At 40.0% G+C, this 60,948-nt stretch overlaps 6 non-coding genes across 6 annotated transcripts; 3 read left to right on the top strand and 3 right to left on the bottom strand.

Moving 5' to 3' along the window:
• Positions 1-6,097: 6,097 nt before the first annotated feature.
• On the top strand, positions 6,098-6,170 carry trnav-uac. The gene has a single exon. It is a non-coding gene; the product is annotated as a tRNA-Val (tRNA).
• Positions 6,171-28,752: 22,582 nt separating this feature from the next.
• On the bottom strand, positions 28,753-28,825 carry trnav-uac. The gene has a single exon. It is a non-coding gene; the product is annotated as a tRNA-Val (tRNA).
• A 149-nt stretch (positions 28,826-28,974) lies between these two features.
• trnav-uac lies at positions 28,975-29,047 on the bottom strand. Its single transcript has one exon. It is a non-coding gene; the product is annotated as a tRNA-Val (tRNA).
• A 1,327-nt stretch (positions 29,048-30,374) lies between these two features.
• On the bottom strand, positions 30,375-30,447 carry trnav-uac. Its single transcript has one exon. It is a non-coding gene; the product is annotated as a tRNA-Val (tRNA).
• Positions 30,448-37,345: 6,898 nt separating this feature from the next.
• trnav-uac lies at positions 37,346-37,418 on the top strand. Its single transcript has one exon. It is a non-coding gene; the product is annotated as a tRNA-Val (tRNA).
• Positions 37,419-38,096: 678 nt separating this feature from the next.
• Positions 38,097-38,169, top strand: trnav-uac. Its single transcript has one exon. It is a non-coding gene; the product is annotated as a tRNA-Val (tRNA).
• The last annotated feature ends 22,779 nt before the right edge of the window (positions 38,170-60,948 follow it).

Genomic DNA, 60,948 nt, shown 5'->3' with positions numbered 1-60,948 from the left:
GCAGGAGGATCTCACATTCATTATCCATCCTTATCAGCTCTAATGAGAGAGACGCAGCTCTGGCAGCAATCCTCCGTCACACATTTATCTCACACACTTGCAAATCTTACATGTTTTACCATGAAATGATGCTTATTCTCTTTACTCTAATGTGGAAAAAATAACTTTCAGCACTCCACAAAGCACAAAACCTCCTCTTGTATCTTCAAAGGGTCTGCTCGCACTTTAAACTCTTTGCTTTCACCCTCATACATTACTGCTGCTGTACAGATTTCCCTTTAGCCCTCGTCTTCACATGCTGACATATTATTCTTGCTTGTGAAAAATCTGCTTTGAGATTTCCAATCTAACCCAAAGCAGTCTTTTTCGGTTCATGGGCCGGGCATTTGGGATGAGCACTTCAGAAACAGTTTTTAATTCAATACAAGTCATGATCTGAGAGTAAAATATCTACAGGAGTGAGTCCTTTCTTTTAGTTCATGAATAGCATCTAAAAAAAATCTGCAAATCCAACCTTCACTAAACAAACAGTAGCATCACCCTGAACAACCTGTGATTACATCACGACTCCCACTAAACCAGAGAAGTTTAACAGACCATTTAGCTCCTCATAAAGAAGAAAAATGAAGTTTTAAGGCCCTTTTTTTAAATTCAACTTAGACACAGCAGTGGTATTTTCTCCAGGAAGCTGAAGTGAAGCCAGCCTTCACCAATGTTTTTTTTTTTTTTCTTTTACTGACAGAAGTTGTAATTTTAATGAAACATGTTGTATAACAGCTTAGGGCACTTTTCTGTGATTGCTGCCATCTCTAACCTTCATTTCTATTTAAACCTAAAAGTAAAACAGTGGCCCTCTATAAACGGGGTCTTCAACTCCATTCCTACAAGGGCTAGATTTTTCTTGGGAAAAGGCAAAGGGGCCAGACTTCACAAAAACTAAAATTAGAAAAATATTTTGGTCCAATTAATACATTATTGTTTAATTATTTTGTTTTCCTTCAAAAAAGTAAATGTTGTTATGCATTTGGCAGAGATTAGTTCAAATCTCCTAAACTGCAACTGCCACTAGAGGTTGTTTGCAATATTTTGGCTACACATTTCTGGGGCTGGGCTGCAAGGTGGTGCACATTGCGCTGTTGCCTCACAACAAGAAGGTTCCTGGTTCACATCCGCTCAGGGCCTTTCTATGCAAGAGTCTGCATGTTCTCCCCAGGCATGCGTGGGTTTTCTCCGGGTACACAGGCTACCACCACCAAAGACATGTTTGTAAGGTTAAATGGTGACTCTAAATTGGCCAGGGAGTGTGAGTTTGAGGATGCTTTGTTGTCTGTCTTTGCATGTCAGCCCTGTGATTGGCTAGCTACCATTCCCATGTGTACCCTACCTCTCGCACAGCTGACAGCTGGGATAGGCTCAAGCTGTATGCAACCCTGAATGGTATAAGCAGTAAAGGAAATGGATGGATGGATTTCTGGGGCTGTCCATCATCCATTTCCTATAACCTTGCATAGCAGATGGATGCGCCCATTTTTGTGTTTCTCACTGGCGAATCCATCTTGCAAAGCTGCAACAAGAGGCTGGTGCAATTATGGGGAAAGATATTAGTGTGAATGCTGGGAAAGTGCCAGTTTTCTCAGAACTTGATGACATTTCTTCGTTAAAAGAAGAACAAAGAACAGCATTGAGTTGTTTTCTTTTCAAAAATGACAAAAGTCGTGTACTGACATGTCTACAGTCGCCATGGAGTTTAGTCCTCGGTAGGGGCGCAGCTCGATAGCGGCTACATCACGTGTTTTGTTGCTCTGATTGTCCCGTAAAGATGTGACAGACAGAACGTTCATCCAATCACCCTCTGAGATTTTTTTTTCAAAGGCTCTGCCCTTTCCTTAACGCTTTGAATGCGTGTTTCACACATCCATCTGGCATGCCAGGTTAATCCATCACTGGGTTTAATGCAAAAATGCAGTGTTGTGATTGGTGGGAAAACTGGTCTATTGTTGTGGTTCTCTGGCAGAAAAATGTTTTTTTCAAAGTGCCTGAAGGGGAAAGTAGATGTGGTAAATGTTAGTTGTCTCACCTGCAATCGATGTGTCCTTCACCTATGCTGTGGCTTCAAACCAATCAAATCATAGTTTGGTATCAACATAACTGATAGTGATGCTCAGTTTGTTTTTTGCCCATATTTGCAAATTAATCTACATCAATACCAATATTTAAATGTTGTTCAGACTTGAAAATTTAGTCTTTTAAAGACAATTTACAGTCTAAAGCAGAACAAATGACCACATTTCAGTCCCTAAACAAGACTTTAAAGTGTAAGAAATGATGATGAAAGAAAGACTTCAGCTGATGTAGGGCTGTTGGTCCAGCCTGAAACTGCTAACTTATTTGTTCATACAGCCGTTATTTACCGCTGATATATCCAGATTTTTATAGACAAAATATCACAGCAATGTTTATTTCTGTCAATGCTGGCAATTTACTTTTTCAGCTAATTTCTGTCGATACCAATATCACGCTGCTAAAATCATGCATTCCTAATAACTAAAATGAATTATCAGGAGGCCTCAGGTTGCCAAACTTAAATAGTAGAACTGATTTCACCAAAAAAGTCAACTTAACACACACTTCAGCAGCCATGGTGGCAGAAGTATATGCACAGCATAAAGTTATAGTTGGACATCAGAAATGGAGGCGAACACTAACTAGGCTGATGGACAGGTCAGATGCCATATCTGCCTGGTCAGAGAACAGACTGGACCAATCAGAGTAATTTGAGGTGAATGAGGCAGTAGCTAAGGGTGTTATTTAGTCGTGCTGTAAGCTAGTAAATAATAGCTGCCGCCAATAAAGCAATTAACTCAGATGTAATAGTATAGCATCAGTTTTCATTGAAACTGTACCATATTTCTTCATTAAAAGGAGAGCTAAGAACCACACTGAAAGCTTTTCTTGGCAGATGTTTCTGTGCTTATTCTAACCTGCTTCCACATGAATTGAAATAGTTCAGGTTTGAGTTCAGTTTCACCGTAAGCTTGGCTAATGGTAGAACAATTAGTTCAGATGCTACAGGCATAGTTTGATCAGAAATGGGCCACATTTCTTTGTTAAAGGAAGAACAAAGAATTCCACAGAAAGCGTTTCTTGACAGAAAAGATGTTTTAGCTCTTCTCCCAACTGGCTTCATCATGAGTTTGATGCACCAACTGACTCCAGTAGTAACCAGCAGTAATGGCAGCTACTGTGAGAAGTTCACTGCAGAACCGTGCATACCATCCATCCATCATCCATTTCCTTCTACTTTCCGGGGGTCGGGTCACGGTGGCAGCAGGCTAAGCAAGTCAACCCAGACATCTCTCTCCCCAGCAACATTTTCCAGCTCCTCCTGGGGTATTTCAAGGCGTTCCCAGGCTAGATAAGTTACATAATCCCTCCAGCGACTTCTGGGTCTACCCCTGGGTCTCCTTCCAGTTGGATGTGCCTGGAAGACCTCCACATGGAACAAGACATTTGAAAGTACTTGAACTCCTTTACTTGGAGCAAAGACACTCCCCCCACCCAAAGGGAGCAACCCACCATTTCCCAGCAGAGATCTATGGCCTCAGACCCTGCATACCCGTTACATCATATGCATTGTCACTCTGATTGGCCCATAATCAATGAGACAGAGAGAAGGTTTGTCCAATCACCCTCTGAGATTTTTCTCAAAGGTTCTGCCCTTCTCAAAAGTGTTCAGTTCAGTGAGCCATTACCCAGATGGATTTGAGAGATTTCCCATGCGGTGGATATATGGAGCAGTCTATCTGGCATGTTAGGACGGGCAAACACAAGTGTTTAGATGTGAACCATAAATCATGAGGTGATAACAGGAGCAGCTGAGCTGAAACTGCGACTGCCATACAAGTAAAGATTGATTGATTAAATACGGATCAAAGAGTAAAAATCTTTAGACTTACATGTGTGTGTCTTCTTCACAGCTGCTGTCAAACCTGCAACACAAAAACAGACACAACCGTCAGTTTTAGCTCTAAAATAAGTTGAAAAGTTCTTCTTCAAGGTGAGTGTGGAGAACATGACATGGTCTCTTCAACTTTATGGGACTTTAGAGAGAAGACAACACTTTCAGCTTCTGTACAAGAAATATAGGATAAAAAAAATCACACTGTATTTCCATTAACAATGCATATAACATACGGCCCAGCTTTTACTGTCACTAAACATGTAAACTATGTTCATATAAGACAAAAACAATCTGCAACATCTAGAGGCCAAAGTGAGTCAGTGAAAAGATATAGATTAAGATGACAATAATATGCATGATATATTGGCTCCTACAGTCTGCTCTTCTATTCAACATTTCCCCTCAGGTAAAGTTCACCTCTTCTGTCAAGTCTCCTCCCATCAGCCATCTGGTCGTCTGACATCGCACACAGTTACACACAGACACACACAGATACACACACGACAGGATATTTCATCAATGTCGAGCGGCCTGTGGAGGCAGACGAGCGGCGCTGCGTCTCCTTGTTCCGTGTCTCACCTGAGGCCAGCCATACTTTCTCTCAGATGTCTATTTTTATTGTCTTTACATTTTTAAGGTTATCTTTGAAGTCTGCCAGGTTTAAATCAGCGTGGCACAGGGACGTAGTCTCATGTAAGGATGTACAAATTTTAATCCTTTTCAATTACCACATGCTTTACATACAGTATCTTGTTTTTGTTTTTTTGTTTTTTTTTTACATCTGACTGCACCATAAGCGGTCAAGTTTTTGAGGAAAAAAACACATATATTTATATTTCAAGCCAAACATGTCATGAGTGTCGGGGTACAGCTCACTGGTGTCCTCTTGCTGAAACAGAGCAGTGATGAGGACAGAAGATGTCATTTCCCTGATTGCTTCACAGCTGTTTTTTTTTTCTAATAAAGCTAGAGACACATCAAAATTTCTACTTGGACATCAAGGAGATTCAGAATTTTATATGCCTGATGCTGAAGACGTGCCTCTTGCTGACCGCTGCATGCACTCTATGCTCCACCCTCACCAGTGGGCCAGTATGATTATTAAGCCTCTCATGCATCTCTTAATGATGCATGAGTGTCTCTTACAGACAGAGAGCAAAGGAGAGCGACAGCCATGCCTCCTGAACCTTAAAAAGGAAAAGATCTATGCATTTATAAACAAAGTGTAATAATCCTTGCAACTAAACACTGAAGTGTGACTCCTGGACAGATGTGTGAGGAAAACTTTGATTCATAAATTCAGTGTCAGAATGTTTGTAAAGGAGGCTTAATATTTTGCCTCTTTTATATCTAAATTTAAAGAAGTTTTGGCACTGGTTTAGCTCAGTGGGTAAAGAAGGTGCCCATACACAGTAGCTCAATGCACAAGTCACATTTCTGGTCTCAGTGCTGTTTGGAGCGAGTCCTCCCCCACTCTTTCACCACATTTCCTCTTCAGCTGTCCTATCAAAATAAAGGCAAAAATGGCCCCCAAAAAATCTTTAAAAAAACCCCTGTGACCTTGTTTTCCCTTTTTTCAGTGAGAAAAAGAAAAAACAGGATACTAAATTAATTGAAATAGCATCAAATCGTATCAAATCATATTAGCCTGCAATTTTGTAGCCTGCAATTTAAGAATCCAATCAAATCTAGAAAAGACTCCCCTAGTAATACACAAACGTATTTGGTCTCTCCTGTTAATTAGCTGTGTTTTAATCAGACCTGTTGCCACATGTGTATAAAATCAAGCTCCTAGCCATACAGTCTCCATTTACAAACTTTTGGGATACAAAAGGAGTCGTTCTGAAAAGCTCAGTTACTTCATGCAAGGTACTTTGATGCATGCCACCTTTACACTAAGACAATTCAGGGAATTTAAACCCTGCTGGATATTTCAGTCAACTATAAGTGATATTATTAGAAAGTTCTGATTCCATTGAAGAGTTCTGAACTTCCACCGGCACATAAACTGTGGGCTGGGAGCTTCATGGAAGGGTTTCCGTGGGAGCAGTTGCATGCAGGCCTCACATCACAAAGTGCAATGCCAAGTGTCGGATGGCCTGCGGTAAATCACGTCAACGCTGAGCCGTAGACAGAGGTTCCATAGTGTAGTGGTCATCACGTCTGCTTTACACGCAGAAGGTCCTGGGTTCAATCCCCAGTGGAACCATGTCTTCTGTAAAATAACACTGAGATGATCAGTAAAAGCATCTGTACATCTTTGTGTTGTGTGTCATTGAGCTATCCATCAATGTACACAAATGTCTCTTAGGGGCTGGATAGCTCAGTGGTTTGCAATATTAACTGTAGTCAAGTGCTGAGTGTGGGTCCTTAATGCTAGGAACACCTGTCCAGGATGTAAGTCACTTTAGATAGAAGTGTCTGCTGGATGTCATTTTAACACTGGACTGTGGGAATATGTTCTGTGGAGTGATGAATTACACTTCTCTGTTTGAGTCAGATAGGTAAGTCTGGGTTTCATAGATACCTGGATAATGTCACCTGCCTGACTATATTGTGCCAACTGTAAAATTTGGCAGAGGAGGGACTATGGTATGAGGCTTTCTTTAGAGTTTAGGCTAGACCTCTTATCTCCAATGAAGGCCTGTCTTAATGCTTCCAGCATCCATCCATTTTCTATCCCGTTGGGTGTCGCAGGGGCCTGGAGCCTATCCTAGCTGTCGTTGGGCAGGAGGCGGGGTACACCCTGGACTGGTCACCAGTCATTCACATATAGAGACAAACAACCAGGCATGCTCACATTTACACCTATGGCTAATTTAGAGCCAATTAACCTGTTAAGCCCAAGCCTCTTTTATTAGGCTACTGCTCGAAATTTCCAGTCCATCTTTAAATGAGAATTACTCTGTAACTACAAGGTCTATTTGAATGATCAAGGTACCATTATGAAGAGGGGACTTGTGAAATTTATTCAGAAGTGTAAACATGTGTATATATGTTACTGGATAAGAGAGAATCAAGTTGGCAAATGAAAAATTTCATTTTCGCCTATCTTTTTTTATTATTTTAGCATAGATATGTCACAGAAATAATGCAGTTGAAGTCCAAAAATCTCCAGTAGGCCAAAGCACCACATTTTTACATTACCTCTTTCAAATTTCATGCCACTTGAGGGTTATCAGGACAAAATAAGAAAGATTTTAGTAAAAAATATCCAGGCGAAATCTCCTCTTGAGCCAAATTGGGCACAATTTGGCACAATCTGTGTCATTTGAAAAATCACAGGTATCAAACTTTTTCTTACTCATATGCCATTATTGGTGGCCACTCCCTCAAATCCCCCAGACCTCCATGTAGTGCCCTTTCAAAGGAAGTCTTACAAAGGAACTAAAGTTTGACACCAAGAGGAGCAGATTTATTTCTAATGCCCCCCCCCCCAAAAAAAATAAAAAACACAAAATGAAGTGCAGAAAACTAAAAGAAACTGTTTAAACAAATGCAAACTGCACAAACATGACTAGAATTTTCAGTAGAGGCTGGTCTTTCAAATAAGTCCATGCTTGTGTCTGTAGTACCAGGCACCATCCCATAGGGGGCGGAAGTGTCTGACTACGTAGCACTACGTAGACTATAAAGACATGATTTGATGCGTTTAATGTGGAAGAACTTGAATGGCCCACAGAGCCCTGACCTTAACCCCATCAAGCACTTTGGGATTAATTGGAATGGAGGTTGCCAGGCCTTCTCATCCAACATCAGTGTCTGACATCAAAAATACTTTAGGGAACGTATGGACACAAATTCCCATAAAAAAACACACACTCCAAAATCTTGTGGAAAGCCTCCCAAGAAGAGTGGAAGTTCCTGTTGGTATAGTGGTCGGAAGGCCAAATACTTTTGTCCATATTGTGTAATGTCATTATGACATTATGCATGTGCTACATTGCAGCAAATAAAGTCTGTTAGAAACAGTGTTTCTGAATTGACATTAAACTTAAACTGAAAGATAAAACTAAGTCTAAACCTTGTATGAGTTGTGCATATCTTTTAATCTCTTTTAGTCTTGCCCAATAGTTTTTCTTAAGAAAAAAAAGGCTTGTCATAAAAGACAAAGTTGTGTAAATATGTAGGAGGATGTGAAACTTCTCTGGTTTTCAGATGTCATCAGTCATTCATCACTGAACCTGTTCCTGGCGTCAGATAATACTCACACCTACAGCTCTCCACCATCTTGATCTCATCTCCTTCCTGGTAAAAGAAACGCTGAGCACCGTGGTATTACTGAGAAACCTGAGGGCGGAGCATGCAATCTCTCCGAGGTGCAAGAAACGAGGTAAAAATTAACGATCCGGTTGATTTCATTGATCATCAAACCCTGACCTGGAAACAACTCCATATCCCATGGCTGCAAAAGCCAACATCAGCAGAAAAACACCCGCTCTGTGTTTCCAAGTTTAGCGAGTGCCGTGGTTTATCTGTGGCGACCTTTGACTGCCCCCAAAATTAATCCTGCCTGCACACAAACACGCTCCACACACTTCATATTTCAAAGACGTGATAATAGGAGAAGTCATCAGCACCTACAAGACTGTATCACAGAATCTAGGCCAGATTAGAATATTCATTAGCTCTGCCCTTTTCAACTCCAGGCTGCAGGAGAAGAAGCAAACACAGACATGAAAGATCAGGCAGTCAGGTCGAGGTGGAAAGGATGTGAATCAAAACAACAACCTAAGAGTGAAAGAACCATCTCTGCTGTTGCTGAGGTAGTGTCTGTGGTGATCTTTAGTCACGTATAACGTACATAAACAAGAACTTTGAACAACTCAACACCCAGTGTTCTCAGTATATTTTGTGGTAAGGGTCAATGTCTTCTTCTGATCACTTTTTGTCCATAAATTGAACATTTTTGGGTCTTCTGTGATATTTTTGCATCAAGTTTGGCCTTTCATGACCTTCAGATCATTTAAGGTAATGTGTTTGCCATCTTTATGGTTATGTTGCATCTCAGGCGTGTTAATTTCATCAACTAAAACTATGACTAAAAATGTTTTTTGGCAGCCATTTTTTCCCATGAGAAAGACTAGACTTAAACTAGCCAAATAAAGAACTTTGATGACTAAAACTGACTAAAGAAGGTGAATTTTTTTCATCAAGATGACTAAAACTAAGAAAAAAATGTAAATTTGGTTTTCAAGTTGCATTTAAAATCCATGATATTAGTAAATCTGTCAAAATACAATGCATGTGTATCTATTCTGCCTCTCAGCTGTAGAAAGCGGGAACCCCAGGTTAGCAGGGTGCATAGATACCCCTAGCATAATATAGTGCCAGATTCAGCCAAGAGAAAAAACGACTGGACTATAGATTCAGACTAAAATGTGAGGAATTTAATGGACTAAAACTAGACTAAAACGTTTAGTTCTTAGTTTTCGTTGACTAAAACTACACAGCAAAACCTGGAGAGTTGAATTTTCAATGTGAAACATTTCAGCGTTGATTTTAACTCCATCCTGAGTTAAGTGGCCTTTAGTGTTGGAGTTATTTGACAGTGTTGATCTGTCCAGTGTTAATTCAACTCTTTAGAGAGTTAGTTGATCTAGGCCCTTCCCCATTCCAATCCAAATCTGGGGGGTGGAGTTTTCCCATCATGCTCCAGGGCAGAGTGTTTATGTGTCTTTAAGATGTGTTTAGATTAGTGCTGTTAGTTGATTAAAAACATTAAAATACTACCATTTAATTGTATTTTTGGTTGAGATAAACTAGTACAAGTATGATGTTTGAATGAAGAAATATTAAACAAACTAGAGTTTTTAAACTTAGTTTGTGGTTTGTAAATCAGAGTGTCTTAATTCACTGAGCATTAATATCTATAAACTGCAAACTAGCCCAGAAGACAAACACATCAGGTACAAAATAACTTTTGCTGTAAAGTGAATGATCAGGTGTGCTGTTACCCCGAGGTAGCTGAAGTAGCTGACTGATGTCCAGTGGTCTCTCGTCAGTGTAATAAATGTAGCTCGGGCCAGCTGCTCCACTTTAGCTGCCTTTTTAGCTGTCATACAGTTCATGGATTCTTGTGACAGTAGTTCTTGTAGGTGTTCTGTTGTGGAGTCTGGACTACTGGCTTGTAACTCAATGCTTATTGTAGCTCTGAGTTGGTCTCTTTGCACCATGATTGTCATAAAACACCAGACTCTATCAGGAGTTTGATACGAAGTGGAAGATTGTCATGAGGTATGACAAGTGCATTGCTTTGTATCAACAATTAAGGCAGTAAATACCACCAATTAACACTGAAAGTGAAAGGAAATTACATAATATTGTATTAAAAGTACACTTAAGTTTGTTAAAAAACATAACACTGTGAGTGTTAAAAATTAACACTATACGAGTGTTGAAATATCAACACTCTCCAAAGTGTTATTCTAACTCGGAACCTGTGAGAATTATATGAACTCAGGAAAGCGTTAAATTTAACACTATGTGAGTTAAATAAACACTGTTTTTTGCTGTGATAGACTAAAACTATGAAGTAGGAATGCAGCTAACGACTGTTCCTATAGTCGACTAGTCGCCGACCACTGCAGCGATTAGTTGACTAGTCGGGTGACACGTTGTGGGATCCCTTGACTTTGAAGGCTCAAGGCTTCAAGCTATTTTTTTTTTTTTGCCTACCATGGCTGCCCTTCACCATCAGGCCTGTTTGCACTGGTGTTGGTAACACATGCACTGGAACCTGAACATGTGGAGGAACGTTATGTTCAACGATGCCTACGGCAGTTGGATCGTAGGGTCAAAGTGTGGAGAATTATTATGTGATACAAAACCACAAAAAATGAATCCAAGACATTATAATAACAAACAAACAGAAACAGGCATGCAAAACAATACAAAACAAAAACAAAAAGTCAGAGCAACAGTAAATACCACCAGCAGAACAAATTACTGTCTTTCATAAAGCCTCCATATTCAGGATTATTTGATACGCCAATGCACATTACACTAAGAGTATTACTAAAGGGACTGTTCCCGTTTTAATCTGCGCTCAGTGATTCTCCTTGCTCGCTCAGAACTGAGGCACAAATACAACTCAAAAATTTTCCCTTTTTCAGACCACTCTCTGTAAACCCTAGAGCTGAGGGTGGGTGAAAATCCAGCTCAGCAGCTTCTGAAATACTCAGCCCAGCCCTTCTGACTCCAGCAACCATGCCACGTTGAAAGTCACATGCCTAAATGCATTGAGTTGCTGCCATGTGATTGGCTTATCTGCAATTTGCATTAACAAGCAACTGAACAGGTGTACCTAATAAACTGGCCAGTAAGTGTATTTCAGACAGAGACAACACCAGGACGGGCCTCTCCCTTTAATTTGCTGACTACGTCTGCATTTTTATCTGTATACAACCGCCGTATGAGATCGATCATGGATTAAAACCGCTCTCATCTCATTTTAGTAGAAGTTGTGTGAGTGCTGTCTGATACAGGCTCTACGGATAAACAGAGAGGTAAAAGTCTGCTGCTTCTTGCCTCTGTTGATGCTCTGATTCAAGCCTGTCATCTTTCATTAGATTTATAATGAAAATATAAGCAGTCTGAACTCGATGTGGTTCAAACAGAACAGCTGCTGTCTTTTAACCCTCCCCACCCCCACCCATTCACTACTGCTATGAGGCTAATCATCACAAGAGCTGGTGAAATAAAACTTTGCTCTTACTCCTCAGTTTATCAAAATCAAGACTGCATTAAATAAAAAAAACAATGTAAATTTATCAGTAACATCATATGCCACAGATTCAGCCTCATTTCGATCTCATTATGTATTACAAACTGCAAATGAACTATCTGAACTACTTATGGACTATGACAGATTAAAGTCCAAAAATTTTGATCACGAATATGAAGGTTACAGAAAAAGTTCACACTGGTGCTTTCGAGTGATCAGAGGACACGAGGGAATAAAAAAGTTGGTACTGAAAATTTTTGCTTATAATTTCCATATCATATTTTAATGCAAAGGTTTTCAGGGCCCCTCAAGTTTAAGTTATCAGACATTTATACTGTTAAAGAATGTTACTGTAGGGAAATGTGGGTCTTTGTTTTTTTGTACGAGAGCTTGTTTCTTTCATCAAATGCGGTTAAACTGATGATTTACAAGATGTGTTCTCTCCTCCCAAAGTTTGATGTCTGTAAAAACGGCCTGTCTGGGACTTTCATATGAGCCGGGCTCAAGAGAGTTTGTTTTTAGTCCAGAGCTGCGTGATTGGTACAAGCAGAAAACATCATCTGATCTGATCATCACCATCCGGTGAGTCAAATGCTTAGTTTAAGAGGTTGTCTTTTGTGAGTTATAGTTGACCTTTCTAGGAGTGTTTCTCAGATGTGGAGATGTGTTTCCTGTCAGCATAATAGTTCTAACATGACCTCCTGTTCCGTACATTTCAAGATGTGTTGATATGATCATGACTGAAGCTGCTCTGTGATCAGCAGTTGCTCTCTTTTGTTCCACTCTTTCAGTTTTCTGTCACACCACATCACATACTGACACACTGACCCAGAACCTGCAGCTCTCTGCTGAAATATTCAGAGCTTCAGTGAGGAGGAGACGGCTCCGAAAACCAGTCTGTCTGCTCAGAGTCAAGGGACTCACGGAAAAGTCCTAAACAGCCAGAAAGATGGTCCTGCAGCACCAAAATCAATCTTCTCATCAGGAAACCACATTTAAATTGAGGTTTGGTGCCCCAGTTAACTGTGAGATCATTTGTGGTTTTTATGCTATCAGTCCTTGAACAGTCTTTTTCACATTAGGTCAGCTCAGGTCACATAGTCCCTCCGATCTAGTGCCTAAATCAAATGTTTAAATATACACAGATCTATTTAGAATGCAATAATAGACCATCTAACATTAATAAATGGAAGATTCATTCTCATGTTATATCTCAGGTACCAAGCAGAGTGTAATTTTTTAGGTTTTACACCAGGGGTGTCAAACTCAATCACAGCAGGGGCCAGATTCTGAATTTGGGTCTAACCTGAGGGCCTAGCAGGGTCCATATTTAACCACTAAGTGTCAAACCTAAATGACTTAAAAACTCTAAAGATAAAAACATGACATTTAAAGTCAAAATAATGTTTTAAAAGGCAAAATATGAGATAGAATACTAAAACCATGATTTTTAACAGTCAAAAAATTAGATTAAAATCAAAATCATGAGTTTTAAAGGTAAAAAAAATGGGATAGAAGTCTGTAGGAGTTGAAATGGTCAGCAAAACTGAGATAAAATTTAAAATCATGATAGTTAACAATCAAAATATGTGATAAACATCAAAATTGTCAGTTTAAAAAGTCAAAATATGAGATTAAATTTCAAATTCATGAGTTTTAAAAGTCAAAATATGAAATAACATTAAAATAATGAGTTTGAAAGGTAAAAAAAAACAACATAAAAGGATTAGGAGTTGAAAAAGGTCAGAACATGAGATAAATGTCAAAATCATGACTTTAAAGGGTCAAAATAGGGTTTAAAATTTAAGATTATGAATGATACAAGGTGAAAATATGGGACAAAAAAACACAACTTTTAATCATAACTGTGAGATGCATAACTGATATAGGAAAAACACAGATTTCACCTACGTTCCTTACTTTTTATCAGATTAATTTTACTGTTTACTTTTTCTAATTTTTTATGACTCAACAAGGATGTTATAAATCATCAAGGTTAAGGTAACATTTTTATACTGGAGGAAATCTGCAGACCTCATACTGGTGGACCACTTATAATAAAAAATATCATATGATCTGGTGGGCCGGGTATAACTGCACCACGGGCCAGATTTGGCCCCCGGGCCTTGAATTTGACACCCCTGTTTTAAACTTAACATGTGATGTCATAGGTGTGCGCTGCTACCGAGGAGTAAACTCCATATAGAGCTGCATAGCGCAAACCATGACGACTGTAGACACGTCAGTACACGACTGTTGTTGTTTTTGAAAAGAAAACAACAGAAAAACAACTTTAGGGTCAGAGAGTCACTGTACATTAGGATTCTATTTGTTGAGTCATGTGCAGAGTCAAATGTATGTTTAAGTTTACCTCAGCACCGTCAGTCCAGAAAGTTTAAACCAGTACCAGATCAGTACGCAGTACTGGTCAATATCCATCAACTAGGTATCGGAATTGGTATTGGGAAGGAAAACAGGTATTGGAACATCTCTAATAAAAACGTTGCTTAACAGTCATTTTTGGTTCTTTTTGCATCACATTTTAACTGGAATTTTAATAATTCTCAGTCCCATGACAATGTGTGCACAGTGATCCACCTCTTACGCCTCTACAGCCACATAAATGTTCAATGCAAAGTTCATATTGAAAATACATAAAAATGAGCAGGTAGATCAAAGTTTTCCCATGGCAAATCACAGCGACTGCTGGAAGGAAGTCAAAGAAAACAAACTGTCAGACTCTGAAATGGAGGTTAACAAACAAAAGAAAAAAATAGATTGGTGCTGCATCCAGGACCCACACTGATGTCTTCATGTAATGTCAGAGTTCAGTCAGTTATTCAGTGATCCCCCTCCCGTGAAACAATCTAAAATTTTTACGAGTGAACAGAAATTTATTATTTATTAACTTTTTGTTTTTATTTTGAAGAGGTCAGCCTGGCCTTTAACTGGTTATGAGATCATGGTAAGACTGTGTGAGAGCTGACCATGCTGAGACCAACATCAAGCTGTGAAAATGAAAAGTCAACTTTACAAAGACTTGTATTGATGTTGGACCCCAATAACAACATTCTTTTGGAGCTTTGTAAACCCACAAGGGTTGGGCATCGTGTGTTCATAGTGCATAAATAAAACGAATCTGCAAATTCCATATCAGCATCACTGACTGCTTCTACCATACCAGGTCAATTTATGTTTTCTTGGAAGAATGCATGATGTCATGTAGAAACTTGTGTTTTTTTCTCAAAAAACAAAAAAAAATCCTGTCAGTTATGCTGTTGTACCTCTCTGACCAACTTATGACCTGTGAACTGTACCATAGCACAGGCGTAATGTTGACATAATGATGAGATTTACAAGTGTGTTCTCATTCTTGCTTGAGTCCATCTATTCTGAGTGGATGACTTGAAAAGCTGACGAGAAAAGTAACAATATGCTCCTGAGTACACTTCAAGCAGTGATCACCGTGCTGACACGGTATGTGGAGTTTGAGTCAGTCAGTCAGTTAAATGTGGGTGACCTTATCAACCACTTCCATCCAATCAGTGCCCATTAATAATCCACCGCCAGACATGCAAATCTGATTAAAGTGTAGAGTCAAACTTTGTCAGGTCTGTATGCAATCTTTGAAAAAAAATACTCAGATTTGAGGTAAGGAACTCACTGAATCCCAACACTAGCAGGCCATTGCAATACTGCATCTAAAGCACTGATCTTCAACTGGCGGCCCGAGGGCCAAATCAGGCCCCCTAAAGCTTTCTGTCCGGCCCCCAGAAAATCATTAAATTCAGAAAAGAAGATGTTTGGTTTTAGGAGTGTCTTTTGGCTTCAAATGTCTGCAGCTGTTAAATCCATCAAAAAAAAATTACAATTGAAATAGTTTTAGAACGATCTAATTTTGACCTATTTTATACAGAAATTCACTTGTCATTTATAATTAGTAAATTTTTTTCTTTAAAATGGGTTAAGACTAGCAGAAATGTTGCAAAAATTAATCACAGTTGGGGAGGGCCCATTATTTGGGATTTTCAGGGGCCCTGACAAGTCTGTGGGCCGGCCTGTCTCTTTGTGGCCTGCTGCGTTATAGATAACAGGGATAGATCTCGCTGTAAAACCTAAAAAGTTTCCTGCATTTTGAAAAGAAATACAAATACTAATACAAAATATTTATTTAATTTTTGTGTATTTGAAAGTCAGACCCCCAGAGTCCCTGTGGAGACTAAATCTGGCCCTTGTGCAGATGCGGTTGATGACCCCTGATCTAAAGTTTGTTAATTCCTGCTGCTGTGACTGGAGCAGAAAATGCACCATTTCTACAGAAATGAAACTCACAGTCACACAATTTTAGTGATTTATTACCCAAGTAGTGCAAAATAAAGCTATCTAAAAAATTTAGATAACACTGCACTTTCACTGTTTTTTCCTGTCTTTATAATCACGATAATGTGTAACATCAGGATGGATGATAATCACTCATTCATTTATCATCACCATCAGCATGGCAGTGAAATTTCACAGCTCATATATACACAGATATGCTTTCTAGCTCTCTTGTTATATCTAAGATAACTACTTAGAATAATTGATTTTTCACAGAGAACTTCAGCTCCTATAATCCTGAAATTCTCCTGTATTGGCTCGTATAGACCCACACATCCTGCTTCTGTGCATAACTGATAGAGCAGACAGGAGTGTTTATCAGGCTCAAGTTTCTGTGTGAAAAGTTAGATGTTATTTCCAAAATTCACAGCAAAACTTCATCATATTAAACATTAAAAAAAAAAAAAAAAAAAAAAAAAAACTTTAGCCAGAAGTTATAACTTTTCAAAATAGGAGCCTTTTTACATTCATCAGCTTGCAACATCCTGGAACAACTGTTTGCACTGTTGCTGATATGAATCACAGGAAAACACCCTCCTGTTTGGTTTGAGCTGCAGCAGCTCAGTTTACACAGCTGCAACTGTCCTCAGAAACATTTTGAAACAGTCTGAGTCAGGTAATCAAAAAAATAAGCAAATAATATATAAACTGTGAGATAAAAAAGTCAAAGTGGGTAGAGTATGTGGCTATATGCAGAAGCTACGTATAATCCTAGGCATACTGGTCACATCTCTTCCCCCACTTTCCCCATATAGCCTGTCTCTCTTCAGCAATCCTGTTTAAATTAAAGAGCCAAAAAAAAATAATAATAATAATTAAAAAATTGAAATTGAGACCACAAGTCATAATTCTGGGATAAAAAAGCTGCTATTGTGGGATCAGAATTCACAACTGTGAGATAAAAAGTCAAAGTTGAGATAACAAGTTATGACTGGGATTTTAAAAAATATCATCAGTATGATATAAAAAGTCATAATTATGAGATAAAATGTAAAAATAGAGAAAAAAAATCAAATAATTAAATTAAATCCTAAAATTTAAAATATAGCAAGTCACTTTTATGAGAAAAAAAAAGTTATAAATATGAGATAGAAAGTCAATATTGAGATAAGAAGCCAAAATACTGGCATTGAAATATCCCAATTATGATATTAAAAAGCAAAATTATGATATAAAATGCCAAAAAATCACATCAAAAGTCATAATTGTGAAATAAAAATGTCAAAATTTTGTAATAGCCTTTTATAATTATGAGCTAAACAGAAAAAAAATTGCATTAAAAGGTTGTATTTTTGAGGAAAAAACTGTGAATTATGAGAAAGTAAGTAAGTGAATTAGATAGAAAGTTATAACTTTGACTTTCATCTCATAATTCTGGGTTAATATTTTATTGTGTAATCTGATTTTGATACCTTTTAAGTGATTTGGACTCCCATAGAACAAGCTTATAAAAAAGACAATCATTTGTCTTTTGAATGATGTCGGATCACTCAGATCAAGTGTGAATCTCTGCATGGACTCTGAATGTGATCCTGTCTTCTGCACAGTCTGCTTTGCCTTCCCTCCTTCAGTCTTCTGTTGTGTTTCCTGAAGGTTTTTTGATCTGTCTCTCAGAAGCATTTCACTGTTGCATTGTTAATCTGATCAAACATTGAATGTGCACTTAAAACTGGGGCCTCTGTCATCCTGCTCTCTATAATTCATCAGCCTCAGCGAGCAGAAGGCAGCAACATAAGGAAACACGAGGGACACGGAGGCTGCTTTCCTGCAGGGTCTGAGCGGGCCGGACGCTACAGCGGAGGAGAGCAGGCATTAACAAGAAGAAGCAGGCGACACAGTGAGCAGATCCCTCAGGGCTCTGATGGATGGAGGGGAGAAACATTTGTTCGAGACGAGCCGAGCCTCGAGGACGAAGAAAGAGGAGCTCTCTGGGGTAAAGACGCGGCACGGACAAGCATCTCCAGCTGAGCTCAAATATTTCCAAATTCAGAGAAAAGCTCCACTACAAACATTGTGTTTTATCTCCTGTCTTTGGGAGCGCTTCACTCACACGCAAACGCTCCCTGCTCATTTATTTTTCAGATAACTGTCTGCTTTTGTTATGTGTCTCAGTTACTCACCCAGCTGCTAGGTAGATCTCAGTGAGGAGGCTGTCTGACAGACAAATTTAAGCTGCAGCTGCAGTTTATCCAGAAACATCTTTTGTCTAATGAATGCCATCAAGAAATTGTTCCCAACTGGTGGGTAGGAGCCCAAAAATGGGTGGTGGAGCTGTTTTCAAATCATCATAACCTCTCTGCAAACGTGGAGAAACCTGTGCTTCTGTCTTTTTCACCTTGACAAGAAATTTCTGGGAGGAAAAACATTCAATGATGAAAAGATTTTGGGGTTTTGTTATATGACATTGTCATTTCATTCAACTCCCACTGCACATTTTTCTATTTTGATTTCAAAAAGGCTTTGATTTATTTCTGTTCTGTTGGTTTCAAATAATTTCTGAGCTCTCCCCCCCAACCACAACGTGCCTCTACTTCCTGTTATGTCTCTGAAGTGAAGGAGGCACACGGCTCACAGCTGCTGCTCCTCCGTGATCTGCTCTCAAACCACAGAGATCAACTGAACCAACGCTCCTGTGCTGGAGAGATATGATAGCGTTCTGTCGCCTAGGTTTTAATGATCCAATCATGTTCTGTCCTGATGGAGCACACTTATTTCATTTAACAAGTCTTTATTTAACCAGGAAACCTTGTTGAGGTTAGCAATCTCTTTTTCCAGAGTGTCCTGGCCGAGACAGGGAGCAGCCCAGTAAACAAAGTTACAGACAGACAATGATCAGCCATACAAGCAGAATAGCACATTAGAAAATGTCAAAATAAGCAAATATTTGTCCAAATTGTTCAAAGGACTCAGGCTGGGATGTGGTCTGCAATAGCATACAGAAAAAAATACCAAAAAACCCTTTAATGTCAGAGTGAAAACAGATTTCTACAAGGTCATGTCTAGGGCTTAAACAGTTCCTCGAATTATCCGGGTAATTCGAAACAAAAAATTCCTCAAGGCAAATTATCTGCCTCAAGGCTTCGCTTAAATCAGTCATAAATTCATATACGCCCACGCTGTATCGCGCCGTGTGTGCACGGCGTGCTGTGTTTTGCACGGACGACTATTTATGTGGCACAATGCTCTTGTTTTCGCTGTTATAACAACTTAACATGCATGATACGAGGTGTGAAAATCATGAGGGAAGAGAAGTTGACACAGTGATGTTTACAGGTAGGCTACTCGTCCTGCGTTTATATTTAAGATATTACATATCTTACATTCAATCCCTAATTCATCAGACCTGACAACCTCATGCGGAATCTTATCGCTTGACGCTGAGAAGGCATTTGATAGACTTGAGTGGGAATATCTCTGGACCCTACTAGATCACATGGATTTTGGAAAACAGTTCATCAACTACGTTAAAGTTCTTTATGCTAACCCAGGTGCTATGGTACTGTCAGGCAAGACCTGTTCACAATATATTCCCATCTCCAGAGGCTCTCGCCAGGGATGCCCGCTATAGCCACTTTTATTTGTTTTATCCCTCGAGCCACTTGCACAGAAAGTTCGTCAGTCCACCAGTATCATTCCTATTACAGTAAATTCTACCAATCACCTTATATCACTCTACGCAGATGATGTTCTTATTTTTATTAGCAAGCTTTCACAGTCACTTACCCATACCTTAAAGGTATTTTCAGACTTCAATATTATCTCAGGCTATAAAATAAACTGGCAAAAATCTGCTCTGCTACCTTTAAACCATACCACTGAGGACTTGAACTGCTTCAATATTCCAATTGTCAATCAATTTAAATATTTAGGCATAGATATTTTTCCTAGTTTAGAAATCACTGTCAGTAGAAATTACACCACGGTTTTAAATAAGATCAAGAGTGATTTGGACAAGTGGATATCAAAACCGTTATCCTTTGACAGCAGAATCTCAACTATAAAAATGATGATATCACCTCAAATTAACTTTATAGCCTCAATGCTTCCTTTGAATCCACAGACAGGATATTGGGACAAACTGCACAGTTTAATTTCATGTTTTATCTGGAATAACAGAAGACCAAGGATAAAACTGGCTACTCTTCAGAAAGAAAAATCAGCAGGAGGATGCGTTCCGTTCTGCCTTGAAGGCGTATGGAGTACCATGGAACTCTGGTTTACCTAAACATGAACTTACAAATAATTTACACAGTACTAACATGACCAAAGGAACTGTATCAACACTGTACTCCCGGATAATGAAAACACAGGACACTCCTCTCCCTATTCAGGCAACCTGGCTTAAAGACTTAAACTCTATCTCTTCGGAAATAGCTTGGGAAACTATCTGGGCAAATATTAAACAGGCATCCAAAAACCCTAATCACCAATCCATCCATTTAAGATTTACTTACAGGTCTTATTTAACAACTACAATTAGATATAGGATTAAGCTCATTTCATCTCCCTTATGCCAGTTTTGTTCATCTGGTTCTATTGGTTCCTTTCTGCACATGTTCTGGGAGTGTCCGGAGGTACAGTATTTTTGGTCACACGTTACAAAATCCCTGTCTGAAATTCTTTGTAAGGAGATTCCATGTTGCCCCTTATTGTGCTTGCTTAATGACAACTCCAAGGTCCCACTGTCTATACATGAAAAAAGAATTTGGCTCTCTGGTCTGACTGCTGCAAAGAAAATTCTGTCAACACGGTGGAAACCACCACATTCACTGTCATTAAACCACTGGTGGCACCTGCTATCAGATATATTGTCCCTTGAACTCTCTGTTGCACGGTTTCATGGTGCTAAAGGGAAAACTTTAAGGTCTTGGTCTGAAGCTCTCTCAGCTGTATAGTCTCTTGCCAGCAGAAGGGAAGGCTAACAGGGTGGGCGGGTGGAATGGGGGGTGGGACGGTCACTCATTAGGGGGATAAATGAGGGGTTGACAACTAGCTGTATATGCTTATTGATCTCTTTGCAGACATGTATTTTTTGCAAACATGCCACATGCATTTTAAGTTGAAGGTTTAAAAGAATTAATAAGTTTGAAGCAGGGGTGTCATTTTTGACAGACACCCCTATTTTTATGTAAGTAAAAACTTTTTTTTGTTAGTCTATGTAGATCTTGATGCAAATAGCAATTAAACCTTCAGGAATGGCTGTTGCATAGTGAGGATGTATTTGACAGAATTTATTTATTTGTATTTTTTTTTTCCTTTTTCTTTTTTCTTTTTTCTTTTTCCTTTTTTTTAATATATGTGTATGTATGTGTATGTGTATATGTTTATGTGTGTAAATGTATGTATGTATATATATATATATATAAATATATATATATATAAATAAATAAATATATATATATATATATATATATATAAGGTTCTGATTAGAGAAACAACAAATGTCATGCTTTCTGTTTAACACTATGAATTTTGTCTTAATCTTTAAGAGCATGTGTACATGTGTTTATGTGTTGTCAACTTAACTCAATAAACAGTTGTTCACAAAAAAAAGAACGACTTAACATTTGATTGTTCTTTATAAAAATTTACTTGCCAGCCATCATTAGTAAACATTTTTTAACAAAAGGTTAAAGTTGGCAGAAATGTTGCAAAATACACTGATAAGAGTGGTGAAAAGGGGTGAGAGTGGTAAAAATGGGTAATAAGTGGCAAAATAGGTTGCAGTGCAGTACAAAGGCAGCAAAAAATGACATGAAAATTGGTGAAGACAGGAAAAAAGGGTGAAGAAAGTATGAAAGATGGGTTAAAATTGGCAAAATGTGCAAAAAAAAATGCAAAAATGGATAAAAAGGTGACACAAAAGGGGATAAAACATGAAGTAAAAGTGGTTTAAAAAAGGTTTAAGAGTGTCAAAAATTGGGTTGAAGTATCAAAAAGGGGCAAAAAAAAGGCTAACATATAGCAAAAATAGCCTGGCACAGTTGTGGAAAGGTGCTAATGAGTAGCACACAGGGGCAATGATTAGCAAGAAAGTTGCAAAAAAAGGGGTTAACCCTCGGATCCTACTATGTCCATTTGAAGACATTCATCATTTTTTTCAGACTTATTTTGACTTGATAGTCACATTTTTATAGATTGAGGTATCGAATTTGGCCAAAGTTTTTATTTTTCTTCATATTAAAACACAAAAAGAAAAAAAAAAAGTGTTGCCCATAGAACTCTACTGACGCCTAATAGCTCCATCCATCCTTGTTGGTCCAAAATCTGGACAACAGACTTCCATTAAAAACACTTTTTTTGACTGTGTGTCTATGGCACCAAAACAACATAGAGCAACCTTTTCTATGCAGTCACTCGATCACCAGGGCTCTAAATGTCACCATTCCACAGTGATCCAGCAGATAGTGCCAGCGCATTATTTTAACCCCTTCAGCAACACACATGCAGGACTTCTTCCATGGACTCAGAGTGTTTGAAGCGCTATTTCATCCATTAGACATCATCAGAATTAATTCAGATGATTCATGCCACTAGACATGGATGTGTGAGAGTGGGCTACATGTGTAAGGAAAAGTTTGTGTGCTCCTATGTTGCGTCTATGTTTGCAACCGGAAATGCCGTAAGTGGAGTGTTTACAGTCGAAAATGCTACTTACGGGTTCTGCAGTCTGGGACTAAGAAAGGGGGACATTTGGACAATTTCAACTTTGCCCTCACTTCATAGCAAATGGATGGACATGCATGAGGATGCACGGGTCCTTTCGATCAATAGGTAAGAATATATCATATTTCAAATATGCAGTAAATTTATATGTGCGCGTAATGACAGTAATTGTGGTCACATTTTGGTTAGAGGTGGAAATGCGCATGTTCGTGATTCATATCCTATATATTTCCTCTGATTTTTTATGCCTGTACATAAAATAAACCTAACATGAACAAATGCATTCGCTCACATATGATTTGATAGAGGAGGAGGCGCGAGAAAAGGATGGTAAAACTGGCGTGTTTTTTGCTCCGATAGACTCATCTGTTTAGCATGGACACTGTCTCACTCAATCCACGTCATAGGCATAGTGTACAATAACTGGCATAAAAAGGGTGTAACGTTGATTTTTTTTTTTTTTTTAACTTAGTGGTCAGGGTTGAAGTTGTTGAAGAGATTTGAAGCTGTGAAAATTTAAAAAAAATGTCAAAAAATTATTATTTTATGAACACTTATCTGCATGTCCGATTTCTGGACATACTGGCCTCAACCATTCTTAAAATTACAAGGGAGCGAGGGTTAAAGAGTGGCAAATGGGTGAAAAGTGGCAAAAATGTACTATTAATCAATTTGTTAATTTGTACTATTATTAATTTATTCATTTAAAAGTCCAGCCCCCAGAGTTTCTGCCAAGACTAAATCCAGCTCTTGTGTAAATGTACTTGATGACCCCTTCCTTAGAGATTCTTCATGGGCTTCAGGGGAAATGTCTGGCCAGTCGGGCACAGAAAGGCTGGAGATAACCCTTAAAGGTCAAATATTTTTCCTGTTAAGACAAGTTTATATTGGTGTCAGAGGTCCCCAATACATTGCCTCTGAAGTTTGTTGCTGAAAAAACACTCCAGTATAGGATTTTTGTACATCTAAAATCCCTCTGTTTCCGCCCTGCTCAGAACGAGCTGTTTCTGTGTCTGTGACTTTAAATGTTAATAAGCTGTCTGACTCCACCCCTCTCAGGAAATGGATATCAGCTGGCAGCTGAGAGGAGGATCAGCAGGAGGGCGAAACTTTCTTCCAAGCGGGGAGGGCCAACCGAACCTGGGGGTGGGGCTAACTCCCCACATGACATCATGAGGGGAAAAGCTGAGCTTTTTTCAGCACACATTTCCTGATTGTTGGGGGGGATTGTGCACTGACCAAGGGAATGTATTTTTGTAAGAAAAGCCTGAAAACTGTATTATGTATAACATGCTGCCTTCAGAAACTCTTAGATAACTCTTAGATAACTGTTCAACCCTTGGAGCTCTCTGCTGTTTTCTAACCATCGTGTCTTGTCTGGATTTACTGTCTTGAAAAGCTTGTAAAACATCAACCCTGCGGTGCAGAGTCAAGCTCTAAATATCCTTTTCCTCAGGACAACCTTGGCTTAAGAATATGTGTACTGCAGCAATGTCATTTCATCTTTTTTGTCAAGTTACTGGGACACAAAGACAAAAGAAAAAACTGACTAAAGTAAAGGTAAAGTAAAAAATGACTTTTTTTTCTTCTCTTTTCTTTTCTTTTTTGACACAAACTTGTTATCCAATCTCTTTGGACTAAAGAAGAAAAAAAAAGTTAATTCTATGACAAAAACTCTTCAAAATATTCACATTTTTAATAAAAAAAACAGTCCTTGCTTGTTTGGGAGTTTGAGTGATTATTTAAAGTGCAGTGACTCTGAGGTCAGATAAAAGCCTCCCTGAGTTTATTTCTTTCTATTCTGAGTCATTCAGACGCTCTTCTTAATTTTATGAGTCTGTGCACATGCACTATTCTGATGAAGGAACATCTTCCCATCGACTCTCACAGCCCAGTCGCAATGCATTCTGGGATACAAACAGACAATATGGCAGAGGGCTAGCTGGTGAAGCTGCTTAACTGCAGGAATGATCATGGATTATAAAATGGATTATAAAGGGACAAAAATACATCCAATTTTGGAGTTGCTGGCGTGGAATTTATCTTTAAAGACCCCGGAAAGTCAGCCAAGTTTCAAGTCACCTCACCAGAAAACGTTCTGTACAAACTACGAACGCATGGAGAACGTCATTAGAAAGGCACAACGGAGCGCTTTCAGAAGAAAAAATAACTTACTGCCAATGATTAAGATTCAAAAGCAATTTACAAAGGGTGTACCTGTGGCACGGCTCTGGGCTGCATGTGCTCTATTAATGTTGTATATATCCTTGAAATTTAAAGTGCCAAAGACAAAGAGATGCAGTTTACACATCTAGAGGCAGAGGAAGTGAATAAATCAACAAAGCACTGGTGACAACAAGAGGTTAATCTTTTTCGCGTCACTGTCACTGCACAGAGACAAACATGTCTGTTAAACCAGCTGTCAACAGATTAACTCTAGCTCACATGCCAGATAGACTGTTTGAGTGATTGGGAAGGGCGGGACTTTTCAAAAAATTCTCAGAAAAGTGGTTGGATGAACATTCTATCTATGGCCCATTATGGGCCAATCAGAGTGACAAGACAAAATGAGGTAGTAGGTATGGGCAGCTCCAGCGAGTAACAGGAGCTCGGCAGGTAAGCGCTGTCATAGTCTACCAATTGTGGAGCAATGCTGAGACAGTTGTTTGCATCTCTTTTGATAAAGAAAGGCTGTCCAGATCCGATAAAACGGCGGTTCCCAAAGTGGGCCTGGAAGGGTGTAATGACGGGGGGGGGCACTGGAGAAGATGAGCAGTTCAATTATGTCAGCCCAGATTCAATGAAGCAGTGGTAGTTCAAGTCAAAGACATTGTCCATTTTGGATTGGAGAGGAAAACGAGAACCCCTGCTAGGCAGGAAAGCCCTGGCCACACTCCTTTCTTTTGCAACAGCCTACCTGCCCGAGACAGGTTTTTCTACTACTGCCTCGATCAAAACAAACTACAAATCAAATGAACTGAGACTTGAAAAGATCTGTAGCACAAAACAAATCAGTGCTACCAATAATTGCAGGACTGAAACTATAAATCTTAAAAAACATCGTTCATTAAGTATTTATTTTCATGGAATTGTTCATCTTCAAAGAGTCAGATTTTTAAAACTCTAATGCAACTGTTGGTACTACAAAATCTTGACCAACCATCTAGGGATGGGACCGATCCAATCCAATATTGGTATCGGGTCTGATATGGATGTAATAAATAGATCGGATATCTGACTGATGGCACCGATTCAAGTGACCGACCCAAATCCATCCTACAGTTTGCGGTAGATCATGAACGTACCGCAGTCTAACACGAGACAGTCTGTGTGTAACTGAGCTAGTATTAGTTAGGATGTTCTTAGCGGTATAATCACCAAGCAGATTAAACGTAAATCTATATTTAGAATAGTCAAAACTAGTCTAAGAATGAGAGAACACAAAGAAGAGTGGGCGTGACGTTAGCCTGATAACAGGCAGCATGCTAGCGCCACCAGCGCCTTCGTTCCTCTTTGCAGATTAATATTTTGGCCTCTTTTCACTTCGAATGAGTAGTCATACATGAGCCTAACCCTCGACAGCCCACATACCACTTTATTTCCATTTACTCCTTTGGAAACCTGTCGCTAACTGCTGTTAGCCGTTAGCCACCAACAAGCTACTGATTGTTGACATCGGGTGAAGGGTCAGAGAGGAAGGCTGCGGCCATTAACTGAAGCTACAGCGGTCTCTAGTGGCGGGGGGTCCGTTACAGTTTAAAAGAGCATTAAAGACAGGGATTTCAAGCACGTGTTCATAAAAAATGATAGGTAATTAGTTTAACCGACTAGTAAATTAATGTTTAGTAGTAGTTCAAATAAATTTGGTTGGAATACACTTAAATTAAATTTTTTTTTTTTTTTTTTTTTGCTTTTTAATAAGAGGAGCTGGGGGGTTTACTACAGCTTCATGTAACCTCACACATTATACCAACAACAATAATAATTGTTAAATAAATATATATATATATATATATATATATATATAATGGAATCAGTATCAGTATTGGCACATATTTATCGGAATCGGAACTGAAAAAAGGTGGATCGTGCATCCCTACAACCATCAAATATTTTTTTTCTCAGATTAAAGCAAATTCTGCATATCACTTATGAATCCAGGTCCCAGAATCTGGGGTAAGAGGGGAGAGGCTCAGAATATTATCCCTAGTCCACATCTAAGAGGGTATTTTTGAAACTCTGGTTTTTCTGTGCATTCTAGGTTTTTAACACATGCTCATATGTTTTAGGTTACTGAAAATACGCCTTATGAAAAACTCTGTCCAGGTTCAGATTTTAAATTTAAAATAAAAAAAACAAGGTAAAAAGAGTTTTGGGCTTGCAATGTTACACTGTTTGTCAAAAGAATTTAAAAAAAAAGGTCAGAAGGAGAGTTTTAACTGATATGTAATTTACATCCTAAACTACGTTGAACTTAAAGGCACCCAGATTAAAAAACAGTAAATTCTCTCTTTAATCCGAAGCTTTTCCAGGTATCACTCTGACACTTTGTCTTTCTCATAACTGACAAAGATGCTACCAGTACTGGAAAGTCCTGGAGGCTGCAGCAGGTACAACCATCGCTGTCAGAGGCTCCTCTGCTTCATGTGTCTGAAAACTGTTTTAAAGCTGAAAGATACAAAGCACAGCGGGCTGACACCAAAGAAGGAGAGGATCTGACTCCCTCTGAGTCTCAGCAGAGATTACAGCTCCTGTTTCTTATAATTGTTCAGAGCGAGCTGCTCCTCGTACCAATTATAGCGCATTAGCAGCAGCCGCCAAAGTCATTTCATCGCTGCACATCAGGGAGCTCAAAACAAAAAGAAAAAAAAAGAGCCATCCTTTCTCTGGCTGACTTCAGTCGCCTGCAGCATCAAATGAACTGAGGATTTAAGATGGAGCAGATAAAATGAGATTTAAGGATTAGAATGAAATGTGAGTGAACTTCTGGTGACTTGTTTTAAAATGACAAGAAGAAACCAGCAACACAGCTGCTTAGACAGAATCCTCCTCAAAATGACACAAAACTGTTTAAAAAAACACAACAGGAAAAAAACACCTTCCACTGGATACATGCATTTTAGAAAATATTGTATTTAAATTTTATAAATTCAGCGCCTTTTCAAATACCTCCAGGTTTTTTGTCTATTTTCCATCTGAGCAGTAAAACAGCAGAAACAGCGTAAAATATAGAATGCACTTTTATGGAACGGCATCTGGTTTAATGGTAGACCGGATGGTCCTTAAGTCTGCACTCCTTGTTACATCACATTGTGAATCACTATAAAATCACTTGCAATGCAAACACCTCGAATGTGCATCATGGATTTCAGGTAATAGTAAGTAATTAGAAGGAATGTGGCTATTTCGCACTGCATTCAATGCGCTGTTTTCTTTTCTCACTTATTCACAAGGGTTGAAAAATCTGGACTCATGAAAATCCCAGTGGCCGATCAGCATGGAGATCCTCTGGTGACGTGTCTCACATACATCACTGGATCTCTGAAGGACCAGCCTGGGGCGAAGAGGTTCATTCAAACAGAAAATGGAGGACAAACTTGTGGAGTCTGTCTGTGGCTGTGGTTTTACCGGCACAGGAATATGAAGGAGTTTGACAGGAGAAGAGTAAGTGAGGAGGTCAGATTGCCAGATAAGTGCTGAGAACATTGACAACTGACTGAAATGCCAGATGTGGGAGAAGAAGCCACTCCCCTCTTGTGTCTTTTCGCCATTTCTGTACATGCAATTTGACATGCAAGTAGTGTGAGTTATTCACACAAAGTTAAGCAAGGTAACCCACTATAATGTCATACAAGATTATAGATACACGGTAATCATTTGCATCTAGTGTGAATGCTACACTAGAGAGGTTCTCTATTTATGAAAGACTCAATGATGCGTAATTGTTGGTTCTGAACAACAGATTTGACTTTGCCCTTTTTCAACAGGATGGTTGTTTGTATAATTGATTATTATGATGTGGTTCCACTGGGGATTGAACCCAGGACCTTCTGCGTGTAAAGCAGACGTGATGACCACTACACTATGGAACCCCTGTGAGAATGTGTTTTGAAGATTTTACTAAAAATATGTAAATATAATCATTACATAACAATCTATAGATGCCTAAAGAAATGCACCAATCACATGGCTTGGAATTGTTACCTTCTCAAGATTCATTCTATTAAGTTAAACAGCAATTTGGTTCCACTGGGGATTGAACCCAGAACCTTCTGCGTGTAAAGCAGACGTGATGACCACTACACCACAGAACCTCCATGAAACCTTTTTTTCAAAGAGTACTGAAAATTGCCTACATGCCTAATTGTTACATCATTTTCCTTTGTAATTTTCAAATTTCAAACAACATTAGGATGACATATGGTTGTAGAGTTGGACAGCAGTGAGTCTTAAGGCCGGCTCAGACTACATAAATTCAGCTAGATTTTAGCCCGACTGCAACGCTGCTGCTCATCGTCAAAACCCGGCGCAGTTTAGAACATCGGGAACGACAAACGGTCTCCCTTCAGAGAACTAATGTGTACATTTTATTTTAAATTTGATTTTAAGAGCCAGTCCATATTTCCCTCGTCTTGACACATCCATAACTGTTTTTCATAATTCAATCCATAATTGTTTCTTATTTTCCTTTCTTACAAGCAAAAGGCCTCTACAATCACACAGAGCGCTTCTATTGTAGAGTGACTGACACTCTTTGACCCCCGACAGCCTGTGAACTCGCACTCAGTCGCGGAGACAGTGGTGCTGTCAGCATACGTCACTTATAATCAGTAGGGTGTAGTTAGCATTTTATTTGTTTTTGACATTATTTTACCTACTTCCTTCACATTACTGTTTAAGGTGCTAGATGGTGTTGATGATGACATGTTTCATGACAAGAAATGTAGGAAAGCTATCTTTATTGATGTGGTTTCATCAAGTCACAAGAGACAGTCTTGTGCCATATTGGCACGGGACTAGTTATACCTAGGAACCTCTGGTAATTTGTAATAATCTCACGGTAAATCTGTGTTTTTAATCCTGTGTGAATTGATTTACTAGTGTCTGATATCAGTATTAATGAGCCATACATTACATGCATAACACAATTAGATTTGAACAGCTAATATCTGCAGGGAGGGTTTTTGTGGATATGTAACAATCCAAAATGAATAGAGCCCAGAATAATGACCACACCATGAACTGCATATAAAAACTGTTAAAAGTAAGATGAGGGGTTCATATTTAACAAGAGGTTAACAGTATGTATGTATAGGACACATGAAGAAAACATCACCGCAGAACATGATGTGAAAGACATTACATTTTTTTTGTATGAATTTTGGAAATAAAAATTATTCAGGTTGCAGCACCCTGATGTTTTCCTTTGCTGATATCTGTATATTTGTGTACATGACAGACTTTGCTTATCCTGTGTGTCTAGCACCTCATCAAACACTGACTTCATGGGGTACTTGACAAATTACCAGAGGTCGCTAGGTAATACAGTACTTATATGCAAATAGGGAACTACACACTGGATGTATAGATCATTGCCAGACAACAAGTATTGATACATTAATTACATTTTACGAAGAAGCTTGGTTCCACTGGGGCTTGAACCCAGGACCTTCTGCGTGTAAAGCAGACGTGATGACCACTACACTATAGAACCACAGAGAGACACAGTTTCTGTAATGCTCTCATTTTTCAACATCAGTGAGAGTTTGTAAGACCACTTCTGCTCAAAAAGATATATTTTGTCTTTCCACCAAACACCGAAAAATATTGATAGTGGTATAAATAAGGACTCTGACTGATTAGGAGTTTTAGATTAAAAATGTGACCTGTATATCTGTTTTTCTTTGCTAACTGGTAAATTTCTGTCCTATCAAATGTCAAAATAATGACTAATTTGTTGTTTAAAGCATGTGCTATCAAAACAGTATCAACATGTCAAACATTCTGACAACTTTATCAACAAAGCACCTTAGCTCTTGTTAACTTTTTTTTACACTCCTAAACATTATAGTATAGTCCCTGTATTTATATTGTATTATAGTGTTTTGTTTTGTTTTTTTTTTTTCAAATATTGAACTTTATGAAAAATTATAAAACTGTAATTTAGATTTTTCAGAATTTACAACAATACTGCAACAATGCAGATAACCAGGATATTTTAGATCATGATCATCATGATATTGTCACGCCCGGCTCTAAACCAATGACAGAAACTGAGAGGTAACACGGAGTTACCTGAAACAAATATTTAAATGTAACGCCTCTCCTTCTCTCTAGCTCCCACCCAAGACACAGACGAGCTTGCTCTTATCAGGATGAGAACAACAGGCCCAGGTCTTCTCAATCCAAGTCCTAACTCTGATCACCCGCCAGGCCACACCCACTGGTTTCTGAAAACAAATCCACAACAACCAGCAAACAGCAGGGTCGTCACAATATGAAATGTTAACATTGTCACATCTCTCAGAGAGATAAATCACGCTTCTCTATTTGGAGGATGCTGGGAGAACGCTACCTGCTGATTGCATTGTGCCAACTGTGAAGTTTGGTGGAGGAGGAATAGTGCTATGAGGATGTCTTTCAGGGTCTTGGCTAGGCCTCTTATCTCCAGTGAAGGCCAATCTTAATGTGTCAGCATACCAAGACATTCTGGACAATGCTCTGCTTCCAAGTGTGTGGCAACAGTTTGAGGAAGGCCTTTTTATGTTCCAGCATGACTGCCCCAGAGCACAAAGAAAGAACTATGAAGACACGGTTTGATGAGTTTAGTTTGGAAGACCTTGACTGGCCCACACAGAGCCCTGACCTCAACCACATCGATGGTAAGGCAGCCAAATACTTTTGGCCCTATAGTGTATAAACCACTACATGGGAATGGTAGCAGTTAAAAAAAACCCTGACTGGAGCATCCCTACATAAAGCAGTTCTTCCTCCCCTTTACAAGCTCATCTTGTGAATAAATCTCTTTCTAACTTCTACCAGAGATGGTTCCCATCATGCTCTTACTATATTTCATTTACATATCAACCACTGCCGACTATCATTTCAGATCTGTGAAACTCAATACGAGTAATATTCTAACTGAATATAATTAAAACAGCATTAATGTTCTTAAAGTTCATATTCAAAATGTTGAACTATTGATTTGAATACTAGTTAAAAATGTCAGATTTACCATAATCAACCTTAGTTTTAATGGTATGGTCTATAAGGTTTTTCATGGGTAGTAGAGAAAACATGCTCAAACATACAGACTCAGGGCTCCTCGTAGTTTCCTGTGTAACCACAGTAACGCTCTCCACCACATGAAAGCACAGCAGCTTATCACCATCAGCCAAACACAACTGACTGTTGCTGCAACCGTAGCAGCTCTGAACAAGGTCTTCATCGAGTATGTGAAACGGGGAAGTACCCCCAACCAACACACCTACATGTTAGCCTTCACACGCAACTGGGAAAGAGTCTGTGGTCACTGAAAGTCCCCTCTGAGCTTTTATCTTGAGACTGTTTAGCTGCTACAAAAGAATAAAAAAACATCTTAAGACATCTAAAGAATAGTCGAGGATTCATCAAATAAAGCCGAGGAAATAGAGCATTTATTAGTGATTATTCCAGCCAAGGATTCCTCACATCTTTTGCTATGTATTTTTTTCTTGATGGTGTTAAAGGATCATGCTCAACAGATGCACTTATTGATACATTTTCTTGTTTTTGGACAAGAAAGTTATGAATACATTTACAGAAGGAAGCATGTAAGATTAAAATACACACTGGAAGCTCACATGGTTTTACAGAAATTACACCTGGACTTGTTAACAGTGCTAAAGCATGAAAAAAGTACACTCCAGAGCAAATCACTCCCTCTCTAGTCAACTAGTTTCTAAGAGCACACTCACGTCCCAGCAGATTGATCCACATAGGTGTAAAAACATACAAAGTCACATACAAGTTGACATTATATCATTATTAAGTCTTATCCTGAGCCACAAGTCAAAGGTAATCGCTCAGTCAGAGGGTCATAGAGGTAACATGATGCCATGGATGAAAAAAAGTCAACTTTTAAGGTGAAAACTACAGGACTCTATAGGACACTTCGCTAGCAAGGACTGCACCGTCAACAGGATGTGATTTGACATTTATTACCACCACCAAGGAGGTTATGTAATCGGCTGGGTTTGTTTGTTTGTTTGTTTGTTTGTTTGAACTTTTCAGGACATGTCAGAAATGGCATAAGGAAGAACTATTTAGATTTTGGGACTGATCCGGATCACCAGCTGGATCCAGGAATTTTTTACAGGATTCTTTATTATGGGGAGATAGGGCTGTTACCACTAAACACCAGGAGATGGCGGACTTGAGTAACTTATTCAGAGTTTTGGAGTTTCTAGAGTTTAAAGACACATGCCCAGTAGAGGAGACGAGTCGGAGCATAACAGAGAAAAAGACAGCGAATTGTAGCGAGAACACTAACAATGCTGGGAGGAATAGAGGAATATTTAGCCTCTGTCATGACTTTAACATGTAGCAAAGCCAATGCTTTGCCTCACCGTGTCTCCACCCCACCAGGGAGGAAGTAATTAGCGAATTAGATTTTGGGAGTGATCCGGATCACTGTCTAGATCCAGGAATGTTTTTAAAGGATTCTTCACTATATAGGGAGATAGGGCTAATGGCGGAGGTCTGCGCTCACTGACCCCGAATTTCCATATACAGCGTGCGCGCCGTGCACAGAAGCGCCACGGGTTTGCTCTGACCAAAAGGCGAGTGACCTTGCCCACTGGAAGCGAGTCTAGAGCGCTGTGCCACGGCGCGCAAGCCCTGATCAGCAGGAAGAGATCATGGGAGAACTGGGAGTTCGCACAGGAATAGTATGTCAAAAGTGGACTATTTGACCTTTTGGGGTTAATTTATCATCCTTTCCAGTATAAGTCCATGATATTATTGCTTCCTTTACTGAGTAAGTATATTAAGAAGTTAAAAGGTTAATGTTTGCTTGAAGGATCTGGGGTTTTATGCAAAATTCTTTGGCTAAATATCCCGAAAAGATCACTTTTCCTCGTCAATGGCCGACTGACCTCTTGGTGACCTTTTGCTCTCACTGCAGGATGAGACGTAATGTTGATAAAGTGATGATTTATGATAGGGAGTCCGTGCATTGTGTTGTATTTTGAAAGAACCGGATGTGGCCCACACAGAGCCCTGACCGGATCTACGCTTGTGACCTCCATGGTTGGTGCTTTCTGAACGGCAGTGAATTTACGAGGTTTGGCAGCGGCCGGTGCTGAAATAGATCTGCAGCGTATCTGATGTGAAGTGGAGCAGCGCTCCAAACACGCACCGCTGCCAGTCTGGAGCGCCAGCTACGGAAATGCTCTGATAGATTAGGGAGGGAGCGAAGTGCTCTGCATTACGATTCGCCGGCACGTAAGCTGTATATTGAATTTGGGGGTGAGTGCTTTTCTAGTTTATTGATGACTTTGGAATGATTCTTTTGAGCGGTGATTTGAGATGTTTGGTGATGGTTTGGGGGCACCCTGGCACAACAAAACCTATTGCAGTGCCCTACAGTTAGAGTGAGAAGAAAAATAGAGGAAAGGGATGGAAGGGATGGTTGTGGGATGCAAGAACAAAAGGAGGAGGAGATGGGCAGGAATGCAGGAAGAGGCATGGTTGAGGTGTGGTCCTGCTCCTGAAACTTTGCTATGTAGCATCACTACATAATCTGTGGAGGAAAACATTAACCTTTTAAATTCCTAATCTCCCCCCCTCATGTTGAAGCAAAAGGTTCTAGAATAACTGCAGTAAAGAGCAAATTGACTGCAGACATGCAGAGCAATCTGTTGTTTACATGCTTTTCAGCTGAAAGTTTGATTTTTTTCTGTGATGTTTGCTGTGCATCCCCTCACAAACTCATTCAGTGGGTGAGGGCACATGCTGTCAGTCTGAACAAAGTGCTGCATGCAAGTAATGTGGTGATAGTGGAGTATGTGGAATTTGAAAGTAAAACAATTACATTTGAAGCTGGATACACTCACAAATAGCCCCCAAATTCCACCAGATATGTGTTTGGTCCATCTCCGCTCTGCAGATAGGTTCAGTGTGAGTCGATGAGAGTGTTTCTACCAGCTCAGCTGTGGTCTTTGCTTCGTCACAGCTCCAGCATGGAAGACCTCCAAGGCAGATATGCAGGACTTCAATTTTTGCCAGATGTGGGAGCTGCACACCAATTCAGCATGGAGCAGATCGAGCAGGGCAGGACGTTTCGCCAAATCCAAATTAAAATATCCTTTTAAATTTTTAAATTAAATACCCTGTTGACAGCAGACAAATGCCAAATCGTATTTCACTTGACTACAAGAACAAAAGTTCACTGAGCCATCCATAAATGCAAGTTAAAGCTGTATCATTGAAAGACAAAGACATATTTGCTTTCTTCTCTGGGGCCAAAGCTGATTTGAAATGGACTGAGGCAAAACTGATAACTGTTCTGTGGTCAGATTAATCATATTTGAAATTCTTTTTGAAAACCATGGATGGTATGGGTTTGCATTAGTGCCTATGGCTTGGGCAGCTTACACACAATCAATGCTTGAAAATAGACAGAGGTTTGAGAGCAACATATGCTCCTATTTTGACAACCTCTCTTTCAGGGACAGCCTTGCGTTACAGCAACAAAGGGCTAAACCACAAACCGCATCCATCACAGGTGCTAATGTGGCCTGCCTGCAGTCCAGACCTTTCAACAAAAAACAAAAAAATTGGCAAAGAAGCCCCGGACTGTTGAGCAGCTGGAATCATACACCAGACAAGAATGGGACAACAATCCTCTCCCAAAACTCCCTCACTTCCCAGAAGTTTAGAGAATGTTGTTTAACAAAGAAGGGATGCTACACACCTGGTAAATATGGCACTGTCCCTATTTTTTTAGATGTGTTGCTGCCATCAAATTAAAAATAAGCTAATAATTTTCATAAATGGTAAAATGTCTTAGTTCCAACACCTGACATGTTCTACTGTTAATAAAATATGAGTAAATGCAATGATTTTGCAAGTTGTTCCATTGGGTTTTAGTGTGCATTTAAAACAGTGCATATAATACATATATGCATGCCAGTCTTATGAGGGTTTTTTTTCTGCAGCTTCTTGCAGAAATGAGTTTTTTATTTTGCCCACAATAAATAAGCAAAGTTGTGTTTTGTTCTGCAGCTGAACAAATGTCTGTTTTAAAGTATTTATTTGACAACAACAGAGTCTTTGGCAAAAGACCCCCCCCCCATGCTTCCCATGACTGCATACATTAAATCACTAGTTTGAGCGTCTTGGTGCTCCATGTTGGAGTCCATATTGAGACAGAGTCATGCTGCTCAGCCTTCTGTGTGCCCCCCACAAAGACTGCACACTTACACAAACGTACACTGTCCCCCTCCGGCCCTCAGGGCCCCCATATGGACCCGATGGATGCTCTTTTCAAAGCTGCTTGCTCAGATATGAGCAGAAAAGCCCTGCACATGTGAAAGAACATGAAGAAACAGTTAACTGTATGTATGGGGAAAAGAAGGAGGATTTAATGCACCCCGTATATATTCTATGATGAAAAAGTAGAAGGTCTGCTGGAGGTACAACTCAGTTCTGCCTAAAACTTTTACAGAATTTTCCCCATTAAACATAGCAAGCATAACACTATGTGATCAGAAATCCTTCAAAGTCATAACCAGTAGCAGACTAGTAATCACATGTTGGCATTTCACCCTGGGCTCAGGGCTGAGGATATTTCAAATATTCTGTGCAGCAGCATCTGTGGAGTCTTGCATCTTTGGGTCACTCTAAGATAGACTGCTCCAGTTCTTACTGCTTATATACAGGGTCTATAAAACGTATTCATCCCCTTTAACTGCTTTTATAAATCATTCATGGTCAAAATAATTTTGTTTTTGTGAAAAAATAATGTAAAACCTCTTTAATGTCAAAGTGAAAACAGATTTCTACAAAGGAATTCCAATTAAGTAAAAGCATGTAATATGTGATAAGTGACTGCATAAATATTCACCCCCTTAAAGTCAGTATTTAGTAGATGCACTTTTGGCTGCAATCACAGCACTGAGTCTGTGTGGATAGGTCTCAATCATCTGGACACTGCAATTTCCTTCCATTCCTCTTTGGAAAACTGCTCCAGCTCTCTCAGGTTGCACTGGAATGACACATGAACAGCCTTTTTTCAAGTCCAGCCAGTAATTTTGGTCTGGGCTTTGACTCTCTTTGCCACTCCAGAACATTCACCTTATTGTGTTTAAACCACTTCTGTGTAGACTTCCCTGTACGCTTTAGGTCATTGTGTTGCCAGAAACTAAATCTTTTCACAAGCTGTAGCTCTCTTGCAGACTGAATAAGATTGTCCTCCAGGATGTTCCTTTAATTTGCCGCATTCATTTTACTCTCCTCCTTCATGATCCTTCTAGACCCAGCTGCCAAGAAGTATCCCCACAGGATGATGCTTCCACCACCATGGTTCACACTGTGTTTGTGGTTATTTCATTTTAAATGTCTGCACACATGGTTCTATGGTGTAGTGGTCATCACGTCTGCTTTACACGCAGAAGGACCTGTGTTCAATCCCCAGTGGAACCATGAGTCCTCTTTGTGTCCTGAGATGTCTAAGCTTGGTCCTTAACTGTGCTTTCAACCAGCCTCTGTTTTGCAGACTCAGAACCTCGGTGCTTTCTGGTAAACCAGGCAGCCTTCGCAGCAGTTTTACCATGACTAAAATGGATGGTCAACAGTGCACTATTTTACCTTTGGGGTTAATTTATCATCCTTTCATGTATAAGTCCATGATATTATTGCTTCCGCCATTGGTTGAGTACATTAGGAAGTTAAAAGGTTAATGTTTGCTTAAAGGATCTGTGGTTTTATGTAAAATTCTTTGGCTAAATGTCCTCAAAAGTTCTCTTTTCCTCGTCAGTGGCACCGTTGTAGCTCTGTGACACAGTGACCTCGTGGTGACCCTTTGCTCTCGCTGCAGGATGAGATGTAATGTTGATATGGTGATGATTTACGATCAGGAGTCGGTGCATTGTGTTGTATTTTCAAAGAAATTGATATTCTACGCTTGTGACTTCCTGTTCTGGAGCTTTCTGATTGACGGGTATTGACATGGTTTGGCAGCGGCCGGTGCTAAAAAAATAGACCTGCAGCGTAACTCAAACGAAGTGGAGTGAAGAGTCGGTCCAGGCACGCGTGATGTGCTCCGCAGTACAATTTGCCGACAACGCGTGCGCTATGTGTGGAAATTTACTTGGAAAGGCAGGTTCCATGGTGTAGTGGTTATCACATCTGCTTTACACGCTGAAGGTCCTGGGTTCAATCCCTAGTGGAACCAGGTTTCTAGCTGATGTGTAAGGTTTATAAGAAAGATTTAACAGTTTATATGGGAAATCTGTGGTTGTATTCAAAAACTGTGGACTCGCTTATTGCATCACTCAGTTGTATACTTACTCTACACATTCACATTGGTGCTAAAATATTTCTATTTAACTTGTTAACATGTGTGGTTCTATGGTGTTATGGTCATTGTGTCTACCTTACACACAGAAGGTCCTGGGTTCAGTCCCCAGTGGGACCATGATTCTTCTTACTAAGAATCTCCAAGGGGACAACACAATGACTGGGTGGAGGCAATCACATTGTCTTTTCTCCCTAAAACAGAGAGAGACAACTTTAATTGTGTTTACATGTGCTAGATGTCTGTGCTTTACTTAATCCATATCCTATGCAGCTCATCTCATTGTGGGGGGCTGGAGCCTTTTCCAGCTGTTATGTGGCAAGAGGCGGGGTACACCCCGGACTGGTCATCAGTCAGTCAAAGGGCTGACACATAGAGATAGACAAACAGGCACCCTCACGCTCACACTCACACCTACGGCCAATTTAGAGTCACCACTCAACATAACAAGCATGTCTTTGGTAGTGGGAGGAGGCCAGAGCACCTGGAGAGAGCCCACACATGTATGGGGAGAACATGCAAACTCCACACAAAGAGTACCTGACCGGAAGGCAAACTGGATTACAGAGACTACTTCACAGTTTTCACCTGTGGACAGTATATTTTCTGTATCATCAGCTCTCACTAGGATTGCGCAGTGGCATCTCTTCACACTGATCCAAACTGATCAGCGTGTTCTGCTAAAACATGCTCCCTGCAGAGTGCATGGTTTGCCAAATTTTCTAATAAGACAAGACGAGCCAACAACATTTCAAATGCCTGTCACAGCTGCTGCTTAAAGGTTTAAGCAGCGTGTCTGATTCAGATCCGACAAAATTACTAATTAAGTGTTTTTAATTAAATAAAACTCAGAACATGCTGGAATAATGAGATTGATTAATGCCTGCTGTGATGCTCGAAATACTTTCTATTTGCGGTTTCCCTTCCTACCATTAGATTATGTGTAAGTATGATCAGAGTGGTGCTGAAATGTACACAGATTCCTCAGGAAAACTAAAAGTTCATGAAAACCACACTGTGTGCAGGAATACTGTTACACTCTTGTTACACACAGACTGGTTCATATGAACTATGTAGACATTACCAAATTAGATAAATTGTCAAAATTTCTTGCCAATTCCACACCGATTTGATGCTTGTTACCAACAATTATTTGTCCAAAAAACCCTCAAATGTTTTGTGCCAGTATCATTGTACCGCTTTTGATTGAGTCAGAGCCTCCCTGATCTTGAATTATGAATATGAAATGTTTATATATTTATGATTGGTCAAGACCGGCTTCAACAGAATACCCACAACCACTGAGAGCAACACGACCAGGTAGATCACCAAGCAGATGCTGTGTATTTTTACTAGTGCTCTAAATTCATTTAAAAAATAATCAAGTTAATCACAGCAGTATGCTGTGATTAATCATGATTAATCACAGCATTTCTTTAGTTTCAGTAATTTTTAGATTTTTAAACGTTCTTATTATCAAGTGTCTATTTTCAGTATTTAACTTTATGTACAGCACTTTGAAAGCGCTTTTTACTAAAAAATGTATTTTTATCATTAGAATTATTATTATTATCTATAAATTAATATTTAAAATGCTACCATTTACTTGTATAAATTTTCGTGCACAGAGTTTTAAAACTTATTGGTGTTTTGTAAATCAGAGTTTCTTAATTCTCTGAGCAATAATATTTAAAAACTGCAAACGAGCCCAGAAGACAAACATATCAGGTACAAAATAATGTAGCGTTTTTGCTAACATTAGCAACATTAGCTATCACGGCTTGATCCCATGTTGTTGTTAGCATCTTTGCTAGCATTAGCAAAGATGCACTTTGCCTGGAGGTGGTACCTCAGACTCGTGCTTCAGTGTAAAGACAGATTAATCACGAGTGTTAACGTGTTTATCTTAACAAGCCTAATTTTTACACTTCACAGACAAAAACCTTAACCAGGATTTCACCCACATTCTGTCCTTGTTTTATTATGTTTTTTTTTTATTACTGCAGCCATAACACATGCCAGGATGACCAGCTAACAAAGCCTGTCTTTGTTTTCCCTCTAAAGTCATTTTTGATGTCAAAAGTCTAAAGTGGTGAGGAATCCTCACTGTGAATCTGTTACTTAATATGGGAGCTTCCAGTCTGGCTGAGGACTGTAATGTTGAAAATCTGTAAAGAATGTTTTTAAATTTAAAAATCATCTCCTGTGTCCATCCTGACTGTGTTAACATCAGTATTGACACATTTTATGAAAATACATCTGCTTTCTTGGGTCCTGAAAAATGACATGATGGAGATTTCTCACAATACTAACAAGATCTGTTACTGTGGCTGTTGTTGTGGGAGTGTGAGCATTATTGCTTGAGTGTGTGTGTGTATAAAGGCCTCAGGGGTAAACACAGCCCTGTGACAGTGAAGTGTGTGTTATCTCTGCTGTAACTGCTGCTCTGTTCTGCAGGAAGACGAGACGCTGAAGGACTGAAGATACACCGACTGTGAACCTGTGAACCAGTCGATCTTTCTTTATTTACCCACAAATTCACTCAGAATTTCAAATCTAAATTTATAAAACACATAAAAAAGGAACTAATCAGCAAAAGCTCAGAGATTGAACTGTAGCAAAGCTGTGCTGTGAATCCTGTGAGAGTGGAAAAACCCCTGAGTGTGTGTGAACTCACCAGTGTACCTCCAAATGTTGTACTCCACCACAGTCTAAGACTTTGGAACAGGTTTGGACCAAGTCTAATTCAACACCAGCAGAGTTATTCCTCAAAAAATCCAGGAGGATGAAAGTCAAATTCTCCAATTAACCCTACAGTGTTGATTTGACTCCATATCAGTGTTAATGCCATGCCCAGAAGTTTAATGGTTTTACTTTTCTTGTTAAAACATTGCTTTAGTTTATTAATAGTTTCTGTGATGCAGAGTTGATGATGCAGAATCTCGTCATCCAGCAAAGCTAATGAAGCTGCAGTTAGTAAAACACCTTCCAGGAAACATGCATGCCTTGGCTGCATTTCTACCATAAATGTCTCCATGTTCTCCAGTCTGTGTCAGAGATCACATGTTTGGTGCCCTGCTTGTGTATTACATCAGACAGTCATGTAACACTGACATCTGCTGGGAACACAGTGGGTGATGGTGAGGGGCTGCAGACTCACTGCTGCTGTGACTGCTGTCTGTGTTTATCTGTTGACTTTTGCCTGTAATTACTCTCACAGTCAGTCCTCACACTGAGCCAAAGTTCACAGATTTTCTGACAGAAGATGAGAGCTTACGCTGGGTTTTCTCATCTGATCATTTCAATCTTTGAATTCTCAGTGGAAGCCCTAAACTCAACATTGAAGTAATATTAAACCACTGTTTAACTCTATGTTTAAAGCCATTATCTATCAGTTGGTGCTTAATGCACATGATGGATTGTTTTTTTAAACAATGGTATACTGTTATATGAAAGGCTCTCTCCTTTTTTGTACTGTCCAACTTGCTTCAGACTATTCTGACATGCTAGACACAGTTTCTTATATCCAAGGCATGGAATACATTTCACATCCATCCAGGCAACACCTCACAGTTCACTGATCATCAGCTGGAGGCTGTGGGGGCCTGATGGGCCAGCCTTCAGAAGCTTGATTAAATTGAGAAGAAAAAAATATATTGCTATATTTAGGGCATCTTTTCTTTTTGCCTTTTATGATCCCTACAGATATTTAAGTGAACTCCAAAAATAACTGAGGTTGATTTTTTTTAATTAAGATTTATTTTGGACATTTTTGTGCCTTTATTTGATAAATGAAGGACAGTGAACAGAGTCGGAAACAGGGTTGAGAGCTTGGAAGAGACATGAGGACTTCAGGCCATGTTCAAACCCAGACCATCAGAGTACGTGGGGAGCACCTTAAACCATTAGGCCACCTGCACCCCTGAGTGAGTTTTTTTAAAGACTGGATTAATGTTTACAAAAAGTTTTACAAAAATTAACTATTTTTAACCACTGTTAGCAAATAAGACGCACGACAAACTTAATCATAAGTCCATTCTGTTGAAAGCAGCAGATTTCTGCAAAAATGTAACAGTTGGGTGCAGGTGGTGGTGGGGGGGTATTTTTCACTCCTTGAGAATTTAAACTAAATATCTTTTTCTTAATGTGTTTTTCACCAATGAGGATATTCACAACAAGCAACATGCCGGCCCCAAAAGAACGGTGCTCAAATATCTCAATCGCCCCCTTGTGGCTTGCTGTAGTATAGAGACTTAACTGTGTGAATAGGGACTGATTTCACTGCTGAAGGCTAAAAATAAGGTACATTGGAAAGAAAGTACAATTATTTAGACAAAAATGTTTATTCTATTTAGTTCATCTAACACGCCGGCCCTCACAGTGTCTGCATAGACCCTTGTACAAATGCAGTTGATGACCGCTGCCATAGACAGTGATCGGGAAGGGCAGAGGCCTTTAACCAGGCTGCTGTGTCTGAGCTGACAGCAATGTTGTGCCTAAACACAATCTTACTTTAAACGTACAGTGAACTGAACAGTTTTATGTTCAAGTCATGAATGAAACATGAGCTTAGTTTACTGTGGAGACTGAGAGATTACTCACGCTACAAGTTACAGGACATTCAGAGCTCTGTGAGTCCAAGTCAGATAGATGGCACTTGGTGAGCATACTGCTTTATCTGTCAAATATCAAACTTTACTGGCAGGATATGCAGATATGATAGCATTTACCACTGTCATTTTAAAATAAAAGCTTGATCTTTTTGTCCTAGCATGAGCTACCTCACCAGACATGCCAGATAGACTGGTTCATATATCAACCATATTTCACATTCACCTAGGGAAACCCCCATACAAAGCATTTGAGAAAAAAAAAAAAAAAAACTCTCATAAGGTGATTTGGCAAACTTTCTTTATATCTCAATCATTAAGACAAATTCTGAGCAACAAGATAAAATGAGGTAGTAGACATGCTAGTTTCAGTGCTAAACTGAGCTACATAGGCTAGCGCTTTCATAATGTTTGAACAACAGAGTTTGTCAGTGGCTAAAATTCATGTCGAACCATCAGGAGACGTGCAAAAATATTTTCTTTGCAAAGAGAAGCTTTTGGTGTGGCTCATTACTCTTGTTTAATCAAAGAAGTGTGGTCCAGTTCTTATTAAACTGCTCCTTTTCTACAGCTACATCTAAGCTAATCACTCCACCAGCAGCTACCGTACACAGCAGCTTACAGAACAACTCAAACCCACCCATAACGACTGCAAACTCAAGCCGAAGCAGGTAGGCAGAAGAGCAAAAACATCTTTTCTGTGCTGAACAGTATTCAGTGTTCTTTGCTCTTTATTTTACACAGAAACATAGTCCAGTTCTGATAAAACTGCCACTATAATATAGCTACATACAAGCTAACCGCCACACTGGTGACAGCCATTGCTATCGGCTAAAAGTAGAACTTAAATCTGCTACCACCTCATTCTATCACTGATTGGTCATTTGCTTTGCGAGGTGGATTTGTGTGATGACAGTTGGGCAAATTCATCTGCTTTGCAAGATTAGTATTCAGGTCCATCCATCCATCCATCCATCCATCTATCCATCCATCCATCGATCCATCCATCCATCTTCTTCTGCTTATCCGAGGTCAGGTTACGGGGGCAGCAGCTTAAGCAGGGATCCCAAGGCGGTCCTAGGCCAGCCGAGAGACATAGTCTCTCCAGCGTGTCCTGGGTCTTCCCTGGGGCCTATTATAGTATTAAGGTAATGAAAGAAAAAATGACATTACATAAACAAGATAGGTGCAGAAGGAACTTTACCTTAGTTGCATTATTACCCTTTTCTAACATTAAGCTAAATTCAGTTTTTAGCTAAATGTGACAAGGGCCTGAGTGAGCTGGATTAAAAGGTTCTGGTGGGCCGGGACTGGGCCACTGGCCTCCATTTGGGGATCACTGGTCTATGGTCTCAACCACAGAGGTGGAGCTGAGGCTGTTCTGCAGTTTCCTGACAAACAGCTACACCACGGCTGACAGTCGGAGCTGCCATGAGTCTTATAAAGTCAACATGGATGAGAGAAAGCAAAATATCCAGCTCCTACATAGAACTTCTTTTTTATTAAACCCCGCTGTAAACATGTTTATTTCTGCTGTTTATGTTAATTTTTATTAATATCATGTTGATTTCTTCTGCAAAGAAGGCATTTTTAAGGGGTGTGGATGAGACCTTGAAGCTTTGCATATCTTTAGATATGAGCATCAAGGGACTACACATCATTTTACTTATGCCATTCAACCATAATTCAATAACTTCTGTGTACTTATGCACATATGTTGAATTAAATTTTGCATACTATCTCAGAGCTTGTCCATATTCAGCAGCTACAGAGTAAATTGGTGATCATACTCAATAATCAGCTCTTATTTGGTCTCCATCACAGTTTTCTCTGCAATCCTACCTGCTGCAACTACCACAACATTTTCTGCTGCATGTTTTCCTCCATCTCTCAGCCTTGAACTCCTCCGGCTTTAAACCCCAGCATCCCTCTGTGTAATAAACAGGGGAAATGATTTTAATGTTTCTTGAATGGAGCTTCCCTAGCATCCATCTTGTCAATTTTCAGGGGGGCCGTCAGGCTGAGTTTAAGAGCGCTAAACTGGTAGACGATAAGTTAATCCTTTTATCCGTATCCTTGCCGCGGGGCGACCAAAATAAACGCTGAATTGAGGGTTGGGAGGAAAGTGGTGAAAGAGGAAAGTCTGAGAGCTGTGACTGAGAGAGGAAACGGGGAAATACAGCACAGGGGAGGAATGAGAGGGAAGTAATAAAGATGTTTTTATTTGCCTGGGAGGTGAAAAGTGAATAAATGTGTGGATTTAATACAGTCACCGACTCCTCATGTCTTGTTATTACACTGTTGTGTTGAAAAGGGGCACTGCAGTACGAACAGTGGAGAGTTGGGGGGTGAAATTGACACTAAAAGGAACCTCAGTATAGAAATGAACACTGTCACACCTTTAAGAGGAGGAAATAAGCTGAGGTAAAATAATCTGTGTTTCACTGTCACACTGACAGTACTCTAACAAAGGAATCCAATAACCTCTTATAGTGAACAAGAGCTTCTCTCCAACATCATCACCACAAGGACATCCAACAATTTAGTTCAATGTCAACATCAAGAAATCTCAGCTGCTTTGAAAACTTCATGTTCACAAGTCAAATCAAATATGGGTGAGTCTCATATCAGTGAATACTAACCTGACATGCCAGATGGATTTGTTTCACACATCCATCTGGAAAACCTCCAATAGATGGTGTTTGGGAAAGGGCAGAGCCTTTGAAAAAAATGGGGTTTTTGAGTGATTGGATGAACATTTTGTGTGTCACATTTTCGCTGGCCAATCAGTGCAACAAAACACGTGACGTAATCCATATAGAACTGCATATCACAAACCATGGTGACTGTAGACATATCAGTACACAACTTTTGTCGTTTTTGAAAAGAAAACAACTCACTGCTGTTCTTTGTTCTTCTTTCAATGATGAAATGTCGTCAAGTTCTGATAAAACTGGCGCTTTAGCAGCATCCACGTTAATGTCTTCTGCCATAATTGCACCTGTCTCTTGTTGCTGCTTGCTTACGTCACGACTTCACCGTGCCTGAAAGTACTGTCCCTCAACGCTGATTGGTCCTGTCACTTTCTAACTGAGTCCAAATGGTTCAGATGGGAGCATTACAAGATGGATTCATCAGTGGGAAACGGGCGTATCCATCTGCTTTGCAAGGTTAGCAGTAGGCTACTTCTTTTCATTTTTAAGGTAATGTTTAATCCTGGCTTTCACTCTGGAGCTTAACTGAACATGTCGAGTGCCAAAACACGGTTTGTGTTTGATTGCATGTAAGCTGCTGAGAAAGGGCGAGTGAGTTACAGCTCTATATTTGTATTTCTGTGTAAAAAGGCAACAGCACTTCTGGTTATGTTTGATTCCCTCCTGAAGGAGCATGCCCCCTCATGTTAAAGTGCATGTACATATATTACAGTTGTTGTCTCTCACTCAGCCTCCTCAAAAATGATCCCACTGAACTGAACACACACTTTCTGTGCAGCTGTGTTGTTCTTTCAGTGCCATCTGTTTCCTCCATATGGAGTTTGCCAACTACTAGCTTTAATGTCATATTTAGCTCCGAGCCTGCTGAGTGTTGTGAGAGACTCACAGCTCTCGAGTCACTCTGCCCTCCTCTACCTGTTGTCCTTAACTAAGGAGTGTTTTCAGTCAAACCAGTGCTTGAAGTGGCGGCCTCCATATTGAAATCACTGTTTCAACTGAACTTTAGGTCAACCTAACAGTAGACCTGCCCACTGGGCTTGACTTCCTGTTAGCAAAACTAGCACTAAAGAGCTAGCCCCCCCCACACACACACACACACACCTACACACACACACAATGCATGCTTATAAAGACATAAGCTAATGAGACACATTTCGTTTAACTGGCTGTAAACCAGTTTTGGATGGAAAAATAGGTATAAAAGTGTGCCTTGTATATCCGATTTTCACAGTAAACCTATGAATGCCAGCATGTGCTGAAATCTGTCAGAATACAAGCAGAGGTGAGGTGAAAGAGCAGGAGGATGCTCATTTACATTGGTGCGAACACAAATCCCCTCTTTCATAAATAAAGTGTGACCAAGTCTGTACATTTATTTAAAAAAATACCTTCCAAAGCAAATGTTTGTTTAATTTTTCTTTCTATTTAATGAACAGAAGCATAGGTCAAGACTATTTAGTTGAAGAATTAGAGTCCAGTGCTGGTTGTGTGTTTGTGTGTGATGGATTCAGTGCACAGCCTCAGGTAATAATAGCCATGATGGATTCTCAGCTGGCCCCGCTGCAGCTCGGTTCAGGATGATAAAGATGTGCTGCAGCTTCTACTGCTGCTCCGCTCGGGGTCCGAGGGGCCCCGAGTGTGAGGAGATATTAATGACAACCTGCAACACCATTGGTCATCTGCTAAGAGTACTCATTTTAGGTCAACAACATCCATCTGCTCCAAACTTATGTAGCTAATTAAAGCGGAAAACAATGAAGTTATTAATCTGAATACAAATAAACATTTACATTTATCCATCAGTGTTAAAACACACTTTGATCATGAATTGACTATTCATATTTTCTTGTCTCTGATTTAATTTTTGTGATCTCTGCTGCAGGTTCATTAGTCTTAATTTACCAGAGGTCAGTAGTGCCAAAGTGCTGTCCTCCTTGTCACAGCTTCAGTCTCTACTTTCGGAGTCACTGTTTGAAGAAGCTATGACATGGCTAAGGAGCAGAACAATATAAATGACTCAGTCATTTGTTGGTGCAGCAGTAAAACCGTCGAGCTTTCTCCATTCTGCCTGTGAGCGCTGCAGCCTGCAGCCTTTGCGGGGCAGCAGACATATTTCAGATGTTTCCCGATGCTCCGCTGGGACATGCGAGCCGGCCTCTCTCTATCTCTGCCGTCCTGTTTTTAGCTGCTGAGTGTCTGCTGTGATTTATTCAGCCTCTCTGCTGCTGCTCAGGTGAGAGTCGACCGCACCAGCAGGACGAATGAGCAGCTGTCACACCTGCCCACTTACTCGCACATACAAGTTTATTTAAGACTGCCACGGCCGTCTGCTCCTTAAATACATCTACTGTACGTCAAGTAAAAGGAAGTGAAAAGGAAAGGATCCTCACCAAAAACAAACCACGAGGTTTCAATACCCAGTGATAGCTGTGTTCTGATTTGATGTAAACACAAGGCTTAAAAAAGTCACCAAAAGTTCAGGAAATAGTCATTAAATAATAATATTTCATTGTTTAAGAAAATCTTAATTTAACTGGGTTTTCCACAGACTAAATGAGTATTTTTATTTTAAGATGTAAACCAGTATTATTAAAGTCTTCAAGGCCTGAAGATGCCATGATTACGTTTCTCAAAGTTACACTTTTTAACTAATTTTTTGGGGGCTTTTTCCGTCTAGCTAACAGGACCGCTGAAGAGAGATAGGAAATATGGGGAGAGAGTGTGGGCACCAAACAGACTAAAATCAATCAAATACCAGAAATCTATTCTCTGACCAGTTCTTGAGGACTGCTGATTCAGTGTAGGTGCCTGGGGTCTGTGAAAATCGACAAAAAACAAACTGTTTTTGGTCTTCACTCTGAGACACTCTAGAAGCAAATACACTATATTGCCAAAAGTATTCACTCACCCGCCTTGACTCGCATATGAACTTCAGTGACATCCCATTCTTAATTCATAGGGTTTAATATGATGTCGGTCCACCCTTTGCAGCTTTAACAGCTCTGTGCTCTGTGCAGGCCAGTCAAGTTCATCCACACCAAACTCTCTCATCCATGTCTTTATGGGCCTTGCTTTGTGCACTGGTGCACAGTCATGTTGGAACAGGAAGGGGCCATCCCCAAACTGTTCCCACAAAGTTGGGAGCATGGAGTTGTCCAAAATCTCTTGGTATGCTGAAGCATTCAGAGTTCCTTTCACTGAAACTAAGGGGCCAAGCCCAGCTCCTGAAAAACAACCCTACACCACAATCCCCCCTCCACCAAACTTTACACTTGGAACAATGCAGTCAGACAAGTACCGTTCTCCTGGCAACTGCCAAACCCAGACTCGTCCATCAGATTGCCAGATGGAGAAGTGTGATTCGTCACTCCAGAGAACGCGTCTCCACTGCTCTAGAGTCCAGTGGCGGCGTGCTTTACACCACTGCATCTGACGCTTTGCATTGCACTTGGTGATGTTACAATGTTACAATGTCATTTAGCAGACGCTTTTATCCAAAGCAACGTACAGTCAAGAGCAAGAACAACACAAGCAAAATCTAGACGAGAAGAAACTACATTAGTAAGTGCCACAAAAGTGCTTCAGGTCCAATTGGACGCAGGTGCTGCCATGCAGTGTATAAGGCAAAGCACCTAAAGTGTATGATTTTTTTTGTTTGTTTGTTTTTTGATTTTTATTTTTATAAACACCAACAATGGAACAAGCAAAATGTGAGATTTTCTCATATTGCCATCCATTTCACTTCACAACAACTAATTACCAAGTACCAAGTGCTGTGTCACTCATACAGAGCTGGGCAAAAATTCCAGAAGTAGGGTAGGAAAGCGCGAGCCAACTGTAGTAGGGAGACTCATTCAACCACTGGGGACAGCAGTGGAGAATAGTCTAGCTAAGTGTACAGTGTTCGCTGAAGAGCTGGGTCTTTAGCTTTCTCTTAAAAGTAGAGAGGGACTCTGCAGATCGAGTGATGTGTGGCTTGGATGCAGCTGCTGGGCCATGGAAACCCATTCCATGAAGCTCTCTACCACTGTTCTTGAGTTAATCTGAAGGCCACATGAAGTTTGGAGGTCTGTAGCGATTGACTCTGCAGAAAGTTGGCGCACTATGCACCTCAACATCTGCTGACCACACTCAGTCATTTTACATAGCCTACCACTTCATGGATGAGTTGCTGTCATTCCCAATTGCTTCCACATTGTTATAATACCACTGACAGTTGACTGTAGAATATTTAGGAGCCAGGAAATTTCACCACTGGACTTGTTGCACAGGTGGCATCCTATCACAGTACCATGCTGGAATTCACTGACCTCCTGAGATCGACCCATTCTTTCACAAATGTTTGTAGAAACAGTCTGCATGCCTAGGTGCTTGATTTTATACACCTGTGGCCATGGAAGTGATTGGAACACCTGATTTCAATTATTTGGATGAGTGAGTGAATACTTTTGGCAATATAGTGTAGCTTTAGAAAGGTCAGGGGGATTTCACTAGAGCTTTAATTTGGCTGGATCCAGCACCTCTCACATCAGGACTGGCACTTGTTTGATGGATCCAGCACCTCACTTGTCCTTAGTTGTTTTGATTAAATTTTGATATATTCAATTTTAACAGCTGTGTCTTTTATTGCATTAAAATACACACTCACAGCACTCTCAGTTGAAAACAGTTCAACTCCTGGGACAGCAATTGGTCCTATCATTTTTCTCACTAACCAGTCAAAACCAAGAAAGGGTGGCGTATGATACCAGCTTTGTCAACAGCAGAGTCCTTGCAGCAATAGCAGAGGCAAATTTTCTTTGCAAATCAGGAGTGATAACATTTTCCAAAGAAATAATTTGCGTAAAAAAAACAAAACAAAAACATTTGTGCTGCAAAGTCTACTGTATGTACACTCTCCTCTGGTAAAGTGAGCGACATTAGAGTGAAAGATAAAAAGGGTTTTCGTCTCGCTTTCCTCCTGGTTTAAGCATAACCAGTGGTGTAGTGGAGGGTACACACAGGTATATGGAGTAAACTTACTTATCTTCCCACTTCTATACATCCAATTCTACATAAGCCACTAGACCACTGTTGCACTGTTACTCACAGACCAGGAGGTCAGTGCTGTCCCCTGCTCCCTCTTTTCAGCGAGGTTGGCTGGTAGGAGAGACTGACATTTGTTTCATTCTATCTCTTAATTACTGTAACCACATGCTGTTATCAATCTATTCACCGTAATTCAAACACTGTCAGAAGGCTCTATGTGGTAAAATGCCTCTATGTGCACATTTGCACAAAACAACTGTCTTACATTATCTAATCTACCTCATGTGCCTCTGCCCACATCCTTGCACGTTTTCTACTAAAGATCAGATCTAGTCTGCATTCTTGCACTCTTTGCACATCTTGCAACCGTACTATCAATGCTCACAGACTTTTATGTACTAGACCAGTGATCCACACTATTTAATTCATGGGAGTCACATCGGCAGGAGGGACCCAACAAAAGACCCACTTTAGTTAAACTGAAAGCCACCAAAAGTGACAAACATCACTGAATACTAAGTTGTCAGTCTACACAACAGTGATAACACAGTCATTAGTGATTTAATTCAAACCAGGATTACCTTAGTACTGTGATGAGTGGAAGGTGGCATGCATCTCCTTTACTTTCTTCATGTTATATTTGTAGATTGTTGTTGCAATCACTGTGAGGCATTCAAGATGTGCATGGGTCAGCCGGTTTCTCTGTTTTCTCTTGATAATGTTCATGGTTGAAAATGTTGTCTCACATATGTATGTGCTATAAAAAAAGACACCAAACTCCAGAAGTGGCCAACACCTGCTTGTAGTTCAACTTTGAGAATGTCATCCATCTCCAACTTAACTATCTCATTTTCCAGAGCAGCGCGGTTATTGCTACATAGCTCTGATATTGCTGGAGTGAGGGAGGACACATCCACATGGAAGGGGTTTTCAATAAAATTGAAAATCTTGCGCTCATTCACGTCGCTGAATCTGGAGTCAAACTCACCCTTAAGCTCTTCCAAAACTTCAACAAATGCTCCGTGGCTGAAGTTCTGCAGCAGAGATGGGTCACTTGTGGTTGTAGCTCTGAGTTTTGGGAAGTGGATGAGCTCTCTGTCAGGTATCCACAGGACTGTTATTTTGTTTTGGAGTGCTCTGATTGCCTTCAGCATGTCACTAGGAAGCTTATCTCCTCCTTGAAGCTGCAAGTTGAGAGTTTTCAAGTGACAGGTAATGTCAGTCAGAAGGGCAAGCTGTATGATCCGATGTGGGTCCCTCAACTCTGACTCCTGTTTCCCCTTGCTGTCCAGGAATGTGCAGATCTCAGGAAGGAGGCAGTTTTAAAAAGGCGCTCTAGGTTGCTATGTTTAAAACCAGAGCAGGTCTGTTTGCATATTAAGCACAATTGGTTCATTCCATGGAGGATAAAGATATTTTTTAGTCCATTTTTCTTGAAATTTCCTGTGCTCATCTTCTATGCCTTGTACCTTTCGTTTTTTACTTGAATACATTGCGTCTGCTTGCTGGTCCCCTCTCCAACGTCCTCTTGTTGTTTTTCAGTTGTTGCATTTCATCTTCCTCGTTTCTCACCTTACTTTGAGCCTGTTCATCTGGTTTTTTGCTTTGGTTTGATAAGAAATCGATCCATTTTTTCCTCTGTGCATATTATGCTGGCTAGCGTGAGAAGATGTGAAACACTAACACATGCAACACATGCAACGCATGCAACGCATGTGCGCTCACGTGACTGTGCTGTTGCCAGGTTTGATGATTGACCACCCTTTTAGACACTACAATTATTAGGTCAAAGTACAAATATGAAATATTTTTTAAGTTTGTAGCACTGTATACAGTATATATTTATCAGATCCACCTTACCAAATATATTGGCTGTGTTATCGTGTTATTTTATGCTTCCATGCGAGCCGCCAGTTAAAGCCTGACGAGCTGCGCAATGAGTAACCATGTACTAGAAAAATAGCTAACAGGAGCATGTACATTCTCAAATCCTATTTTTATATTTAACCAGAGTCAAATTCCTTGTCGCATAAGCCTACATGGCCAATAAAGCTGATTCTGATATTATAATAATATTGAGGGTGCACTCAAGGTTTAGGCCTAAGGGACTCACATGTTTGTGTAACAGGATTGGTAGGAAAAAAGTCCACACGCACATCCAAACTTAGGTGGGCAGGCGCTGAGTCAAAAAAGACACTGTCAAAGAACAGGAAAACATCTTGCACACTACAGGGCTCCAAAAATATAATTATGTAATGCACCAAAGTGAGGAGCTCTGCTTGAAACGTCAGTACTTGGGTGCAATAAATAATTGTGTTACAGGATTGGTCAGAAAAGTGATGTCAGGGAGCGGTTAGACCAGAGCAGTGAGAAGCCTTATGTCGGACCTAACAGGAAACGTTTTCCGCCCCATTTTTCCTACTTACTTATGCCACTTTTAACCCTTTATTAAATGTTTGTTACATTTTTATTGCCACTGTGTTTGCCCCCTAAAACCAATTTTGCCACATTTTGCACATTTTTGCTATTGTTTTGCCACTTTTAAGTCTTTTTTGCCACCTTTTGCCTATTTTTACCACTGTCAACCATTTTATTGCTGCTTTTCACCCTTTTCCCCTTCATTTTGACATTTTTAACAAATTTTTTACCACTTCAGCCCAGTTTTGAAATTGCTTTTTGGCACTATAATCCAATTTTGCCACTTTCAGCCCAGGTTTGTCACTTCAGTTTGCCAGTTTTACCCCATCACCGCTACTTGGCTATTTCGGGGCATTTCTTTTGACGGTTTTAACTCATTTTTTTTTGCCTGTTATTTATCATTCAAGTTGTCTCATTTTATACCTTTGCTTTCTGGCATCCTGATGTTTGTGTACATCATAGCTTTGCTTTGAGGGCTGACATTACTTTCCAAATTATTTACTTCAAACAGCTATCCACACTATTGGGATTAATTAATAGGTAATTTTGTTGTAAGAAAATGGGTTTACATTTTTAAAAATGCTATGTGCTACTACAGCATTAATAAATAAGGTTATTTTTCAGGTTAAGAATAACACATGGTTATCACAGCTTAACTTGCCATGATTGGCCCATGATTTTCCTGACATCCATGGGCCCCCAATGTGGCTTGGTCCCAGAAAGCTCTCTCCTTTAGCACCCCCCCCCCATGAGCAGCCTTGCCTGTCTCCATCTTCATTAGGCTACATAATATCATATTAAAGACTAAAATAAGTCAGCACTGGTTAGAGAGAAAATATGAAAAGAGGAAAAATGGCTGTAGAAACAGGCAGAAGAAATGCAGTTTCAGAAGAATTCATGTATTAGTCATTCAAAGATACATCTACAACACATTTGAAGAGCTCACACACCAGTCTGACCTTCATTCTCTATGCATCAATCCTGATAAATCTCTGATACACCCACATGGATCTAAAGTTGTCTTTTCCTCAGGTGTATTTTTTTCTGAGCTCTGTGTGACTCTGATATTTTCTGTTAACCTTCATCAAATCGAGTTCACCTCTCTCGTTTCCTGAGGGTTGTGTGTGTTTGTGTGAATGAGGGTCAGGCAGAGGGGAAGGTTTCCAATAAACTGCTATAACACACCGCTCAGTGGAGGTTAAGTGCAGTTAGATAGATTTTTCAGGGCTCTGACAGCTGCAGGGAACCAATCAAAATTCAGCATAGGGCGAAGCAAGAGTGATGTCATAACTCACTGACTAAGCTGACTTTCTGGGCTCTGATTTTAACTTCTTTAATGAGATTTTTAACCAGTGTGCTTTGGCTGAGACTTAGCTACACTGAGCGTCTGTGGTTCTTTCCTGGTCATAGTGACGCATTCACTCCACATTCACACACTGATGGTGGAGGCTGTGATGTAAGGTGGTCATGAGTGTTTACCCTTTAAGCTCAAAGCTATTTTTAACCCTTTTGCCTCACCTGGACTTAATGCTTGTAAAACATCAACCCTGTGTTTCACAGTCAAATATCCTTTTTTTTCAGGACAACCTGGGCTTTAAGAAGATGGATGTGTGCTGCAGCAATGTCACTTGAATTTAACAAAAGTTATGGGACTATAAAGATAAAAAAAAAAATTAAAAATTAAAAAATAACGGTAACCCAAAGATTTTTATAGGACACACATAGGCCTTTTAGACCAGCAGGGCTCTGTGACGGTTCCAGAACCTAGTTTTGAACCAGCGGACGCGTTAAAACCAGGATAAAAATTGGTTTGGAAACTGAAAAGTTGGCTCTAAGTTGGAAACAAAAATATAGTTTGTCTCAAACCATGACATCATCAGTGGGCGTGTCATTTTCGAGGTTGTGAAGGCGAGCAGAAAATGGAGAAAAAGCGATCTGCTGAGGAGGAAATGTGATCTGGGCATCGACAGAATTCCAGGTGAAGCTGGAGGGTAGTACATGGAAGAGCAAGTTACACGCTCAAAGCTCGAGTATGTAACGTTCGATGAGAGTCGTGTAGAATCAACTCTACTCCCCCTCCCTTTCTGTTCTTCTCCGTGTTTGAGCTCTGTAGCTCCTCCCCTCTTCCCTCATAGCGGATGTGCATTTCCACTGAACCAGATAGGCTACTGACAGTGGCAAAGCTCTCGTGGAGTGATTTTATGCCACTTTTTCCCTGAAATCAAAGGCCGTGTAACAGGCAAGAACACACTTCGTCTCAGCATGAACAAATTCTACATAGGACCGAACAACGCTGGTAACTCCACCATTGTATCAACTTCTCACTGAGCTGAGAGGGGGAAGCGCACCTGCTACGGTAGGTCAATAGGAGCGTTCCTCTGGCCTGAGCCATGATTGGCTGTGACTGCTAGCCTCCTCACTGGCTGGAGCATCATCCCTTGCTGGTTTTCCTCAAATGAGAGTGCAGTACGAAGAGGCGTTGCAGCAGTGTGTTATCCTGTTAGACGGCTTTAATAACAAGACCCTGACGGGTTGTGTTGTTTTTGTGTGCATACGATACTAAAAATAAATCGCTTACTACAGCTTTAAGTGGCGGAAGAGATGGCAAAGGCTGGGTTCACCTGAACACCAGACCAAATAATTGATAAAGTCAAGAAACTGAAGAAGGAATACCGGGACAGCAAGAAAGACTTGGGCAAAAGTGGTGCTGTACGTTGAGATTCATGTCCATCATATCCTCCCTCTTTGGTTCCACTTAAACTGATGTGAAAGCGGGCTGGTTCTCCAGAAAGCACCAAATTTCTGAGACTCCAGAACTGAGTCTGAAAGCACTGATTATAAAATTTTAGCACGAACTTGTTCCCTCATCTCTTGGGGATCAAAAAAAAGAAAAAAAAAATCTTTCTGTGACAAAAGTCTTCATACTTTTGTATTAGCTCTATTTAGGCTGATATTCAAAGCAGTATCTGTCTGCAATGACACAGAGGGCCACATCACAGGCTATCTTTCTTTATTTCTCTCCATTATGAGATAAATAGGCCATATCTGTCATGACCTACACAGTCACAGATGCCCAGGTTGACAAAGCATGATGCAACGATGGAAAAGCCTGCCGTTGGTTGTCCCAGCCCATCACAAAGCATTGGCTTGTGGGATGCGGTATTGTGGTTAGCATGCAAAGCTAGCTGCAGATGTGATTGAAAATGTATTAAAAACGGGGGGAAATATGAGGGTTGTTCCAATTCAATGAAGTTCATGGTTTTTTTTTACTATAGAGGATTAGAATGGAAAACCTGACTTCTGAAACCAGAGTTGTGTAGAAGAGGGCGGTCTCTGATGGCAGTGACTGAGTTTCACCCTTTAGAGGCAGTAATGAAACATTTTTATAATAATTTAAATCTGTTCAGTCAGGTGTCCAGATTTAGACCTGGGCTGATCAACAACATAACAAAATACGCACATAACCAGGTTTTTATCTGAATAAGGTAGTCTGGGCCTTGAGCTACCCTGAGGTTTAAGGTTCCCTCGGGCTGTCTTGGAGGTTGTTTTCCCTCCCACTTTTGTTTATCCGTCAGCTCACATTCCTCTGAGCTTAAGTTGTGTAACACACTTGTTAGTTTGTAATATTTAACAGATGAGCTCGTGCAGCTGTGGGCGTGCAGGCAGCAGGAGATCCCAAACAGTCTGATTATCTCCCACTCTGCTGCTCGTCCTCGGCTCAGGGTGGAGCTCGGCCCACAGGAGCGACACAGCCGGATAATGAACAAACACATACACGCTGTTTGTTCTGAAGCCACTGAACATGATGGAGACAGCGGGGCCGCCACAAAGCACAAGGGGAGGATGGTGTAAGCTGAGGACTCTGGTTATTTAACACACACTGAAAAATGCAAAGACAAGCGAGAAAAAGGTACAAACATGTGCAATATAAATGTAAAGTAAGAGCATTTGGCTGACAAAAAATCAGTGGGAAGGAGACAAGAACTGATGCATTTTTTTTAAAGCAAGACGACAAAAAGATCAAGATATCCAAAGTAAAACGTTTCAAATTAAAGTTTAGGTCTTGCACAGATGATGTACTATTAACTCTGAATGCTTGTGGGTAATCGTAGCTCTGCTATAGCTCTGTTTTTGCAATCATACAAGTTATTGTAGAGATGCTATTTGCAATAATATTCCTCACTTGTTATGTTGTTGGTATGTTTTTATTTTGAAATAGCCATAGCAGGAAGTGAGGTGTTTTCAGAAGTTGCTTGATCCAAGCCAGCAGGAGAAAAATGAAACTTAAAAGTGCACAGATTAAGTTCTAAATAATTTGATTTTTTAATTAGAGAGACCACAATACAGAAGATTGAACATGGTGAACACAGATTTCAGCTCAATGCAGCTCAATGTTAATAATCAGTAGTCCATCACTGATATGGTTTTTAATCTCAGTGGTACTCAGAATCAGGGCTTAAAGGTGCCCCACATGAGCCATAACACACTTTTAACACACACACCTGCAGGTTCAAATAAGCTCCATCTATCAGAGGACCATGGAATAAAAAAAATCAATGTTTGAAGGACGGAGAAGAAGAAATGATCAGGTAGAGAAAACAGACCAGCAGGCTCATCAGTTATAACCTCAGCCAAAAATACATCATGATGGGTTTAGAGATATAAATCACATCAAATACTCAGTACCATGTTAGATCAAACACTGTGTTTAAGTTTTTCTGCCTTAAGCTTCCTTTTTTATCAGAAGCTCTGTAATATGACTGACATGTAAAGCTGAAGAACTTACCAAACCTTCAAATCAATGATCTGTCGTTTTAGAGCTGCAAAAACTAGAATGTGCATGTGGTACACATGTGCATTCTGAGATCAATCCAAGGAAGTGCCTTTTCAGTGCAGTTCTCCTTCATTATGAGAAATTTATTTATGAAGATAAAACATCAGGTTTCGGTTTAGTAAAGACACCTTATGAGGTGCCTTTTTCACCGAACAGAGTCCTCAGTTCAAAACAAGAAGTAAACAGTGGAGCTGGGCAGCACTGGTCCATACTCCTCATATGAGTTATTGTTTAGGTTGGGAGCCCCCTGGTGGCTGAATTTTACCTTCAATGCAATTAGTGACCACAACTTTTTAGAGTGTGCACAGATCTTTTAGAGCAGTGGTTCCAGTGTTGTAGTCAAGTCACCAAACCTTGAGTCCGAGTCAAGTCTTGAGTCCCTAGTGTTCAAGTCTGAGTCGAGTCCAAGTCACCAAAGAAAAATCTGAGTCGAGTCCCCTTTGCCTGAGTCCGAGTCCGTCAAGTCCCCACTACCCGTGTTCGAGTCCTAGACGAGTCCCCTGTACCTAAAACCTAGAGCCAAATTAAATTAAATTATTATTTTTAAACCATTCCAGCTTTCCAGGGGGGCTTCGTTGATGTGTTTTATTAGTCCGAGTCCAAGCCCAAGTCATCCTTTAACAGCCTCGCCTCCCTCCCCCGAAATCTCTCACTCCCCCCCAAGAGGGTCCTGGACCCCAGGTTGGGAACCGTAGTTTTAGACTATCATCGAAAGGAGGAGTGTCCAAACTAGGGCTGAACAATTTGCAAAAATAATGTAATTGCATTTTTTTCCCTAAATATTGTGATTGCAATTTAATATGGAATTATTCTTGGGTTAATCTTATATATTTTTCAACAAATTCAAGCAATAAATAATTCCATAAATATGAACATTTGTATTGAAAACAATGAAATTATTTCCAAAGCAATTAATACATAGTTGCATGAATCTGAATATGGGGATGCAACAAGCTTTATACTATAAAGGAATCAGCTGGGGTGGAGGAGGGGAGGCTGGCTACCAGCTGATTGCAGCTGGGGTATGACTTTCATGAAGTAAAGTTCATCAGTTTTAGACAGAATGAGCTAAGTATTTTTGCTCGTATTGCAAATATGATGTAATTTGCTTTGTTTAAGGAAGTTATCATTTTAATGTCACTCATTTAGATTAAGAAAAACATACATAAAACAAAGACAGGAGGATTTTTTTTATAAACCATAAAAAACCCTGACACTTGAATGTTTGCATAATGTGCACAAAATCTCTAACCTGACATGCCAGATGGATTTGTTTCACACATCCATCTGGGAAAGCTTCAATAGGAAACGGTTAAAAAAAGGCAGAGGCTTTGTAAAAACTCGGAGGGTGATTGGGTGAACGTTCTGTCTGTCACATCTCTACAGGCCAATCAGAGCAACAAAACACGTAATGTAGTCGCTATCAAGCTGCGCGTGCGCAGCTACTGAGGAATAATGTGAAACATGACGACCATAGACATGTAAGTGCACGACTGTTGTCGTTTTTTAAAAAGAAAACAACTCACTGCTGTTCTTTGTTCTTCTTTTAACAAAGAAATGTTGTCAAGTTCTGATAAAACTGGCGCTTTAACAGCAGCCACGCTAATCTCTTCCTTCATAACTGCACCAGCTCTTGCTGCTGCTTGTTAACGTCACGACTATGCTGCGCCTGAAAGTACTGCCCCTCGTCGCTGATTGGTCACTTTCTAACCGAGCCCAAACTGTTCAGATGGCAGCTTTGCAAGATGGATTCCCCAGTGAAAAACAAGGAAACGGGCGTATCCATCTGCTTTGCAAGGTGACAAAATCTATGCTGCTGCAAAAAGTTCATTTATTAAACCCGTATTTTGACAAATTTCAATTTAAAGAAATATTGCAACCTCTGCAATTTGAAAATTGCAGCAGGCCATATTTCGATTTAATCTAACTTGGGATAAATTGCCCAGCCCCAGTCCAAACCATTTGGCTTATCAAAAGGAGTGCCTAAAAGTTGGTCTCCTCCTTTTCTCAGTTTACACCACCTCACTTAGTGCAATCATCCACTCTCATGGCTTTTGTTGCCACTGCTATGCACACAATGCACATCTTTTCCTCTTCTTTCCACCTGATGACACAACTGTCAGCTCAGATTACATCCTGCCTTGCTGAACGTTCATCCAATCACCTTCTGGGAATTTTTTTAAAAGTCCTGCCCTTCCCAAACAGTGTCTAAGGGAGCTTTCCCAGATGAATCCATGCAGTGTATGTATGAAACCGTCTATCTGTGTCAGATTATTCTATCAAACCATATTAGTAATATTTACAGGCTATAAAATTGTATGAGAAGCTGACATGATGAGCTGTTGTTGCTTCAGTGTCTACTGTTCTGTCATAGAATAATAAACTTTTTCTGATTCATCCACTAATTATAAAAATCGAATCAACTGACTGATAGGTTGTTATAATAGGTGGTAGGTGCAGCCCACATCATTTCTTCCTCACACTTCCCGGTGCTGTATATCTTGTCCTGATGGTGCACGTAGCACGTTGTCTTCTTTACAAACAGCTCTGAGTGTTCATGTTACATCAAGGTTTCATCAGCCGTGTATCACAGACCAGCAGAACAAAGCTCCATCAGGAGCCTGAACACGCCGTACCAAACGTCTGCCTCTGCAGCAGCAAACTGTCAAAGACCAATCAAAGGCCAGCGCATCTCTGTTCAGATAGAGCCAAAACAAAATGAAAAATAGAAAAACAACCATCAGCAGGATAAAACATCTAAACAGCAGTCTGACACATTAAACAGGGCTAAATCCCATTAGAGGAATCACAATCTGTTCTAGTTTGAACCAAAAAGACAACAGGAAGAACATGGCCAAGGGAGAAACCCAGCAAATTTGATGGAAGGAAAGGAAGAATGTTCCAGCAGCTACTTTGAAACTGACCTTTATTAAAGGACAAATTCTTTGTATATTGGGGAAATCTGGACAGTCTTTTTTAGGGAGGTTAAAATAGGAGATAGACAAACCACAGAGGGTTTTTATAAAGTAACACAATTTGAAAATGAATTCTA

This window comes from Cheilinus undulatus, linkage group 1 (genome assembly GCF_018320785.1).
Source record: "Cheilinus undulatus linkage group 1, ASM1832078v1, whole genome shotgun sequence".
NCBI classification, from domain to species: Eukaryota; Metazoa; Chordata; class Actinopteri; order Labriformes; family Labridae; genus Cheilinus; species Cheilinus undulatus.
The sequence above is the reverse complement of the archived record's forward strand: the minus strand, read 5'-3'. Positions and strand labels throughout refer to the sequence as shown.